General features: G+C 40.2%; 2 protein-coding genes across 2 annotated transcripts; one reads left to right on the top strand and one right to left on the bottom strand.

Annotated features, from left to right (window-relative positions):
* Positions 1-22,757: 22,757 nt before the first annotated feature.
* NME8 (NME/NM23 family member 8) lies at positions 22,758-39,703 on the top strand. The gene is made up of 15 exons (XM_052787672.1): positions 22,758-22,783; positions 22,879-22,943; positions 23,891-23,997; positions 25,039-25,110; positions 26,145-26,261; positions 26,869-26,935; positions 28,792-28,871; positions 30,535-30,627; positions 33,118-33,269; positions 34,560-34,738; positions 35,843-35,987; positions 36,687-36,794; positions 37,565-37,716; positions 38,744-38,888; positions 39,481-39,703. The coding sequence occupies exons 1-15, from the start codon at positions 22,758-22,760 to the stop codon at positions 39,701-39,703; spliced, it is 1,731 nt and encodes a 576-aa protein (XP_052643632.1).
* Positions 39,704-45,346: 5,643 nt separating this feature from the next.
* On the bottom strand, positions 45,347-58,444 carry SFRP4 (secreted frizzled related protein 4). The gene is made up of 6 exons (XM_052793052.1): positions 57,797-58,444; positions 57,561-57,641; positions 57,412-57,477; positions 54,544-54,742; positions 51,349-51,412; positions 45,347-48,836 (listed from the first exon to the last, which is right to left on the bottom strand). The coding sequence occupies exons 1-6, from the start codon at positions 58,371-58,373 to the stop codon at positions 48,651-48,653; spliced, it is 1,173 nt and encodes a 390-aa protein (XP_052649012.1). The 5' UTR covers positions 58,374-58,444; the 3' UTR covers positions 45,347-48,650.
* Positions 58,445-59,061: the final 617 nt, after the last annotated feature.

The raw sequence follows: 59,061 nt of genomic DNA on the forward strand, positions 1-59,061 counted from the left end.
TCAAACTCGAAAGAGAATCCGGAAGTGAGAAAAGCAAAATTTAACATAGACCCAGACTGAAAAAAAAAAAAAGACAGAAAGGGAGAAGAAATGTTTCCCCCACAAAAACAAAAGACTCTGCCACTCTGTGGCATCTTTTTAAACAACATTTGAAAATAAGTTTCTTCTGTGACAGAAAAAGGAAGGGTGAGAAATGTACGGGTTTACACAGTAGCCACACTTCGTTGTTTTATTTTGTTTTTATAGTTATTCTTGAAATTACTGTGTTATCATCTGAAAGATATATATATATAATTTCCCTAGCATACAGAAGAAAAAAAAAATTTTAAATTTCCTCAAGTCTTACTATTAAGACTATTACTTTTTGACCTCAGTTGTCTTTTGTTTAAAGGGCAATTTCAATCTTGCCATAGAAGGGAGTGACATCCACAAAGTATGTACCAAACCGCTGTTGCATTATCACACATAATCTATGAATTTATGAGACACGCATTGCCAGTTCCTAGAGCTGCTGCCTGTGAAGTCGCCCTCTCCGACACTCTCTCCCAATGCAGTTAATGCCACTTGCTGGCTTTCTGCTGCCAGTACAGGTTTCCATACTGCACTCAGCTCTGGGGAATAAGCTCAAGACATCCCATTCAGTTCAATAATTTCTGCAGTTAAGATTATGATAAAACTGAAGCTCCAAAGAAATATTACTTTAACATATAATCTACCAATTCTGGCAACAGACAGCCTGGCAGTAAAGATCAGCACCACGGTGTAGTGGCAAATTGCAGGCAGGCTAGTTTTGTGTTAAACCACCCTAACCAGTTGTACAAGTGTTGTTTTAAATGTGCTAGTACAAAATTCCTACTCTTCTAGGAAAATACAAGTATGACAGAAGGAAGCATCAGAGAACACAAAAATCAAGAGAAAGTCCCATTAAGGAGATTATTCCAAAGTGTATGTTAATCATATACCAGGTAATAAAGTTTTTTAACAAATGCCTGAGGTGTATCTGAAGAATCCATCTAGACGGTGCAAACTAAAAAAAAACCCAGTTTATTCTTTCCTTTTCCCAGTCAGTTCTTATTCCAAGGACAAAATGTCTCTAAAGAAAGAATCTGAGTGACTGCAGGAAGGGAGAAGCAGTGATAACTGCACTGCTGCTCGGCTGTTTACATGATATCACATGTCTATCACTTCAGAACAGTAGGAGAAAGTGAGTGTGAAGTTTTAGTACAAACTCGTTACTGTTCTGTCAGCTGTCACCATTTCCTCACTCCACTCCTCCACCATTCATATTTCTCTTCAGGATCCAATTCTGCTGAGGTACTAACACAACTTACAAGCAGTTCAGGATAGACTATATCAATTTTTTAAAACTTCTGAAAAGTTTCATAACCACAAGACTTTGGTATTAACTGCATCACGTAACTCCCCGGTCTTACTGTTTCCTACTTTTACAATAACAAAGAAAAAAAAAAGGTACAAACACTGGGCAGGATGAACTGGGGCAGCGATAGGTGAAATATTTCACTTTATCCTATGATTTTTCAAAAATTTATTGTATTTTTATTCAGAAATTTTCAACGTTCTGGATGGCATACATAGAAGAAATCTCCTCACCTTCCTCCCCATGGAAGAAGAACTCACAAAGCCAGGGTGCCCGATGCTGGGGAAGGACTCACTGGACTGTAAGTCACCATTTTAGTGAGACAGCAGTGAAAGTTCACAGGTGCTGTTTCTGTCAGGGAATTTTGTTGAGATGCTTATGGGATCCCTACACTAATTCATTTTCACAAATCAATTTTTTTCTAAGCAAAAATGAAATCAGGAAAGAAACTTCATGCAATGAACATCATACAAGTAAGTTTTGAATAGCAGGGAGAGAGGCAGATAAGAGGAACAGCAACAGGTTTATTTCTTCTTTGCCAGACCCAGGCTTGTGTCTCCACTATCATGTAATTTTGAGGTGCACCATCCATATTCCACTCATAAGTGCTCGTTTTAAAGGACCAGGAACTGCCCCAAGAGCACTGCATTAGCACACAGAAGTGGCTCAGGATCTGACAGGGCCTGTCTGATTGCACCCCCCTGCATGGCCAAAATCAGCAATTACTTAATTTTGGCATAAGAGGAACTTTTTAATATGATATAGTATTTAAAACCTCACCACACTGAGTTTCATGGAACATCAGGTAAACTTTCCTGCCTGTACAAAGGGACTTTTTGGGTATACAATTTACTGTTAAATCTGATAGCTTAATGCATGAGAACATGCGTACAGTATGAGTGTAAACATGAAGCCTCCCAGCACGGTACAAGGATGATCACACAGAACTAATAGAAGCAATTAGTAGTTGAAAACACAAAGATATTGAAATGTGTGAAATCAGTCAAGTATTAGTTCATGTAAAACAAACTTGGTAAAGCACTCTCATCCTTGCTATGCAGTAAGTGAAGGCAGTGGAGCTGATGAAAGGATTTTTAACTGGAAAATCACCAGGACTAAATTTGTCTTTCTGCCCTTCTATAATTTTCTGCTTTATTTCTTCACTGAGAATATATTTTTGTCTTTCTGTTTGTTCTCCATAGTGGAAAAGTCTTACCTCCCATGCTAATGCCACAGGCAGGCCAACACTGGACACACATGAAGAGCAGGGAAGTTGATCATCCTTGGCAGGACCTTCAAGAGATCCCTAACTCAGAGGGAATTATTGTCTTACCCCAGATTCTGGATGACAAATCAGTCTTACTACTTTTGAGCTGGTGCGGTGTCCTTACAAAAATCATGGTGAGAAGCATGTTATGGCACAGTAATGGAGTCTGCTTCAGTGCTGTACTCTATTACAGCTGAGAACTCATTCCCAGAGTTGCAAGAGCATCTTGAAACAGTGTTCAAATAGTGAATAAAATCTCATATTGGCTTGAAACTATTTTAAGGAGCTCAGGCAGGTCTGAATATATACCAGAGACAGAAATTTACCATTTAAAGAATAAGAATATCAGGCAACATATCTATCTCTAGGTGCAAAAGCTTTCTTGCTGTGGTTGACGCAACTCTGCTTAGCCCATCCACTGTTTAATCAATCTCATGCTTGTGTAACACTTCTAGGATTTCTACATGACATTTCAGCACCAAGAAAAAGAGATGTTTTCCAAGCATGCCTTCATGGGGTTTTAATGGTGATACAGCTGAACTTTGTGATGAACTTGTGGTGCTAAGAAGCACCATACCTATAAAGCTGCCCTCAAAATACACCTTTGCACCTTTGAAATGGACCTATAATTCACACATTGCACAGATGAATTGCTGCATGATGCTCCAGGCATCTCGAGCAATTCTGGCAACTATTGTTGCAGCAGATGATAATCAAAACATATCTACCTTCATTCTGAGACGTAACAGGGTCATTTAATTGGTTTAGTTACTTCATCTGTTGAAAATTACATTGATGAAAATCTCAATTATCCAGAAATGATTGAGGGATTCGATACAGAGAAAGCTTGCAAGTGGCACTAATCATAATTAATCTAATGGATTGCAAATGATTCTATTTCATTTATATAATAGGGTGTTCAAGATAATTACTTTTGACATATGATATGCATATAGTTTGTAACATGAACACATTTTCCAGGATGTTGTTCTTAAAAGTATATGCATATCGACCCTACATTATGAAATTACAGATGATTCCTTTTCAGTATTTGTCAGCATTTGTCGGCAAGTTTATCCTTTTTGTTTGCAAAAGGATATGCAAATGTTGTAGCAGCTATTTTAAAGTGTATTCATTCGACTTCTCTAATCATGTCAAAGAACACGCTTGTGAAACCTGCAGGATAAATTATTTCATTAAAGCAATAATTTGTATTTCGGCTCCAGCAAAGGACAAGGTGGAGGGAATGAAAGCTAACAATCAGCAACAGGAAGGAAGAACATGACATGACTGAAAAATGTAGAAAATTCAAGGCTGATTTTCTGACTTAATTCCAAATGTTGAAAAATAATATGGCTTCCTTCCTGTAGGTTTACATTCTGACTGTGTACACATATATACAAATTTCATATACAACTTTCCTCCATATTAATATTGGGAACACTACATTTATATTATGCCACAGCCTTCACAATGTATCTTTACTCAGTTTTAATCATGGATATGCTGCTTGCTAGTGAAACAAATTAATCTGCCTTTCTAAAATGTGCAATACAGGGTTTACATCATTACCATATTGTACAAGAATCCAGTGTTGGACGTTTCCAGGTCCCCTTAAATTAAGCTGTAGTAGTACCTGCTGGCAAATTTAATCAAAAGCAGGTCAAAGATGCTGGTGGTATAGCTGCTTATGCCACAAAAATTTATGTTTGCTGTGTATGCAGAGTCAGGTAAAAAAGAAGAGACATGAAAAAGTGGCAAATAATCACTCCTCTACTAAATCTTTTGAGTCTCATATACAAAACAGTTTAGTAAAAGTATGCAACTTTCCATGAAAGAACAGAATTTGCCTGTTCTGGTATGAAATCAAAGTGCCTAGCTTTCACTGGGAACTAGTGAGCATTTATTCACCTTTCTTAAGTGTTCTTAATTTCATCCATCGAGGTTCTTGGATTTGTCCAGACTTTAACAAAAATGTTCATAGGAAAAGAAGCATCAGTTTGGTAAGTAGACCATGTCCTGAATGTTACTCATGTTAAAGAGGATTACATGTACATCTTTCATTTGTGCAAGAATAAGATACATATTAGATAGGCAGTACCCCATATTCATGTGAATTTTGGTCATAGTTAAACTGGCCTTCTTGTTTTGTGGTCAGAACTTTATTTCAAATAAATCAGTAAGTACTTTTCAAGATCTCATTTGGGATTCACTTCCTTTCCCCAGCAGCAGCTATGTATGGATTGAAAATATGTATTGTTATATACTGCTGCATTTATTTATATAACACTAGAGTCAGAAACAACTGACCAACAAGAAATCATAGAACAAATAGTTACCACAGATTCCTGCTTCCAAAACAAACTGAGTAAAGATAACTTTCTTAATTCACCAAACTGGGAGTTTCAATGTTTGTGATATTCAATTCTATATATTTTTAGAAGAGAACCCATTATTCCTAAGGAACTGCTTATTCATGAGCTTGCTGCCCAAAGTGTCAGCTTTTACCTTAATTTCTGAATTTGCAAACTCAACAAAAATGTCTTAATTTGGAAAAAAATTGGCATTTTTTTAAAAAAAAGAGTAAGAAAATTAATGAAACAGAAGCATACTTTTATGTGATTTTGAAAAACAAATACCTAAGCCAAGACATGTAGTAAATCACAAACTAAAAGTATAATGTTACCTTGAGTTACTTGATTTTATAACCATGTACCTTTTTAAAATTCATCAAAACAAACAAACAAACCATATATAACAAATTATCCTAATCAATTTAAGATGATGGAAAGCAGACCTCAAGACAAGAAATGAGTACTTCTGTTGTAATACGTCCTCTCTCTACTCATTCATTTGTGGTTGAGAAGAGGTACAAATGACGTCCTTTGGATTGTTTTGAGCAGCCAGATGAATTATCAGATTCTTTTTCAAGATATTTATTTAGTTGATGCAGTAAGTAAACCTCCACTGGGCATGAAGAAAGTTAGTGCCTAAAGCGAGCTGGAACCCATCAGTGACTTCTACAGATGGTGCACCCTAACTGCAACTGTCAGATTTTTATACAATACGGCAAAAAACTGCTCATGGCCCTTATTTTTTGCAAGGAAGATTACACAATTAACATGCACTAATTAATAATAAATTGTTAATTAATCACTAAAAATTACAAACCCTATCAACAACAGGTTAGAAAGAATTAATATTTTCATGATGTGCAGAGGACGTCAAATTTCCTAGATGCTGTTTCAAATTTCTGCAGAAATGGTATGTAGCGGGGGTTGTGCCTGCTGATCAGATAAGCTGCTCTGCTGCAGTTGCTAAGGTCTCTATTAAATGGCAGCACCCTTAAGTTATATTTCTAGCACACTGGTGAATCAGACAGTGAGTGAATGAAATGAAGTAACCTCCTGTTTCTGGTCATGGATGGAAGTAAAAGATTGACATTACCCCAAGCTATACATTTACTTTGTGCATTGTCTTATCTACCTTTCAGAAGCCAAGCTTTTTCCCTGAAAAGGATTCAAAGGATAAACAAACTTTTTGATGTCATGTCAAAAGCCAGCTGACTGACAGAAAAAAAAAAAAAAAAGAAATTGTTGGTTACCAGATGAATAAGAGATCTGGGAAAATGGGGGGAGAGGGGAGAAGAGGCAAAGACTTTTTAAGCAAGCAATAGTGTTCCAGGAATTATTTTTCTTTCAGTCACTGAAATTATTTCATGCCTAAATCTACTGCTTAACAGAATTCCTGGCTTTCTGAAACTGAGTGCAGGTGAAGATGACTTGTGCAGTGACTTCTCTGACTGTTCCACCAGCCAGGAGGGAAGAAAACAATCTCACTGATCCATGGTAGGTGGCTTATTTTTCTCATGGCAGATGCAGTTTCCAGTATCTTGCAGATCATTCTGTTATGTGCTTTTGTACCATGTGTTAATGCATTTGTTGAGTAAATTTTCAATGTAATGGGATTTTTTTTTTACTAGTAAAATAAATCAGTTTGCTTTTGGATTGACAAAAGTAAGTTCTACATAAAATACAAACTTAGCTGTTCCTGCCAGTAATTCCACACTGACCTCCACATGTGGGGTCAGCTTTGGGGCCCCGTGCAAAGATTTGGCACCAATCAGTGCATGCCAAAGCACCACCTTCCAGGAGCCCATCCTGGTGGAAAACAGCATTGTGATAACTTGATGGCCTCTTGCTACCCCTAGCTCTTATTGAGCAGCATGCAACTGGTTAGTGGATAATTCCAATAGACCACATCACAACTGAAGACCACGCTGTCAAGGCTGACTAGTCTTTTGCTCATTGTAGCCTCTCCAGCTGTGCAGTGTAATTCCTGTTTCCTTTTGGTGGTCTCTGCAAGGAGTCTGTCAAACCTTAACTGCAAGCCTCAGGGGCCATCAGGGAAGATTAATGGACACCATCAGCAGCTATACTAACCATTCTGCTGCTGCCAGAGTAAAACATTCTCCAAAGGCTGAAACAGCATCCTCCTCCCACCCAGAGACATCTGTTTGTATGAGGTCTGAGTGTCACAGATGCTGCCTACCCACTACGATCCTGTGCCACAGACCATGTGCTACTTCAGATCACAGTATGCAAATATCCAGGGTCTCAGAGGAATACACATTTGGGCAAATAACTGATATGACTGAGTATAGATATATCATTTAAGGATTTAGAGAATTCTGTCATAGGAATGCTTAGAAGATTGATAAATTTTAAACTTTGTTCTTATTCCAAGCTTAGACTGTACGTCATAACGTGGGACATTTGGTACCTAACTCTGGTTCACACCACAAATTTTCATGCCACTGTGATAACAAATCTAACAGACCAGGACTGGAGCCTTGTATAATTAGCATAAGGCACATGAACACCTGCTTCTAGTGATTGCAGGAGGATTTTTTACTGGGCAACTGAGTAGAGAATTGCTTATATATTATTGCCAATTGTGTTATATTAGTTTGCCTATATTTGAGTTCAAAACAAGCTATTGTTAATTAAATCCTGCTTCATGTGATTCTACTTTTATGGGCACAACAGGCCACTATTTTGGCTACATAACCATGAACTGATAAGCTCCAAGGCACAGGCTGGACAACAGTGTGGTGAACACTGTATGTACTATCACCACCCTTCTGGCAAAATGACAGTGAAGAACCTGGGACCTCCAACACCTTGATAGCTATCCCAGCCCCACTGGCCTCCCAAGACCTAATGACAGAAAAGTAAATGAGGCCATCTGGTGCACTTGGTTCAGGGCTAGGGCTAGTTCACCACAGCACTCAAATAAATCACTGCACCAAACCATGAAAGCCTTGCAGCCATCCTGCTCACATTTTTGAAATTGATTAGATTTGTCTTTCACCCTTGGCAGACCTTGTATGTACAGCCTTTTTCAGTGTGTAGACCTTTACCTGCACCTCCTCTACCTGTGAACCATTCTTCAGCTCTGCACCTGACAGATGGGCATTCCCTAGGTAAGCAGTCTTGTCTCTACAAATGAAGCCAGGCTGTATTCCTTATTCTGTTATGTCTTTGTCTGTTTATGTCTTTTTCTCTGTGTCACCGAGGATGTGGTCTGTGGTGGGTGCCAGAGTGTGGCAGAGACCTGGAAGCCCCATGTGCAAAGGAAGAAGGGACAGGCTATGAAAGTTACTGCCTCTGGGCTAGCATGGACCCACGCACACTCTACATGCTTGCCAAAGTCAACCTCAGCTGGCAGCTGTAACCATTTTATCGTGCTTGCCATCCTGGTGCCAAGCATGATAGGGAGCGGAGGTCCCAGTGGGGACCATGTCTGGTTGCCAGCAGGCAAGCTCTGGCTGATGCTATTTTATCTGCTGCTGTTGCCATAGGAGACTCTCAGTTGAGAAGGAGCTGCTGATTTTCCCCACTTCCACCCTCCCATCTGCTACAGCATATTCCCTGCCTCTGCGTGTGTTGGCTCACATCCACAGGCATCTGTCTCTAACCCTCCTCAGTATTCAGCCCCGCTCTCTCCCATGAGAAAAATTAAGGCATAAACCTCATTTTTCCTATTTCAGAGGAAACCTCAGGCCAGATCCTATTGCTGAGCTGGATGGTCTGAGCAGGATGTCAGCATGTGAGAGAGGAACCCCTCACCCGGGTTGTTCTTGGAGGTTGGCATGATGCTTCTGGAGAATGGCACACAGCCAAAAGAGGAGCTGGAGACTGCGTACTTGGGATCCCCTCCTCCCAGCCCAGGCCTTGGACCTGAAGACCTGCTGCAGACCAACACAGTGACTTTATATATGCCAAGCTGCAGCTGGCTGAGGTTTCAGCCCTGTGTCCTCCTGAACATCACCACTGTCTTCTTCAGTGTCTTGAGAAAACAGGACATGAAACTCGGAACCTCCACTCCTGTGGTCCCCGAGGGGTCCCAGCTGGAGCTGAACTCCTCTTACTCTTGTCTCAGACCCTCTTTGGCTAGGAGAAAGGTAGGCATCCTCCCAGCCCCATGCTATTCTTCAACTCGAGGTCAAAAAGGAAAGGAATGAATCTTTTATATTATGTCATTAGTACGTCCAGTAGAACCTAGAGCATGGACTGAGGCTTGTTGAGACGTGTCCAGAGTACCACGTCACAGCGAGCACAGCCATGTCCATAGTAGTAAACAGTAGTGGTCCCTAGCACCCCCCAACTTTCACACCATGTGCAGGAGATGTTTAGGGAAAGTGCTGACTGTTAGGGATAAATACTTTCCTGAGACCATTCATCAAGTTTACAGATGATTCTAAGAGTTTACAGGTTTACTAAGAAGGCCCGATGCCAGGGAATAATCATGCATCTGGTTCAATTTACTAGTAAAAACGCAATCAAAGTGTGATGATATAGAATTGAGGCTGGGCAGACATTACAAGGAAAACAAGAAAATCTGAGAGCTTTCCCTTGGCTTGAGCTGACGTCTCTGTGTGTTTTCGCTCAGTATGATTGTAACTTGCTGCTATGGCTGTGTTTTACTGCCAGGTTTCCTCCACACAAAGAGACAAAACGTTTTAAAACTTGTACGGAACATTTCAGTTTAGCTACATGGCCAAGTCACTGGGAAGCCTTCAACAAAGAGAAATTTCTGCAATTCAGATTCTTCTTCAGGCAGCTGTTTTTAATATCAAATATTGTCTTTTGAGCAACCTTCCAAGATTAAGGTGTGTTGAACTCATCAGGTCACTGCCACCACTCCTGTCTGATGTGGATCATAAAGTGAAGCAAAACAAGTGAAGCTGAGTGATGTGATAGGACACTAGTCTTGGAGATGAAGTTATATCTCATTACTATTTTGTAATTTATATTTAAACCTGGAACCATTTATATTTAAACCTGGAAATTATAAATGAGTTTGAGACACAGAGAAAAAAATGTTCTGGATCCAGAAAGTGTGTTACCTAAAATTCTAGGTATTTTGATGGTTCTATTGTGTTACATACGCCACTTGACTTGCATTAAAAAGGAAAAGCTATCAGAATTTTTATACAAGAGACAAACTTACTTCTGCCATCTGTAACTGAAGTACTTCTCTGCATGTTTCAGATGCTGAAACTTTGGGCAAAGTGGTAAAAGTGAAATTAGCAGTAGATTCAGATGGAAAAGTTTCAAAGTTTTGAACTTGAGTTAATGAAAACTTATAAATTATTTATGAGATATATTAACTGAATGGTTGGAGGTAATTGAGAACATTGAACAAATTTAGGTGAAAAATGTGTGCAATCAGATTTTAAAACTTGTATGTGCTCAAAGTTGAAGGTAAAACTAGATTTATAGCTAGTATAGATTTATAGCTGTATAAACCAAATAGGTCTGTTCTGTTTAACATGTAGTTATAAAATACTGAATTGAGACACACATGTACAGTATAACATTACTGTACTGCTTTACAGAGCAAAAAGCTGAAACTAATATGTCATCTTGGGAATACCTGGAAGATCATTTACTTATTCTTAATGGGATTACCATTTTTATAGCCTGTTTCATCATTTAAATAAAGCTAGAACCTCTCTCATTTAAGGATTAAACAGCTGCCTGCAGCACAGTAGAGATTTTGTACACGTAGAACAGGGGAGGGAGTAATTTAAAAGAAATTATCAGCAAACCTCTCCCAGCTAGGTATGATGACCATATCATTGCATTTATATCAGCATGTACTGATATATAAATATATCAGTATATATTTATATACTGTATTATCAGTAACACATGGAACTCTGGAACTAAAATGTGTATTAAAAAAGAAAAGGTTATAAACTTTCAGTTGGGCTTCAGATTAAAATTCATCAGCTTTGGTCTTGAAGTTCATCCAATTTGAGCAGTGAGGATAACTCACTGGTATCAGCAGCTGACTTAAAAAAAAGAAAAAAAGAGGACTGGTAAATAGAAATTACAATGCTAAAAAAACCTCAGGAAGCAGTTTAAATAAGCTTTCCTCAGTATATCTGAAATATAAATCCTTGGTTCCCTAGTGGATCTCCAATTACTTTATTTCACTGTTGGACCATTTTCCACCAGGAAATCTTTTTTCAGGAAAAAATTTTCAGGCCACGTTACCATCTGTACTAGCAACAGCATATGGGATGGCATAACTGTTAGCAATCTGTGAACACGGAATTACTGTGTACATTTTCATGTACTGAGTTTGCAGTGTATATATGAATGCATATGTCCTGGTTTCGGCTGGGATAGAGTTAATTTTCTTCCTGGTAGCTTGTACAGTGCTGTGGTTTGGATTTAGAAAGAGAATAATGTTGATAACACACTGATGTTTTAGTTTTTTAGGCTGGTGGGGTGTGCACAAGAAGATGGGGGCGACACAGGCAGGACAGCTGACCCAAACTGGCCAAAGGGATATTCCATGCCATATGATGTCGTGCTCAGCATGTAAACTAGGGAGAAAGCTGGCCTGGGGGCCGCTGCTCGGGAACAGGCTGGGCATCGGTCAGTTGGTGGTGAGCAATTGTTTTTCATTTGCATCACTTGTTTTTCTCGGGTTTTATTTGTCTCTGTTATTTTCCTTTTCATTACAATTTACTTAATTATTAATTATTATTATTATATTTCAATTACTAAACTGTTCTTATCTCAACCCATGAATTTTCTTACTTTTACTCTTCCAATTCTCTCCCCCATCCCACTGGGTGGGGGGGAGTGAGAGAGCGGCTGCATGGTGCTTAGTTGCCGGCTGGGGTTAAACCATGACAGTCCTCTTTGGCAGCCAATATGGGGCTCAAAGGGTTGGGATAACAACAGATCTGACCAGAGCATGTTAAAACAAATTTGTTATAAGCATTCATTATATTAGTTCAATAGTCGCTGGTCACAATGTTGATTTATTTGTGCTCAGAGTTGTTGTGCTTGTTCTCAGAGTTGGTTTATGTAACACCTTACTTGCTGTGTATGTTCCCTGTTGTGCTGTTGATCACCTCCGGGTGCCAACGGGTGCCAATTGCTACCACAACGGTGTACCAGCGGCAATATTGCACCAACCAAGACTCCCTGATTCCCATCCATAAGCTGATTCATCAACTGGAGATCCAAGGAGTGATCAGCAAGACTCACTCACCCTTTAATAGTCCCATATGGCCAGTGCGAAAATCGAATGCAGAGTGTAGTTACTCTCTAACAGTAAACTATCGTGGCCTGAATGAAGTCACGCCACTCCCGAGTGATGCTGTGCTGGACATGCTAGAACTTCAATACAATCTGGAGTCAAAGGCAGCCAAGTGGTACACCACAACTGATATGGCTAATGCGTTTTTCTCAATCTCTTTGGCAGCAGAGTGCCGGCCACAGTTTGCTTTCACTTGGAGGGGCATCCAGTACACCTGGAATCAAATGCCCCAGGGGTGGAAACACAGCCCTACCATTAGCCATGGACTGATCCAGACTGCACTGGAACAGGGTGAAGCTCCAGAACACCTGCAATACATTGATGACAATTATTAAACCATTCTTATTTCAACCCATGGGTTTTCTTACTTTTACCCTTCTGATTCTCTCCCCCGTCACACTGGGGGAAGAGGGAGCGAGCAGCTGTGTGGTGCTTAGTTGCCAGCTGGGGTTAAACCACGACAGCATATATACATGTTTCCTATCTGTCTTTGTGTTCAAGACCAATACTGGGGAAACAAGTTTGTTACCCCTCCAACCTCTGTGGTAAGCCCATGGGACTGGCAAGGTGTTTGGCACTTGGGCTGTGTGCAGTAGCGATCCTTACAACCGAGAGCACCTCCTATGCACATGAAGTGTACGCATGCACTGTGTACAGGTGGAGCACAGGAAGGAAACCATGACAGCAGAGGCAAATGTGGTTTTGAGATGACTCAGAGGTGATTTCTGATCCTCTAGCACATGCTATATTGGAAACCCAATGGAGAAACCCAAGCCGCAGCTCACAAATAGGATGAGTCATCCAGCCACAGGCTTGCACCGTATCACCCTTTTCCAGCAGGACCCTTCATCTATAGATAAAAACACATCACCGGCCACATAAAAACTTTCTGTTTCTGCTAACCAGTGACTATTACTCTCTCTCCCAATGACCACCCTGTTTGACATATGGTCAAGCCCCAGATTTCCTTTTCCCATCCACAGGAACATATGACAGAAATGATCACTTGTGGTTTTTCGCATGCTTCTGTCATATACTGGGGAGGCATATGGCATTTATCCCTCAAAGTCCTTAGTGAAAGAAGTGTCTGTGCCAGGTGAAAGCTTGGCTACTGCTGGCCTGTGCAGAACTTCTATATGCAGATACATGCTGCATACAAGCCAGGACTTGGCATCCATTAAACAAGCTGAACCAGCATAAAGCCTTGAATGTTAAAGTGACATTTGAAACAGGATCTACCATTTTAAATGTTTCTGAATGTGACACCAGCATTCACCATTTCTAACCAGCAGTCTTCTAAGGACTGGGGTCTATTTTTGAAGGCTACCGTCAGCTAAATGTTGTGATGACTGCAGACATTGTATCAAGACCTGTTTTCTATTCCTAATAATTTTATTAGCTTAGAACAGATACACAGCAATTTTTTTTAGAAATATATAGTCCTTTTTTACTTGCATGAATTGGATCAGAGCCTGAAAAAGTCAATAAAGAGAATAACTCAGCGTAATTTTTTTCCTACATAAGCTTGAATGAGTACAGCTTGAAAAAATTTCAACTCCTTCAGCACATTCTTTAGAGTCAGAACAAGTTAACAAAATTTTGTTTAGATTTAGCCTTCTCAATGTGACCTGTTCAACTGTCTCTGCCTTTTGTGCCCTTCCTGCTTAGAAACTACACACTATCTTACTTTTTCTTTTAAATGACCACGTAGTGCCAATTAGTAGGGAACTCAAATACAAAACCAAAACAAACTCTTACAGCAGCCAAATCATGCTCCAACTTCTTGACTATTTTATTCATTATGGCCATAAAAACATACCTCAATTAGCCTCTGGCAAAATTTTTAGTGGCTATTTTACTGTGTTGTTTAATTTCTACTCCTATCTTAGCTAGGAACAGTACTTCAAATTTTCTACCCAATACAGCCATGCAGATAGTAGCCTGTCCTGTGACTAGAATGTAACAGCATATTCTGCTTGGACTACATCACAGTTCAAGTATTCTTGTAATTTTCCATCATATTTTCAGGTCTGGTATTCTCTAAACACCTAAACCTTTCCTCAAGCATATTTTGGTGCTCACCTTAATGTATCAAGATAATGCGGTTGTCTGGTCCCCTATTTTTTCTCCCCTGCTGGGATTTACTACCGTGAATATGCTACAGTTTTTCACATATACCTGTTCAGATTGTCTCTGCAGGTGAAGACGTCCCAGTCAAAACAGGAATACACAACAAGGTTTTACTAGTTGGAGTTCCATAAAACATAGAGAGAGTTCTGAGTACAGTCCAGCTGTGTTAACTATTCTGGACGTCCTTCAACTAGGCTCTGAAGATCTTTAGATTTGATAAACTAGAAACCACCTCTATATCTTTACCAGTTAACTTTTTGATTTAAAACACTTAAGTGAACCTCGGTTACAATCTATCTTTGTTACTGATATCACAGGTTTTGTTCTTCAATATACAGGAAGCTGCTTCAAGTCAATGTATCTTCACTTTCCTACACTTTCCAGATCCCGTTGCAAAGACCAGTCTTCTCTATCTCTCTTTTAGTACAGTCCTAACCAGGGCACAGGAGTAACGGGAAACTGTACATGGATCTGGTGAATCAGTGTATTTGAGACTGCCAGAGAGCAAACTACTAGTCTATTATCAGCTGGCCTAGATATGATGCAGATCAGAGTTACCAGTTTCTTTGATGACTATTTGAGCTGTTGAAAAACACTTATTATTTCTTGTGGCACGCTTGTGTTCATGGGTGGGCACATATTATAGCTACAAAGGAGAACCTCGATGTTACACTCTAGTATTCTATAAATGAGTATGTAAGATGTTGAATATGTTTCATACACCCCAAAGACAAACCAATATACGGACAAGGAATGACAAATACATATAAATAATTATACACAAATTACCAAACACAAATAAATCTTTAACAAAGGAATAAATTAGAAAATACATTGTCGTGTGTTCTACATCCACAACTATTAACCATGATGTTATTCGCATCATTTTGAGATTCTAGGGTAAGGCAGACTAAAACGTCCCTGATTTTTCTTGCTCTAGACACCAAGTCCCAAAGGTGATAGACACATCAGCTGGAAGGATTAATGCCCGTATTTATCAAGACTTCTAAAACATTGCATTCTCTCAGTTCCTTTTCATCTGCACGTTTTCTGTATATTCCACGCTAGCATTCATAAACCTCTCTTTTGTGGTACAAAGTGTGCAAAACTTTATGTATTAGTAACATCCTTTAAGGTTATCATTCATGTTGTCTTCAGGGCAAAGTAGGGGAACATACCTACCACTGACAGAGCCAGGTCATTCCCTGAAAGCAAGCTGTCAATTCCATTATGTTAGTTACCATTTATGGGCAAAACTAATATTAATTACCCATCAAACCTCCACAACTGTAACTTGTAGTAGTCTTGAGCTGCCACCTAGAAGCTAATTGCCTGGTTTTGGAGTCATCTGGTCTCTCACCTTGAGAGCACACATGCTGGTGTGTCACCTTAAGTACTTACGAAAAATTTCTTAGATTGTTAATTTATTTTATGCTGTTTCTTTGTTTAGCAATATAGTTCTACCACACAGAACTACCGCACCAGCAACAGTCTGTGCAATGGAGATCTGCACATGCAGCAGCAAGCATCACATCCTTCAGTTTTGCAACATTCTGAACAGCTATTTTTGTTTCCAAGAAATGAAAATGTCCACCATTTCACATACTTTGTTTTCCACAACAGTACAAGAAATCAGAATGCTCTTCCACTGCTGTCAGATTCATGGTTTACTTACAGCTGAAGCAGAGAAAGGCAGTACATGCACACACAGCTTTCAAGTTACGCAGATTGCTACACCGCCAGGCTAAGAACAGTTCTGCAGAAGAGCTGGGGAGGCCAGACATTCTCTCATCATGAGTAGTCCTAGAGTCAATCCAGGCAGAGAGGCAGGAGGACCACCAGGACACATCCAGGAAATCTAGCAAGCGAAAGGCACAGATTGAATAAATTGCAGCACCAGCATGCATGTGGACTATGCAGCCACAGAAGAGATGACAAGAGATTATAAATTAAGGTGATTAAGGTCTCCAGGGTGTTTACTAGCAGGTAGTTATCACAGCTACATAGGGACTGGCATCCGAGCATGTACTAGGGCACATAAAAAGACTGACTTGCAGGGAAAACCCATCTCTAGTTTTGTCTCAAGGGTTACAAGTCTCAGCAATGTCCACAACTGGTTTTCATTACTTTGTAAAAGACTGTTAGTCATTTGGAACTAGATGATCTTTAAGGTCCCTTCCAACCCAAACCATTCTATGATTCTATGATTAACAACTCATGACAAAGAGCAGACCTGAAATCTAGTGGTATGCACAAAATGGAGTGAAATAGTTTTAAAGTTACTCAGAAAAGTTACGTAGTCATCCATCATTAACTCATTTTGGTTTATCCATTGCATATTTTCAGAATACTTACAGAATCGTTTTGATTTAGAAAAAAAAAGACAGTAAACTCCTAACCCCGTTTCTCTGATGCCTTTTATAATGACCACCAAAAATTCTGGTCTGGATAAGCTAAGTATGTCATCATTAAATTCATTAAGAATTTTACAGAACTATATGCTCTAACCTAAAGAAGCATCTTTTTATTATGCTTGTTCCTCTGAAAGTGCAGACTTGCAGAGGTTTTTTAATAGTATTTATTACTGAAGAATACCATATAAAATCAACAAGCTGCACTGAAACTGCCTAAGTTGGCAGCTAAAACACTGACAGAAGAAAGTCCTTTGTCTGGGGGGAAAAAAAGTGACATGGAAATCAGGTACAACCTCTAATCAGAGTCTTGCTTTCATGTCTCTGTAGATACGATGTTTCCAACATCATCCCAGGGACCAAGAGAAGAAACAGTCATTGACTGTTATTCCCCAAATAAATTCACACTAGTACAATGTGATCAAAGTATATAGAAAGGAAGAGGTTAAAGGTAAAAAGCTGGAGAAAATATTTTTCTTTATTCAAGGCTCTTACTATTTAATTTCCTTCCTACCCCACGCCCAATCAGTCATATACCTTTACCCAAAGATTGCTAGACAGTAATATGTAGACCTAATTCCTCACTGAAATGTTGATGATCACAAAAAAAAAAAAGAGGGACTCACAGCATGACACCCAAGAGGAAGAGGTCCAGCTGCTGATTAGCACACAGATGACACAGCTCTGATCTTCACTTAATACTCGCTTCTAAATTTTGCAATGTGTTGATGGGGATGGGTGCAGTGAAAATCAACCTCTTGTTTTAAGTCCGGTATTTTAAAATACCAAATTTATGAATGAGATCCCTTTGCATTAAATATTTTGTGATATCCAAAGCATACATATAATCCATTCTAGCAGAACAGTTAAAGAACAGGCTGCGTCAGCCTTTTAACATTTGGTATATGAACATTACCTCATTCTAGTTTTTCTCTTCAAGACTTTCTTTTTTTCTAATATATAAAAAGTGGGTGTTCATGAAGAAAGTGGTCTGGACAAAGAAGTTAGCAGTTTGCAAAGGAAACCCCAAAAACATAGCCTATGTTTTGGGGCTTTTACTTCCACATGGCAGGTGGGTTAAATATCTCATCTTTTGTAGTTCTTTCTAATTATGTAAGCCTATTAAGGTTTCGAAAGTTGTTTTCCTACTTCATGCAGGAAAAGAAAGATTATTCAGTGGGCATTCCCCCACTCCAAGCAGGCCAATGCAGAGTTTATACTAGTTCCAAAGCTAGAGTTTTCCAGTAAAAAAAGGTAGGAAGTGATTTAGTTTTGGCTATATAAATGCATTATTTCTGATCTGAATGCAAAGTCTGTCTTGCCACCTAATTGATCTAATCCAAGCTGTTAGGGCATAGCACAACCTCAGCATTGAAGACTTCTGCAGCTCTGTGGAAGCGTTGCCTCATTCACACTGCTGCAGAACAAATATCCATCAACTTGGGATGATTTAACAGTGAGAAAGAACATCTATTCTAGCTCCTTTAGGTGCTGTTACCCTACTTTTTTCTTCATATTAGTTTCAGGAAATAAAATTAACCCTTCAGTAGGGGCCTTACAAGTCATGCTTTGGTAAGCAGTCCCAGAAAGCTTAAGAAAAGTGACAAGAAAGCCACTGAAACTAGATTTTCTTAAGATGTGGTAGATACACATAACAGGACTTAGTATGCCTGGGCAGGGCTTCAGAAGTAAATTGGAAGCCTGGACAATTTATAAATCAGGAACAACGTGCATATGTGAAATGCGAACAGTTTAGAGACACCTACATTTGATTTGCGATCATTCTTAAACCTATATCTCCATAAAGAAATTCTCACCAGCTGGGATGTCTTTAAGAGTTTGGTTTTATCTGAAAATTGCCACACTGTACTCTGGACCAATTGTGCTTTCCATCTGTATAAATGAACTTTGCCTTTACCTTCTGTGGATTTGGGGGGCTGCTGAGATGCAAGCTTGCATCTGAAAAATGATACTCTGTTCTGAACCAATGTGGTCACAGACCTGCACTGATAGCCCGTAAGCACAAGTGGTCACCGTTGTTTGGCTTTCAAGACCCTCCTTTGGTCACTGCCACCTCCACAAAAAATTTTCTTTTTTCGTTCCCATCGTCTCACAATTTGCAAGTAAGACAGAGTGAGGGCAGCTTGCTAATTAGGTTCCAAGGCTAATTTTTTTCACCTTTTAAAGGGTAAGGTTGGATTCTACCTAGAGGGAGAGAAACGGGAAAAACAGTGCAGGAAATGGCGCCGCTTCCTCCAACTCCTGCTTCCCCCAGCTCCATCCCCAGCGCCCTCTCTGCATGCCCGCAGCCTGGGGCCGTGTCAGGCCCAGACTGCCGAAAGAGGGTGACAGGGGAAGAATGACCCTTGGAGACTGAGCAGCGAGGGCGGCCGGGGCAGGGTAACGGCCCTGGGGAGGCCGTTAGAGCCGTTGGGGGGGTGACAGTTGGGCAGCCACCAGGTGTCCCCGGGTGAGCGGCTGGTCCAGGACAGGGACAAGATGTGCAGGCAGGCGTGGGGCTGGGGGTGCCCGTCTGCTCCTGGGTGGGCCCCTGTCTCAGGGGTGAGCAGGCACCCAAGCCATTGTGCAATGGCGTGCTTGTCATTGCGGGGTGGGGGTGGGGGTGGGGGGAAGGCTGTCGAACCACTGGCTGCAGGAGCATGTGAGCGTCCTGGTTATGGGAACCTGCGTAGCGCACTGCCCCTGAGCTGGCGTCTGGCCACACATTTGTTCACTTGTCCATGTTTCTGTGCACGTGTGTGTGTGTGCGCGCGTGTGCGCAGAAAGGGGACTTACGCACAAGAGTGTGTGCACGCATGTGTGAGCACCTAGGCGTGCCTATGGAGTGGGCCTGCGCAGTAAGCATGCACCTGTGTAGTGGAGGTGCCTGCTTACATGCCTGGGTGCCTGCGGAAGGATGTGAGTCTTTGCATGTACTTGTGGAAGCACGCAGGCATGCATGGGTGTGCAAGCTGAGGTGTGATGTACCTCAGTGAGCGTTTTCCACCCATAATTTTTTGTATTTTATCCAGTTTCATAGAACTCAAGGGTAGGGAGCAGACAGTCCATCAGGATGCTACCTAGGAGCACGCAGGGACCCGCTGTCATACACAAGTGCTTAGGCACAGGGAACTATGTGTCTGTATGTACGTACGTACACACAGGTGCATGTCAAAATCTCACAAGTGCTTGGATATTTTCATGTATATATGTGTATGAAGGTTTATGCTAAGATATCAAATGTCTATCTGCAAAAAATGTGCATATTTGAATGTCAGTTTGACAGTGTACCTGAGTGTGCACCCAGGTCTATTTTTATATGTGAATAGTCCGAGGAAGCAGTTTTGGTTGTAAAGTGTGTGGTAAGAGGTGTAGCGTTTGCACATACTTGATGAAGTGTGGATAGCAAAATGCCTCGTATCAAGCTTGGCGAAGCATGTTGCCTGTATCATAGATAACAGAGAAAAATGTGCTTGTCTGTTCATGTTTTATCTGTATAATACTGACTGCATTACTGAGAGAATGTGTTATGTGAAAATTTTATTTAAAAGTATAGATGTCACATGTATCTTCACGTCTGTCTCATACAGCTACTATGCCAGATTAACATGTATATTTGCATATTTGCATACAGTAGCATGTGTCTGTTCTGCAGTGCTTTTGTTTGCCATCTGAGAATGCATGACTGCACATTTTTAATTGGGGAGCATGTGTAGGCCAATTGGGAATTATAGTAGTCCCATTGTCATGTATGTGGTATATGTTTTGTAGATCTAGTCTTGCAATGCATTGATTGTTATTGCTCAGTGACTGTAGGTAACAGTGAAAGACGTGCTCTTTTGCTGAAGATTTCCTACTAATATGGTATATTTTCATCTGTCAGTTCCCTGTGGTTTCAATAGTTAGCATCATGTCCTCAGAGTCTTTAAAGGACTGAAATTAATGCCATGCTAATGACTCTGTCTCGCTACGTGGTTTAAATGAGTTGAAGAAAGCCTGCATTTAAAATTTTATTCCTTAATAATATTTTTAGATGAAATGTGAAACAAGCATCAGGGTAAGAGTTTTCACATTTGCCACTATGCCTCAATCTGTGATCTCAAGGGAGCAGCTCCAGTGGGAATGCCAGGATAGTTCAAACTCTGGACATATTTGCTGGTTGACTTGTCAGTTACCAGTGCGAGTAGAGATCAAATTCATGGTGGCACTTTCATTTTCCCCAAGACAAAGACTACCATCTTAATCAAGAACTTCAGAAACCTCCACTTGAGCTTCTGATGCAGTGATAACATTTATTGTTCAGTCAAGCTCCATTTGGAAGCTGAAGTCAAACTTCCACATATGTAACTTAACTGAGAGTTCTCCTGCCCAGTTCATACTTTATTATCTATTAAAAAAAAACAATAAAAATATGAAGGACATTTTTTATTAATGACAGAATGATGAATGCATCAGGGTTCAGTTTGGGAGTTTAGTTATGGGACACGTGTAAGTCATTGCTTTTCATGTATCCCAGAAGATAGGAAGCCTGATTTGATGTCATTAGAGTTGAAGTTCTTTAATCAGTATTTTTCTGAAACAGTCCACTGTTACAGCAGCTGTCATCCCATCCAAGGTCCCTGTGGCCATTCTGAACAGAGTAATTATAAGCTTGAAAAATTGTTGAGGACAAAAGATGTTGAAGACCCTGTTATGGGTTTGTGTGGCACGTTTTTTTTGGTAGCGGGGGAGGGGGCCGCAGGGGTGGCTCCTGTGAGAAGCTGCTAGAAGCTTCCCCGCCTCCAAGTCGGACCTGCCGCTGGCCCAGGCTGAGCCCATGAGGGACGGTGGTAGCGCCTCGGGGAGAACAAATTTAAGAAAGGGAACCGGCAGCGAGTGGGGGGATTGGAATGTGAGAGGAACACCGATGCAGATACCGAGGTCAGTGAAGAAGGAGGGGGAGGACGGAGGAGGTTGATGCCCCTGCAGCCCGCGGTGAGACGGCAGGCTGTGCCCCTCCCGCCCATGGAGGTGAGCGGGGGAGCAGAAGCCCACCTGCAGCCCGGGGAGGAGCCCACGCCGGAGCAGGGGGATGCCCCCCAGGATGGCCGGGACTCCATGAAAAAGCCCGCGCTGGAGCAGCCTGTGACTGAAGGTCGGCTCGCGGAAAGGACCCACGCCAGGGAAGGTTGTGAGGAACTGCAGCCCGCAGAAAGGACTCACGTTGGAGATGTTCGTGAAGGACTGTCTCCCGCGGGAGGGACCCCACGGTGGAGCAGGGGACGGGTGAGGAGTCCTCCCCCCGAGGAGGAAGGAGCGGCAGAGACAAGGTGTGGCGAGCTGACCCCAACCGCCGTCCCCTGTTCCCCTGCGCCGCCGCGGGGAGGAGGTGGAGAGAACCGGGAGTGGGGTTGAGGCGGGGAGGAGGAGGGGGGAAGGTGTTCTAAGGTTGGGGTTTACTTCCTAATATCCTTGTTTTGTTTTGACTTGTAGTAAATCAAATTGATTTTGTCTTCTTCCCCAAGTTGAGCCTGTCTTTTGCCCGTGACCATAAGTGGTGAGTGATCCCTCCCAGTCCTTGTCTCGACCCACGAGCGTTTCTTTGTATTTTCTCCTCATCCCACCGGGGCTGGGGCGGGGGGAGCAGTGAGCGAGCGGCTGCGTGGTGCTTTGTTACCGGCTGGGCTGAAACCACGACAGACCCTAACAGATTAAGAAACTAAATTTTATTCTATTTCCTGTGCTATGTGGGTTTTGCAAATAAATTGTATATTGCTACACGGAAGTCTGGCGTGGGGTGTTAACTGCCATTGTTGTAGGGGCTTCAGTTGAGTTAATTTTTAAGAGAATCAGAAGGCAGTGCTGTTTTGAAAACCATATAAATCAGTTCTGCATGTCACATGTTCTTTTAAAAAACTGTTAAATGTGCTTCATATTTCGATATGTTTCCTACAATCACAGGGAAATGGCAGGCAAGAAGAAAGAAATCCAGTTCCAGCTATACATCCTAATTACTTGAACAATTCTAGAGATTAATAGATTTTTTTTTCCTGCCTTTTTAAGATGTTAAAATGACAAATCATTTTATTTCAGGCCATAATAACCAATCAAAACCAGTGGGATGAAATGTTGCTGACAAGAGGTGTAGTAGGTACTAACTGTTACTATTTTCTGTTCAATGTCTCATGAAGATATGTACAGTTCAATGTCTCATGAAGATATGTACAGTTTTTCATACTTATATATCATATCGTCTTTAATAGATACTTGTCATAAATCTAGACTAGTGCTGTATTATCTCTTAAAGAACGGCTATATTAATATATTTATAAATCTCTATATTCTGTTATGAATATAAACTGTCATCTATGATAAGTACTTTTCACAAATCATATTATCCATTATTTTATCCACTGTTATACACCAATGTTTAGAAAATACCTTTCTGATATGGTTTTCTATATGGTAGGGGGTTGGGCACTTTTGTGGAAGTTTTTCACTAAAATCTTGAACAGACTAAATTAGTACTGTACAGTTGTACTTAGCAGTTAATTGGTCAGCATTCCTGAGAGCGCATGTCCTATGATGTGTATTATCCCGTTTTCAGTTTGCTCAGTCCAATAACAATGTCTCCTAGGTCTCCTAGGAATTGTGTTTGGGTAGAAGGAACAAATCTGTAATGGGATCATATGTACAGACGAATAATAATGGGAAAGAAATGATCTTCATGGGCTCAGGGAGGTAAAAATCCTGTAGAATACAGATCTAGATAAGAATGAAAACCCAACAGTGGAAACAGAAAAAGAAAAATTAAAAGGAAAAGGAATATGAGAGAAATGTAGCTGTTTGGATTAATCATCTCAAACAGTATTGTGAAGTAGGTTGTAGATGTCAAAAATAATTGAAATAAAAGAGGAAACCGTGATGTATCCACTGAATACATTGATGTATTCATGATACATTCATTCATTGACGAGAAGAGGACTGAAAGATGCATGTGAACGCCTTCCCAGTACTGTTCCAACACACTCATAAATGTGTCTCCTTTTATAAGTTCCACAAGTCATCTCTTTGTAATTCCAAACTATTACATTTTAGTGATAGATGTGTATCAAGCTTGGTGTGGTCCTTGCAAAGCTGTGGTGAATTTATTCAGAAAACTGAAGAACGAATTTGGTGAAGATGATGTGTTGCATTTTGCAGTGGTAAGAATGTGAATTCTGTATGGAACTTTATTTACGTTTTATTTTAAATATATCTTTTTATCTGTCTGCATATACAGAGCTTTCATTTTACTGTCCTTATACTGAGTCATCATAATTTTGGCCTGCTTGCCTCTTCTTCTGCATATCTTCTCGTCAGACTTTGTTTAGAGGTAGAATAGAAATGGTAATAAGTATGGAAGGAGCTATAATAGAAAGGGAGCCAATATCCCACAACTTGTTTTCCTTGATAAGATCGCAGAAACATTCAAAAGCCAGACTACATGATTTTTAGTTTTAAGTCTCCACATTATGGATTATCACATTTAAAATTCTTACATCCCTGAAAAATGCTGTTACATCTTTTTCCCAAATATTCCCTTGTATTTCATTTTTAAGAGAACAAAAAGGGGGAATTGAAAAATAAATTATCATGAAACTGTAGTAGTAAAAATATTCCTCTACACTAGCAGTATAAAATAGGAGGTATACATCATATTTAAAGTAGATCAATTTGTTTCACAGATTCAGTTCCTCCCAGATATTGACCAAGCTCATCCTTTTTCATGTTACTGAAAACTTTCAATTGCCTGATCAAGGCATTTTTTGCAGAAAATACATGTATTTTTTATACACAGAAAAGCAGGCAGTTATGTTCAGAGATAATCTCAAGTGCTTTCATACAGTTGACCACATCACAAAGAACTTAATACAGTGGATAACCTCTTCCATCAAGACTGTGTGGACTACTTCCTCATTTATGTATGTTATTGTAACCTACAAGGGAAAACAGTATTAGGATAAGGTATTTTTCATGATTAGCTGCTGTAATACGAAGGGAGGCCAATCCCATGTTACCAAACCCTTTCTTTCTTCATCACCAGCAAGTGCCATAAGGACTGCTATTTGTGTTTAAGACTGCAGTTTGAGTGTGTAACACCAAAGTATATAAGACTGCAGTTTTCTTGCAGGCAAAATGTTTTATATATATATATATATGCATACATATACACACTTTAAATAATCTTTTTCATCTGACTTCAGGCAGAGGCTGACAGCATTCCAACTCTGCAACCATTTAGGAATAAATGTGAACCTGTCTTTCTTTTTTGTGTTGTAAGTACATCACATCAGTTTCTTTTAATGTGCTGCCTACTTTTGCTTTAATTTTTCAGTAGATTAAAAAGAAATGTGAAGCTGTATAAATCAGATCTTTACATTTTACAGTATGTAGGATCATACCATCAGATGTTTACTTGAGGCTGTTTCCCATGCTGAAATCTGTGGTTCTCGAGCACATTTTTGTTGTGGCTGCTGCACATACAGCCACAGAAGATTTGTGGTAGCCACAGTTTTGGTAGTTACTTAGTGAGAAATGCATGTAAGTTTTTTCCAGGGTTGCCTCACATAAAGTGCCTACACCAAAATGACCATTTTATGCACACTTTCCCTCAGGGAAAAAGACTTTACATTTCCTGCCACTTTCAGGTTTTTAAGAGAAACAAATAAAATTGCATTTCTCACACCTGTGCAAGTGCAACAATTAATAATATATTTATTATCTCTCACTGATGGATACAGGAGGATTGTTCTGCTAGGACTCCACTGTAGAACACTGCTCACTTAGGAGGCGGTGGGTTTTTTGACTTCAGGGTGCTACAATTTGAATTCCCACAACTAGGGGCCAAGAACAACGCTACTTTTGGGACACTTTCAGGTTTGAATCTGAATGCTGCCAAGTGAAGTTAGCAGTATCTTTGATCACCAGTAGTTAGCTTCAGTATGGTGTGCCTGAATGTGGTAGAGCACCCACTGAAAAACGTAACACAAATAAAAAGATAGAAAACTCCATGTTACAGAAATTAAGAGCTAGTAAATTCTGTATTTGCATTTACTTCTGACTGTACTATTAATGATGAGCCTAGAAATAAACATGGAAAATTAGGTGGAGAAGGAAGGGAGGAAGTAAAACAAGAAAGGTTCATCCTGAACTAGTAGAGGCAGTAGTAGCTTTGGTATTCACTTCAGTGGGCATAGGAAGTAGTCCTGTTGCTGGAAAAAATAGTGAGATATAGCATGTTCCAAAACTTAAATAAATGTGTAAACTAAGTGACGAGAACTCACCAAGAGTATTATTTTCTCTTTTACAGAATGGCAAAATTATTACAATAGTGAGAGGTGTAAATGCTCCTCTTATAAGTAAGAAAATAACAGAGCTAGTGCAAGAAGAGAGGGAAATTGCAGCTGGACAGAAGGAACGTGACGAGGTACTCACAAAACAGATATTTAAATATAAATGAGTATTTTTATTACACTTACATGGTTTCTCTAAATGCCTGTGATAGTGGGTTTGGTAATGTTTAATTTTTTGTATTTTTTTCTTAACAGTAAAGTGACATATATGAGGGGGTTTTTTTTTAGAAATTTCCGTTAAATGGTACTTTATAAAAGCTTAAGAAATTTACAGGTTAGCCTGTTAATGCAAGGAATGGAGAGATGGACAAAATGTCACTAACACGTAAAAGTTCTAGTCATCTTTTTTCTTTCAGGACTAAGTATTGTTCATATATAACTTAATAGCAATACATCATATGGAACAAATACAGACATGGGAAATAATCATGTCTTACTGCTTGTTTTGAGTGAAAATGGAGATCAAAGAACTCCACTTACAGTAAAAGGAAACTTTAAGAAACTGTAGCTCAGTTAAGGAAAATGAGGCTAACCCAAGGTCTTTCTTAGAATTGCTTGCTTTCCAGGGTAGCAAAGATGATCTTAGGTTAAACTAAAAATGTTGTAAAGATCTGACAATCTGTTTGGTGACTTTAGTTTTGCACTGGTGATGTACTTTTACTCTATTTGCAGTTACTTAAGGTAGATGAACTTGTTTTCCTAGAAGAGAAATCGTCGGAAGAGACTCTTGAGGAGCCTGTACCTGAGGGTAAATATATTTGATTTATTTTAGAAATGTTAACAGAAAGAAAAAGAACAAATGTCTTTTTAGTTATTTGATTAAGAATTGGGTATGTCCAGCACTAACAGACCTCCCTTTGATTGAGTTAATAATATGAGAGGCTATGATTGAGGATATCAAACGGAGGGGAAGCTTTCTTCTGTAAGGAATTAAGATATCGGACTGTCATCATTAGTATTTTCACCCCCTCTTTGGGAACCTTCATACTTCAGGTCCCTGGCACATAGCAGCAGTGCTCTGTGCCAGGAAATTTTCTTGTGTAAAACCAATGCCTGAAAGTCACTTCTACACAGTCCCTGTGTTAGCTATGCACTTTTGTTGAGGTGGTGTTTGTTAACCCTTGGATGTTCTGCAGGAATACCAAGATGGGGGCAACCTGAGAGGATTGGAAGAGTTAATCTGAAGGAATGGCATGCCTTGTATCTCAGATTATTTTTAATTAACTTTCACCAGATTAAAGAGCTAAAGAACAGACTTACATATGAGCATAAATCCACAATAGTAGGATAAGGTTCCAAAAAGGTGGAAAAATAAGCACCATTCTGTTTGTGAGTTTCATGTCTATGATTTATCTCAGGCTTGTCATGAGCTGGGACCTACATCTTTTCTATTCTTATTGTTATCTGTGGCTACTGAAGCTTCCTACTACTTCATGTATACACAGAATGCCATTCGGCAACATTGAGATGGAATAAACTCCTCCATCCTCTCCTTCTTCTTGATCTTGCCTTTTTTTTTTCATGTAAGAAGGCATTAGATCACAGTCGCGGATTAAGTCATGTCCCTTCTTCCTCTTCATGCCTTCTTTATTGTATGGTTCAAGTGACATATTCCTGACCTCAGCTTTAGCCTATTTTTTTTCTCATAAACCCTCTGAGATCTAGTCGTACAGTATCACAAATCCTTCAGCAATTATATACAGACTTCACACTAATCAATGGAACCTAAATGTGCAACAAAATCAGGGAACAGAGTTTGCAGCTTGGGTTCAGCTTGAGGTTAAGGGATCCTTCAGAAGCCATAATACACTGACATTTTGTGGGAATATTTTCCTTACCACATGCAGGTGCCTATGAGTGTTTTCTAGTACAGGAAACAAAGTAGTAGCCTGGTGTTTCTGACAGAGCTATCATTAAGTTCTTCTACAGTGTTTGGGATCTGATTGAATTACATTCTAATGCTTAACTGTACACTTCACATTCTGCAAAGATGATGTAGTTTATGTTCTCTTCTGACCGCTTTCTGTCATTTTGCAGGGATCTGTACGTTACGGATGTTGTAACAGTATGTCTACAACCAGGAACACCTGTTGTTTTATAAACATTAGATTGTGTTAGCAAGCATGTGTTACTTCAGCATCCACAATCCAAGGAAACAAACATCTACTATGACAAGAAATGTGTATTTTACTGGAAATCTCCAATATTCATACAGATTTTCACTTTAGTGAATTTTCCTTAGTAATATTCATTCCTTTCAAATTTCTAGTCTTGTACATACAGAGCTCCGTAGACAAAGCATCCATTTTAAACTGCAGTTTTTCCACCACACCTAGCTGCATGCGAACCATTTCTCCACCATATTACCCAAAACACCAGTGGTTCATCAGGAATGTGGATTCCAGGGATGGCCAAGGATGGTCCTGCACTCCAAGACATGCTTTAAGTTCTGGAGTCCCTTATTTTTTGGAACCACTGTTTGGCCATCTCAATATTAAAATGGAGAATTATTTAGAGAAACCCACTTGTAACTAATGGAAAATTTAGTTGTGTATTTATTTTGATAAATGTATTCATTGACACATGATTTTTTCCCTTTTCCAGAAGTAGTAGTCAGATATTCTGTTGGACTTCTAAAACCTGATGATGTCTTAAAGGGACGCATAGAAGAAATTAAACAAAAGGTAGACAGAATTTGAAAAGATTCATTCATCCTATTTAGTTAAGATGCGTAGTAGCAAGATGTAAGATTAAGTAGATCCTAATTTATGCCCAGGCTTTAGAACAAGATCTGTTAATGCTTCTCTGATAAGGATGATAAAAGCATTATAATTTTGACCTGAAATAATATGGTGTTCAGATTGATACTATTGGTTTAATATTTTATGTCAGTAGATGAGGTGTGACTGATTTATACCGTGCCGATCAGCGACACATCAAATCTGCAAACAGAAAAGTGTCTTTTTTCCCTCATATCACAATAGAAACAAGAACTAGAGATTGTGGTGGTGAAGTTAATTCTTCACATAGCATCTTAAAGAATTGTAGGCACACAAAAATCAACTAACCAGTTTCTTATGGAAGAGAGAGTGTGTGCGCAGACAGATGTGACAATATATGTGTGTAGATGATAAGGCTAATTCATGTGCACTAGTAATTGTACACTAATATTTGTCAGTAGTGCAATATTTGTTCATGCAGTGAAGAATGTGATTCCAGCAAGTATGCCAGGGTGCGTCCAAGAATTCAGTATTTGTTTTAGCCATCACACAGTGAAAGTAAAATTCTTTTGCTTTCCAGAATATGATACAATAGTAATGCTCATTGCAATTACAGGAATTTCTCACTGTTTCTGTTAAAAAATATGCCTCATAACACTAGATATCAAGATAAAATTATGCTAATTTTAAAAAGGATTATGGCAGGGCCAGTGACTTTTGCAGGAAGGAAAACCGGAGTGCTGTATAGGTTGTTTCTGCAATTACTCTACCTTGGCCAGAAAGGAAAGAAGCTCAGTAAAGGCAAAAAAAGCAGGCTGTGCTTGAAAGCAATTTAGCTGGAGCTGGGCAGCTGCTCCTTGGCTTTGCCTTTGCACTGCCTTATGAGGTGTGTACCCGTACTGTTTCCACACTCAGCCTTGTCAAGGCAGTCTGGAAACACTCAGCAGCATCATAGGGGCTTTTAAAGAGCAAAGTGCTGGTAAGCAGATTAATATTGGCATGTGATCAGTACTGGGGCTGGGCAGTGCCTTTGTTGTTTAAATATCAGTATGTGGTATAAACCTCATACCAGTGGACTATGAATTTTGATATAAGTCATGTAAGTGTCCATCTCTTACACATACTTGAATTTAGTGCAGTAATGTAACTTAAAATTGATAATCATAAAATACATTTCATTTTTGTTTATTTGCTCTTTCTAAAGCCAAGTAGTTTAGCCTAATACAACAACTGTTGACAAGTACACATTTATATGACTACTATGATTATAATACTGGTTATAGTAACATTTTTAGAAGTGGTTGCATGTTAATCACTCACAATGGTTAAAATGAGTTTATTCAATGTTAAATAAAAGGGATTATTAACTACTGAAGGAATACATACATTGAACTGCACTGTATTTTTCACAAACATTAACTTAGTGAGCATTATAATCCTGAATTTAGTGAAGTGCTTTGAAAAGCTGGAACTTCAGTTTAGGCAAATGTAGCAGTTATATTTGCAATATTTCAGAGAATTTTAAACTTAAGATAGCTTCCAAAATCAATCTTTAGATTTAGAATAACATATGATTTTGTATATATCCATTTTCAAATGCCACCAAGTAATAACTGAATAATTGCAGATTAGAGATGCAGGATTTGACATTGAAGCAGCAGAAGAGAAAATGCTAACTGAAGAGCAGATCAGAGTGTTCTATGCCCGAAATAAAGAACAGGTAAAAACAAACTAAAAGCTAAACAAAAGGAACAGGTAAAACATATAATTGTAGCTATATGTGTTCGCAAATCTCTGTCTTGTCAATTTTTAGTATGTCGAAGAACTGACTTAATGTAGACTTTGTACACAGAAAAAAGCAGATATTATCAGAAAAAAGGAGGTAGTATCTCTCTTTTTTTCTTACCGATTCGTAAAAATATGGCTTGGTAGCACTGTAACATTCCACCTGAATTAAACTGAACTCCAATTAAATACCAAAAGATTTTGTAGTCCTTTCTGTTATTAGAATGTGTATGACCCTTAGTCATGGCCCTAAACATAGGCTGTTCAGTGCTGAAATGTAGCACGTTACCAAAATCCAGTGTCATCTGTATGACAGTATGTATCTATTTGACATGTACTCTTCCAGCCAGAAAATAAGTGGCAGTATATATTACGTTTTTTCTTCTTTACAGCTTTTATCATGGGGTAGTACTAGGAATAAGCACATGCACAGGCAGAAAAAGAAAGCATCTCCATTGAAGTTTATTTTTCTGGCCCTATCCTATATTAGGGGACAACAAATAGCTAAGAACAGACAGAAAGTTCAAGAAAACAATGAAATTATATTGCTCACCACTAAATGGCAGTGGTCTAGCAAACTATCACCTGGATATTGTCAAGTGCTTTGGCAGTATGATAGCTAAAGTTAACTATACAGAAGGATCTGAATCACAAAAATGAAGCTGCTTAGCAAATATTTATACCTTCTCCTATTTAAGATCTGTGTAAGATAGAGGCTGGAATTATATGCAGACAACTAGTTTGTTTGATATTATTAGAAGGACCAATGGAAGAGATCAATGAAAGGGTAACCAAAAGAAGCTGGGAAAGTGTTCTTGTGGCATTCCAAATGAATGAGAGTGAGACAAGACGGTTCCTGCTGAAGCCAGAGGGAGAAAAGAAATCTGATAATAATCACCAGATGGCTGCCCTATGGTTTAGAAAGGAAGTAACAGGGAGAGCTTGTAAGGAGTCATGAAGAGCTTGGTTTTGGCAAAGTTGGGATTGTAGTTTAGACAGAGGCAGTTTTGAAATGGAGGTAAAAATAAGTCATCTTCGTGAGAACAGCAGCCAAATTTGAGATTAGTTAGGTGTAGAGGGAGACGTGGGAGGAACAAAGAGAGAGAAGCATGCAATGCTTGATACATGGCAGCACTACTACACCACAGCAGATCTCCATCAGGACAGGTAGAATAACAAAACTACTATAAACTATAAGAAGTGGTCCAGAGGGCCCTATGCATATTGAGGAGCCAATTACTTGCCATTCTTTAAGTGTAATTTTAGGCTGAAAAATAATTATGTTAACGTGACAAAATAGAATATAAATTCCTTTGTGCTCAGTGGGCAAAATTATTCCCAGTTTAATACTCTGCAAGCTTGCTGAAGGTCCAGAGGCTGCCTATTTTAACAGAATGGAGACTCAAGGCAATAGAACTTCAGATATAACTGGAAGCAGAAATTGTTTCTTTCTAATGATGCAGCTGGGTGATCCAGGACAGCCAAATCTAATAGCCACACCTATTTCTTCTAACATAAGCAAGTGTACTTTTGAAGACACAACAGTATAAATACTCCCTTTATATGTCGTACTAAATGTTCTTGTACGTGCATTCATTCTGTATCTTTTGAGTTTGTTCATCTTGTGAAATGGGTTAAGTGTATGCATAGATATGAAGATAATTGAAAGAGAAAAGCAATGAATTGAAAGCATACATGTGAATATTTCATACTTGTATTATTAAAGGAAAAATGTATCATACACAGTCAGATGAGGGTGACTGGTAAAGAAAAGATTTAGTCAAATATTTAAAAGGAGAAGATATTTGAGAAAATTCACAATATTGAAGGAAAAGATGACATACAAGGAAAAAATATTAAAAACTCACAACAGCTTCAAAAGTTATTTTCTGATGAAAATGTACATTTATAGGATTGAAGGTTGAAACTGAAGGGAGTGAAAAGAACATAGCAAAGAGAATGAAAGAAAAGCCTACAAATGTCTTGCAAGTATCTCAGTGTTCTATATTTACAGCCAGCTACATGATTTTTAGTTTCAAAAATTATTCGTGGAACTGTATTGCAGTTTGTTATGTCACACTATATGTGCTACTGCAAGCGTAGCATTTGAGCACATCGAATTTCTAGATCATTCTCTTCACTCCTGTCATTTGCATTTTAACCTGGAAGAACATGTGGTGTTTGCTTCGTGTAGTTCCATGACTTCCTTTATCTCAGTTAATTTTGTTTTAGACATTTTAAAATGTTGTTGCCTCAAATGATTGATCAAAAAACTTCCCAAACAATTTGACAGGGTTTTGAGTAATGTATGTGAATGCCATTTTAGAACAGGAATTATGAGTTGATTTGAACAGGATGGTTGTCTCATTTCTGATGATAAACTCAGAGTTCCAGCAAGTCATTGGGGAAAACGTATGTTTTTTAGCCTGATTTTGATGATTTTGTTCAATTCATGATGAGTGGACCATGCCACGTTTTGGTAATCACTAAAAAAGAAGCAACTGATGCTATTCCTCACTGGAAAGAACTACATCAATCGAGTGAGAGTGCGCCTGATGAGCCTGAGAAGCCAGACAGGTAACTCCCAGTGAAAATGTGTATATGTGATTCAGTTACAGCATTCAGAGCACACCATAAACCAAGGCACATTCTTATGGACGCTCATGTTCCCCTGGTTCACAGCGTTCAGGGAGCAAGCAGAGTTCTTCACCTGGTCCTTCACGGGTCTACCACTAGCCATGCAATCGCAGTTCCTGTGGGAACACAGAAACTCCATGCTTCCTAGGTAAAGGTGACAAGCAAAGGGCACTGATCTCTTGCTGTTTCAGAACTAGCCTTGAATGGGAACAGTGCTACACTTCAAAGCTGGTGTAGTCCATGCAATTCCACTTCATACTAGTTCACCCAGACAAAGTGACTGCCAGCATTGCCCATGTTTACTCCTATGTATGCTGGGAAGCTGTAGATGTGGCCCAAGGGAGACAGGGGACACCTGAATCGTGCTGTGCTCCCTGGGACCACTCTGTAAAAGCCTGCAAACAAGTGGGACGGTTTGGGGTTTTGTTCCCCCTCCCAAGATGCATAAAAAATTGTAAGGATTAGCTGTTCACAACCATGGTATCTTGAAATGTCTGTTTTTCTCCTATGCCAAGTATTTAGAGAATTTTAAAAAGGATGATAGTTGCATACACAGAATCAGACAATAAAGACAGTGTTCACAAGAATTCGAATATTGGATCGAGTTTTATATTTAGACAAGAGATTTACTTAAAGCAACATGAATTTAAATACTGTTCCAAAAAAGAACTTGCCATAATAATTGATATTTTTGTTGATATCTGCTGTATCCCTTTCTGCATTAATTTAGTACAACTGGGGAATATTGCATTTTCTGTAAGTGGCCAAGAATGACTGTATTTATGTAGCTAAATAAACCTTAGAAATAAAGGCAAGTAACAAGGAGAAGTATCTCTGTTAAAGACAATTCTGTAGTGCTATCGTTTTTATGATCATGCTGTACATGAATTAAGCACAATCCTTTTATTGATCATTCATGATACACTGTACACTTGTCAGTAGTAATTCTGTCTCATGAAACAGAGAGACTATTTTTAATAAGCTAGAGGGGAATTAGAAAAGCTGCATGGCTGAGATTTCTCTTTCATAGCACATGACAAGGCACTTTTTGAGACGATTAATAATTATCTTCTCAGAAACATTAGTCATGAATCTGAATTTAATAAAAACTTAGTTTAGCATTCTATTCTTATGTTTCACTAAACTTTAAGAAAGTACATCTTCAAGAAGTCAACTGTTAACACAATGCATGCAGTGATTTAAATACTGTATTACTTTGTGTCTCATTAGGTTGGAAGGAACCCATGAAACTGAGAGTATATTGAATGTATGTGATGTGCAAGACAGTGTAGAAGATGCCAGTAGACAACTTGCCTTCTTTTTCCCAAATTTTGGAATAAAGAGGACAGACCAAAAGGTTGAAAAGACTTTGGCCTTAATTAGACCTTCTCTCTTAAAGGAAAGACGACGTAAGTGTTAATAACTACATTTTCTATCTAGGGTCTAGAAAAAGTCTCATATTTTGAATTTTAAAAATTCTGACTCTATTAATGAAATGCTCTTAGGTTATATTGTCTCCCTAGCATTAAGTCAACAGTAATCTTTGTCAGGAAAAAAGTTACATGGTTAATGGTTTTGATATATTGAGAATGTAATTGGCAATGCTATTTTGTTCCTTTGGTTGATTTTTCAAGAACGTCTTTAGATTGTATATTTGGATGGAATGTTTCTAGAAGACCTCTCAGAGAAGCTAGCATTTTAAAAGTATAGCATAGGGGATCATACTTCCCACCATAATAAAGTAGCTGGTATTATTCTTGTATGGCAGGTCCAAAGTAGATCAGTGGAAAGGTGAAAAAGATCTGACCCAGGGTGTTCTGTGCTGCACAAGGTAGTGCTGCACAAGGGCAAGTCTACACAGACAACATTTTACAGATTGTATCAAAAAATCTACCCCATTTGCATGAAGCTCCATCCAAACAAGTTTACTTTTCTTCTCGGGCATATATTTGCATTTCTTCCTAGATTCTAGATAGCATTTTTATTTATAACTTGAGGACCTCTGTACTTGAAATAACCTATACACAGAGATCTTAAAGACTACAATCTTGACCTCTCCTTGTGTATTTATTTTCTTGATTGTTATCTAGTATGGTGCTTAGAGCAGCAGTTCTGCAGTGTAGGTAATTATAGAGTCGTTTTTGTCTTGTGCCAAATACTGCTTACTTACACATGTGGTCTTGTAAGACTTAGTTAAATGAATATCCACCTATTCAAACCTTAGACCTTCCCTTGGTGATAGTAACACATATCATATTTCTCAGTCAGGAGTTCCTACTGAGGTTTCTGAAGTGAGAGAAAGCCTTAAGAAGGTAAGCATCAGCATTCTGAGTGTCCAGGCAACTACTGAAGCCCTCCAGCAGTTGCTTTAAGTTAGTTTTCTGTTCTTCAATTAGGAAATTAATTCACCTGTAAAAATTTAACATTATACTTGGAAAGCCCATGTCATTTCTTCGCAAATGTGCAAATTAATGAATGGATGCAATGTAGCGTTATTTCAATATATTAAACAGATTCTGTCCTGCAAAGAATAAAGGACGATGGCTTCAAAATAGCAATGCAGAAAGAAATAATCCTATCTGAAGAACAAACACGTGAATTCTACAAAGAGCATGAAAATCAAGACTACTTCCCAGTCCTTCTAGAGCAAATGACCAGGTACTTTGAATGAATAATGAGAATGTGGATCTATAAATAAGACTGAAATTTTCACAGTGACTAATTAGCCTGAATGATACATGGCTACAAGATACCCATGTATCTGAGAGTTTAGTAAAACTGAAAACAGGATCAGACAACTGCAGATGAGGTAATTCCCAAGTACAGCAGGTAAATAAATGAGGTTTTTAAAAATTACTAGCTATTCCATCTCTGTATGTATGATGTCAAAGTCAGCAGCAAATTCCATTGATTTGGTGAAACCAGTTGAGCTCTGCTCTGGAAGGCTGCATTTAGGTTGTCTGTAGGAAAGCTCTGAAATCTTCATCCAGGCTGTGTGCTGGATTCCTCAGGGAGGAAAAATAAATCATGTTTGGATATTGCCTTCAGAGGAAGTTGGGATATGGCTGGGACGAAAACTTTGGAGCTGATCACCATTTTTATGTCTAATGATAAAGACATAGCCCAATTCTATAACATTCTTGCTGTTGTAGTAACATTCAGTAACTGTGAAATTTAAATTCATGTTTAAGCCCCATAAGTTTTTATCAGACTGTATCTGTTTAAACAGATATTGGTTTTAAAATCCTCCAGTATAAGAGCTCGTTTTCCAAGCCTGGACTATGTATAATCAAATTACTTTTACAAATTACAAAGAGTTACATATTTTTTTTTAATGCCAGTTTTTCCATTTCGCAGTGGTCCAACTCTTATACTTGCTCTAACACGAGAAAATGCAGTAGCACACTGGAGAGATTTATTAGGCCCAAAGACTGTTGAAGAGGCTATGAAGGAAAATCCGAACAGGTAATACTTAAAATAGTAAACCATCATTCACAGCTTCCAATTTACTTTCACATTCCTCATCTCAATGAACACCACACTCCAACTGGTGTAGCTATAGTGCCATCATCTGGAAACTGATACATATTTCTGTAGTTCGTTAAGCTTTTCTTGGAAGAAGTGTTGTATTACGCATAGAAACTATAGCGTTTTTTCAGAAATAATGGCTGCTAAACACAATGAAAAGCTGAGTTTAAAAAAGGGTATTGAAGTGAAAGCAGATCTCTTGAGTCAGAGAAATAATATTGGTAATATCTCATTCTTTTTTTTTTCTTGAAATAGTACCATTATTTTTTAGAACAGATGCTTATTTTCTCAGCTTAATGAAAACTTTGCATGAGTAGAATATTTTATTTGTGACTTAAGTTTCTCCTACACCTTTTATAAACAGACATCTTAGTTTTACCTGCTTATTGTATTGTTCTAAGAAACTGCTGCGGTGTCATCTTACCTGTTGTTGACAGAAGTGCTGTTTCATTAAGAAAGAACAGGTATTATCTTGGAAATATAACAAGATGACAGCTGGGAAGAAAGGTGTTCATATTTCAGGTCGTTAATTAAAAAGTTGATTGTTCTTTTTGTAGACAATGAAGGCTTCTTACTCCTACAGAGAGATCATCAAGCACTTAAGTCACCAGATCAACATTAATTTATATTCACTGGGTTAAGGGTAGTCATAGTTAAAGCTCAAAATGGCTATTCCTTTAAGTAACTTCACTGTTTTAATGACTTAGTTTACGTGCAAAGTATGCAGTCAACAACATACCTATTGATCAACTGCATGGTAGTTCTACACCCGATGATGCTCAGAAAGAATTACAGTTCTTCTTCCCTCAGGAGCACACTTTGGCATTAATCAAACCTGCAGCTGCTAAAAAGCATAAAGGTAAGTGATCTAGAAAGTATGGGCTATGTCTACTGATGTAATTTCTACAAAATATTACCAAGGTACACTGCAGTAAATCCTGTCAGATGCATTCTTTTCATTCTCTGAAATATTTTTTCCATACAGAGAAATGCTTTTATAGGGCTTGCATAATTCATACTGAGATCTCAAATTTCTTTGCTTAAGCTGCCTATAGCTCTTTCTTTACAAGAATGGCAGTGGATTGAAGTGAGAGAGTTCTTAGCTAAGTTAAACTGTTTAAAAGCCAGGTACTTGGGCAAAGTAGCTGCCCAGCATCCTTCTAAGTCAAAGAAGAGAGAGGCTTTCCAAATTCATGTTACTTATTTCAGAAAGGTATCTCTACTGACTCAAAAGGGGTCTTTGCTCAATTAGATGCATTCCCATCCTTGGTTTAACTTGCCATTACACAATGGGAATGAGGAGGAAAGGTCAAAGTAAAAAGAACACTCTGTACAATTTGGAATCTTACCTTAAAGACTTTTGCTGCCACTTTTTTTAAACCTTATATCCAAAGCCTCTTCTTGGCATTCTTCTTTTCTCTCCTAACAAATTTCAGTAGCCTTTCCAATGTTAATTCATCATTGGCTTTTGTGAGTCTTTCTCCCCCTCTTGGAACAATCCAGATTGATTTTAGCAGGCCAGCTGGTGTGTGATAGAGCATTACAACTACAGTCCACATTCTGTCCAATGTGAGAAACAACAGTGAGTGCTACTGGTATAGTTTATAACAGTCTGGGTTTGTCACCTGCATAGAGCTGGATTAGTGCAATGACAATGGTTTCTGTATATTTTAGAGGCCTGTTGCAGGGTTTGTCATATTGTCCATGATTGTATGTCCATGATTGATAAGTAGAATTTTAATAGGTGTTGGTGATTTTTTTTAAAAAAGCATCTAGTATTTTCTGAAACTTTTAAAGTTGGGGTGGTTTTTTACATCTAAACTTTTTAAATTTTTTTGCATCTAAACTGTTTCAATCAAGAATGAGTTTGCTTGTTACTGTCCTAGATGACATTATGCAAAAAGTTAAAGAGGCTGGATTTACCATCTCAAAGATTAAAGAAGAAGCTTTAACACGTGAAATGGCTACACAGTTTTATAAGGATCACAAAGGAAAACCCTTTTTTGAACATTTAGTGACGTGTATGACTGAGTAAGTGTCTTGTTATACAATACAGAGATATGTAAGTGTACATGAAACTTTGAATTTACACTGCCAACAAAACATGCTACATCAAAAGTGGGCTAAGGATTTTGCACTCTGTCCCTCTTTCTGGCAAGTTTAGTGGCTTCTAGCACAGAATGCTCTTCCTTTAAAAGGAGGATTTAAAACTCTTTCCAAACTTATGGATAGTGACTATTATTTTGGATTTTTTTCTCAGAAAAAGAACTAACTTCTGATGGAATCCTTGTTCTTCCCATGTAGGACAAATATCTTCCTCATAATACTGTTAGTATAGCTGTTGATAAAACAGTATGCATTGTCTTGCTTCAGAAGTGATTGGGTGAGAATCTTTTTAGGACAAAAAGTCCAAATCCAAATAGCTGATCATCATAATCTTTTTGGCTTTCAAATATAGGATATTGTCTTAAACAAAACACTCAGAAACAAATTTTAAAATTCAAACAGTTTAACAAAATTCAGATAGCATCATGCTTATCATAACCCTTCATTGTACCTCCTAAGTCAAAGCTAAGTCTGCATCTCAGAATAGTGTAAGAGCTTCCTTATATTGATTTTACAGGGGCCCATCGGTGGTAATGATCTTAACAAAGGAAAATGCTGTGGAAGAGTGGAGGCAACTAATGGGTCCAACTGATCCAGAAGTGGCAAAAGCGACCTCTCCTGAATCACTTCGAGCTCAGTTTGCACAAGATATTTTGTCTAACGCTGTTCATGGATCATCTAATAGAGAACATGCACTGAAAAGCATTGAGTGCATATTTGGAGAGATTGATATAGATTGAACACTTAAGATACAATCTCTGAAAATTGATATTTGTGTCATTAGATGCATTTGTCTACCCAACCATCTATATTTAAGACTATATATGCAGACATATTTTCTTTTATACTCCATCCATTTTTTTATCAGCCAGGTTTTTTTTATCAGCCAGTTTTTTGTTATCAGCTTTGTCATATTGCAAAGCATAGCAATGTAACAAGTAATACCTGCTAGAACTTTGATGTTAGTAAAGATTTCTTTGTGTACGCTTCACAGATAGTTTTTCTTTTATCACTTTAACAGATTTATACCTTTCCAATAGTTCCAGGAGTCTAAGGAGTTTTGTATATAGCAACTTTAAAAAAACCAGGGTCAAGGCAGGTCATTAAAACACTATTAATGACACATCCACTGTGATGTGGATCAAGTCCTCCGGTTCAGGCAGCCTACAAATGAGAAGTGCTGAAGGGTAGTGGAGGCACTGCTACAACATTGGCAGGGAGCAGCAGCAAGTGTAGGAATGCCCTACATGGGAGAAGGAGCCAGGAGCCAAGCATAACCGCAGCCCCACAGCATCCAAGCAGAACTGGGTAGCCACGTCCATGAAGAATCCCAGACAAAGCAAATAATGAACCAGGTCCAGGATCCATTCAGGGGTCCAGTCAGGAACAACAGGCAAGAGGGCCAGAGACAGGTATTCCTGCAAAACAGCTCAAGCAAGGATTAAGCCCAAGTGTGAGTTTAAATGGGGCTCCTGGGCCCATTGGCCAACAGTATGGGTGTGCATCCGGGTGAGACTGCTCAGAGCTATTAAGGTCTATTGGTTCCCTCAGGGCCCTGAAAAACATTTGCATTGTTTATTTATCCTTTCCCTAAACATCTTCTAATGATTACTCTCACAAGTAGGATAACAAACTAGAAGGTCCTTTCCAGTACATTTACTCAATTCAAATATATCAGATGAAGTAAAATATAAAGTCAGCTCTTACATAACAGCTATTCCTGACATATACCTCCTTGCCAAACTAGTGAATTTGTATCCTGTCTCTGTCTAACTTGGCTGGCCTTTCATGAAGAACACAAATATTCTTCTGTAGCTGGTATATTCTCACTTTTGCTGTCTGAGTCTGTTGAAGGTTGAGATACTGAAGAATGGCGTTCAGTTAAAGCAATGTACTTACAGCATTGATTATAAGTGCAAAGTCCAGAAAGAGTGAAGTCTTTCTCACGCTTTCTTTATTGTTCCTATTGTATTTAATACAACTAGCTGTTATAAAGAGCTTCCTGACAAATGTTTCTGTTGTGTTGGGTCATTTGTTATTATAGACATTCCTCCATCAGAAGTTGGACTGAGCATTCTCCTGGTGGCCCATTTTCACCTACAGCTGCTTTACTGCCATAAACTCAACTTGAGGCTAGCTAGCCTGTAGGAAGTTGTGATTAGCGCAGAATTTATATGTCGCCTCGGTGAGGTGAGTTCTGAGAAGCATACTTCATAGTTGCTGTATATTCTTTGGCTTGGTTTTTGCTTCAAAAACCCATTAAAACTGTTCTTCCTGGCATCATTTCAGTGCTCTGGGTCTTTTGGGTGCTGGCACGTTGTACTTTAAACCAAGAAGCAGTCTCAGAAAAGGCCTGAGTAGGGCGATTTCACATACATCAATTCAGCTCATTTCCCAAGATCTTTGCCAAGTTCATGGCTTCTCTACCAGGGGGGCAAATACAATGTTGAAAGTTTAGATGGGATTATTTTTTGACAGGAGCAGAAATGCTGAAAACAGCAAAATGTGTTTATGTCTTATTAAGAGTTCATGAAACTTCTGATGGAAGTTCACAATCAAATAGCTTGATAGGTATCATACACAGGTTTTGAATAGTGTGGATCATTTATTGCACTGGTCTTAGAAATTGCAGTTAGCTGTAGGGGTACAGTAGCTCTGCCTGTTTAAGTGTGATAAAATTTTATATACTGAGTTATTGCTTGTTTAACCATCATTCTTCATCCTCTGTTACATCACCCTTAATCAATATAGCATTTTTTTTCAGTTTGGTTTAACTATTAGTTGTTGAAGGATTCCATTTATTTGGGTTCATATATTCATGTGTGTCAATTGTGATCCCTTTTTTGGGCTTGGTTAAAATGATGCGGTAGGTTACATTGAAATATTATGCATAGATCTATGACAGTTTTTATTCATGTTGCATAAGTATCCCAGCCCAAATTGAAATGTGGGAACATTTAATTTATTAATGCTTATTTTCTTCTTCTGAATATGTTCTTGATCTTAAAGTCTTTCAGCAGCTTTGGAAAGGAGGAATTTAAGATATACATTTCAAAACAATAAAAATAACTGTTTCAGTCAGCTGATGAAGAGATTTAGATTCATGAAGGTTTTATATCTTTGACATACAGACTTTTGTAGAATTATTAAAATCTCATGCATTCAAAAGCATGGTAATCGAAATATTGACAATATTTTAGATTACTTTGTCTCTTTAAAAGTTTAACTCAACACTGTATTGGTTTTGTGTGGCAAGGTTTTGGTAGTGGGGGGGGTTACAGGGGTGGCTTCTGTAAGAAGCTGCTGGAAGCTTCCCCTGTGTTCGAGAGAGCCCATACCAGCCGGCTCTAAGACGGACCTGCCGCTGGCCAAGGCCGAGCTAATCAGCGATAGTGGTAACGCCTCTGTGATAACATTTTTAAGAAGGAAAAAAAGTTGGGACGGCGGTATTCGGCAGCCGGAGAGAGGAGTGAGAACATGTAAGAGAAACACCCCTGCGGACACCAAGGTCAGTGAAGAAGGAGGGGGAGGAGATGCTCCAGGCGCCGGAGCAGAGATTCCCCTGCAGCCCGTGGGGAAGACCATGGTGAGGCAGGCTGTCCCCCTGCAGCCCATGGAGGTCCACGGTGGAGCAGATATCCACCTGCAGCCCGTGGAGGACCCCACGCCGGAGCAGGTGGGTTCCCGAAGGAGGCTGTGACCCCATGGGAACCCCGCGCTGGAGCAGGCTCCTGGCAGGACCTGCAGATCTGTGGAGAGAGGAGCCCACGGAGCAGGTTTTCTGGCAGGACTTGTGACCCCGTGGGGGGCCCACGCTGGAGCAGTCTGTGCCTGAAGGACTGCACACCTTGGAAAGGACCCATGCTGGAGCAGTTTGTGAAGAACTGCAGCCCGTGGGAAGGACCCACGTTGGAGAAGTTCGTGGAGGACTGTCTCCCGTGGGTGGGACCCCACGCTGGAGCAGGGGAAGAGTGTGATGAGTCCTCCCCCTGAGGAGGATGAAGCGGCAGAAAATAACATGTGATGAACTGACCGTAAACCCCATCCCCGTCCCCCTGTGCCGCTGGGGGGTTGGTAGAGAATCCGGGAGTGAAGTTGTGCCCGGGAAGAAGGGAGGGGTGGAGGGAAGGTGTTCTGAGATTTGGTTTTATTTCTCATTACCCTACTCCGGTTGATTTGTAATAAATCGAGTTAATTTTTCCCCAAACTGAGTCTGTTTTGCCCGTGACGGTAATTGGTGAGTGATCTCTCCTATCCTTATCTCGACCCACAAGCTCTTTGTTATATTTTCTCTCCCCTGTCCAGCTGAGAAGGAGGGGGAGTGGTAGAACGGCTCTGGTAGGCACCTGGCGTCCAGCCAGGGTTAACCCATCACAAACACTTAGGTATTGTACACATAATCTAGACTGCTACCCGCTCTTCTTCAAATTTTACATTACTGTGACGTAGACATGGATGTAATTTTTAAGAATTGAGCACTTGTGATGGGATCAGCAAGCATTTGCATTTATAGAGTCAGGAGGAATGTGTTCCAGCATAAACTCCATTGAGTCTCACAGATTAAAATCTTCTCACAATTAAATTTACACAACTCTTCTGCCTACAAATCTTACAGAAAGTCTGACTCTGTCCTTTTAGCCATATCTAAATGCCAGATCGAAAGAGAATGTGACCTTCACAACCGTTTATTTAGAAAATATCTCGTGGTTCAGCATAGAATTAGGTGGTGCAGAGATGTGATGAAAATTCGTCCAACACTAACAACAGATAACATAATTATTCTTCTGATTTTTGTCCCAGCAGGAGAGAAATGGAACCACAGGGCGTGTTTATTTGTACAACAGACCACGTATTTCCTTGTTTAGGAACTTTAATGAAATCATAATCTGACACTAAGACTGTATTAAAGATCTGTTTCAGTTTAGAATGATAAACAAGCTGGTTCTGAATCCCAAAATATTGTTTAAGGAGAATTAGTATGTCTGATTGTAGTGAGTATTTGCACTGAATTACTGCATAATGAAATAAGAGAAGTGGGGAAAAAGCTTTTTTTCCCCGCCAAGAAGATGGAGTCAATCAGCTTGTGGTTGTGTACCGCTGCACTGTTTTTCCTTTGCTCTGGCTGCTGAATGAGCTACACTGGCAGGTCAGACCTTGTAAGCATCTATTCACTTTATCCACAGTTCTTTGTCAGCAAATGATTAGCTTTCTGATTACCTTGCTCAGAGGATAAATACCGATGTGCTCTGTGCATCTACAAATGAAAGTTTTCATCATATTCTAACCAGAAGGGATGAAAATACTTCAGGTATTGGTCTGTTTGGGGCATCTCTTGATCACTCTGATGCATCCATTAACCTTCTATCTGTAACATAGACCCTCTGACATATTTAAGGTACTTTTGGGTTTTGATCTTAGTATTCTCATCTAGAGAAAAGGAGTGTGTCCTCCCTTCCAGCTGTGTTCCTTTATGCTTATCGCCATACTTGTTTATCCACAAGCCTTCTGGTAATACCAGCCAGTCTGGTATTAATAGAGTGCCTGGAAGCCTCTGAATTTACTGCATATGTAACAAGCAAGTTTGAAATCCTGTTTCACCTTCCAATATGGCTGGTGTTTAATTTCAGAGATGTTACAGGAAATACAGTGTCAGCAGTTGAAATTGAATGTGGTTTTTCCACAGAGCTTTGACTAGGTCTAATTAGAAGTAATGCATCTCTATAGAAATTAATAATTGCAAGTAATTGGTTTTTTGCTATAAATGGAAACATAATTTTGAATGTGTGTTGACCCATATTGACGGATTTATATTTGTTTACAAAATTTATTGGAGCTGATGTGGTTTACCAGAAAAATCTGGTGAAGGAAACGTTTTCAGATGTGCATTTACATTCAGCTACTAAGCGCAACCAAAAAGTGTGTCTCGGTTGTGCATAATTGGAGTAAATATTTTTTCAGGTTTCATTCATTTGGAATCTAGGTTACAATGCTGGATAAAATAATTTAAGAGCTGTTTGAGTATTTTGGACTGGAAAATCTTCTTTTTATTTGTACAGGAGGTATTTCTCAGTTATATGCAATGGCTGGACAAAAGTAATGAAGTTGCAACACTGAATTGAATTAAAGTGACCGGGTCATTCAGGTCTTGTTGAAGGGAGGTTTATGGTTTTTTTTTTAAATGTGGTTCATAAAAGAGTTCTGATTTGCATTTACAGTGACCTTCTAAAACGGTGCCAATTATTCACAGTTAGAGTAAATATTTTTTCAGGTTTCATTCTTTTGGAACTGAGGTTAGAACATTCACTGAAAATATTCAATGGCACCGCTTACTAAACCGGGCACATGTGTGTGGGAGGTAGTAAGAAATGCACTAGAAGCATATGTTCCGTGTTCCAGGCAATTTTTATTTTATATTAAAAAAATGCAAAGCCCCTCAGTAAGAAGGCAGTTGTAACACTGAGAAAAAACATTTGACACTTCCAAGTTTTGGCCTGTTAACTTTTCAGCTGTAAATAGGTACAGTAATTACTTTGGTCCATCAGCGAACTATTAGCCTGCTCTACTAAATCGAGGTTTCATGACTCTGGTGCTGGGTAACACAGCAATGACTACCACTGGCCATGGATGCGCATGAGGAGAGGTGAGTCTGACTTTTTGATGCATGCTGGGGAGTTGAAGTGGTGAGTGGGCCACGTGGGGATGCAGGAGGATGCACTTGCCTGCTCGAACAGCCCTCGCTCCTCCAACATCTGTTTCACACCTTCACAAGGGAAGGGCAGCGGGCTGGAGGGTGGGGATGTTCTGGGTCTGGATTCAGCCGGCATTTGATGTTGCAGTGAGTTAATAATTGTAAGGGATTTTCATAATGGAGTGACTTACATTAGTCTTGAATTGAGTTGGCCCATGGCTTCTTAAAAAGTAGAAAAAAATGGATTTGGGAAAACACGCTACCTTACTAATCCATCCCCCCTGTCTGCACATCTGTTCTTTGTATTATGATATCCCCTGCTTTTTGTGGTATTGCCTTCTGTATTTTTACCATATCAGAATGAGAGTTAGTCAGCATAAAGCATACATAAAAATGTCAAGGGGTTTGGAAACATCGGGCTCGGTGCATTGAAGTTTATTCCAACATACTGGAATGGTCATTCTAGTGACAGTAACTTACAGAAGGAATGGTGACTATTCTCTGGAGGAAATAATTTTTACATTTTTTTCTCTGATATCAAAAAATGAAAAAAGTTTGATTTTAACAGTTGTAAAATATTATATGATGTTGCTATGAAGTTTAGCTAGCTGTTCCAAAAGTTTCATTCAACAAACACCACACTTGACCATGTTCACAATAAAATTGGTTAAAGTGAAGTATCAGAACTTTGGTATTTGTTATTTCAACCTCACATTAATAGGACTGTTGCTAATTTTTAATAGCTAACCTCACAGATATTTATTGAGGTACTTTAAATTGGGATCAATAGGTAATCAAACTTAACAACTCCTGCTACACAGTAGATAAAGCTATTTTAGAAGCTTTCCAATCATACTGATGTTTCAGATCATGCTTAATTAAGTCAGCATTTTCAAACTCACCTAACTTAGTCACCCACAGTGAAATTCTGTCTCCTTTGATTTCGATTTCAGGTTTTCCGTTTCATTGTACAGGATTAAGGTTTCACCTGTAGTCTGTATTTAGGCACCTGTCTGTGGTCTGGTTTTTTAGACATGTCAAACATTCCCCCTAAAGTCAATAGATTAAATATATGTTAAGCATTCCTGGCACCTGGATTAAATTTTGGATGTAATTCTGCAGGTGTTCCATGAAGATAAATTTCTGCATCTGCCCAGATTTAGCAGGAAGGGCTACATTCAAATGCTGACCTTTGCATATTTTAACCAACTCCTCAAAGCTCAACCAATGATCATGTAGGGTGGGGTTTTTTCCCCCGAACTACCCCATACACTATTATTCCATTTTTCTGTAACACCTCTGTCCCTTTGTTACAAGCATTCTAACTTGGCATCTATGTCTTCAGCTTGTGTTAGCGTATTACCCAGTATATTACTGCTGCTACCAGTATCACTCCAGCATAGTCTGCCTTGAATTTCATGCAAGCAGATTTAATGGGAATTCTTGTAATGACAAAGATCAATACACTGACGTGACCAATTGCAACTCCTTGTATTAACCTCCACAGAATTCTTTTTTTTTTTTCCTGACATAGACCCTCTCTGTTTTAGAAATGCTCATTTTCTTTTATAGATACCAGAATTGCCAAGTCTAGTCCTTAGTTTTGCTGCAGGAATTCTTGAAGCTCTTTCAGATGTCTATCATGAGCTCTTACAATGTTAATGTAGGTGATCTTCTTATGTGTTAGCAGAAATCAGACTGTGCTATCCGTACTGCCTCATCCAAGTACACCTTGGGAGGAATAGCGTAAATGCCATCTTGGAGTTATGTCGATTAGATTTATATCACCTTTGCTATTTTAATACCTCACATGGCAAATGTTAAGTCAGTAAAACTTAGTACATAAATAAAAACATCTGCTTTGTCTGTGACCCTTTGCAGGGTAAATGTTACTGTTGGATCAGCAAAACTGCAGATAGCCAGTCGTTTTGAGAAGTTCATGAATAGGGACAAGCCTTATTTATTTATTTATTTATTTATTTATTTGGTATCAGAGAAAGATTTAGAAATATGGTGTCAAATGATAAAAAATTATCCAAATGAACGCTGAGCCACATGAAGCCCTATCTTCTCCTTAATACTGTACAGTAGCTGTCAGTTATGTTTAGAATAATGCTGCTATTCCAGTTTTCATAACAAAGCTATATTACAGCAAACATAAGTGTGACTTTTATGAATTCTACAGATCTTCACTTTAATCTGTCCTTTTAAAAAATACTGATTTTTCAATTAGATGCTTAAATATATTTGAAATTATAACAACAGAAGCCAGCCTGAAGTACAATAAAAAAATGAAATGTCTGCTTTCAATGCATTTTGCTACATGAACCCACAAGATCAAATACTAACAGTGTAAGCTTATTTTTGGCACACAGAGAAAAATAATCACATAATGCATACCCAGATGCTTATTGGTAAACTATGCTTTTGAAGGCTCTGAACAAGGGCTGTGATTCCAAAGAGCAGATAGATTCAGCTCCAGCAGCTGCACTAGTTGCTGCCCAAGACGTCTGCCAGAGGTTACCATTCCTCTGCTGCTCCTCAGCTGCTATGGCTCTCAGCTCACCAGACTAATTCACAGACGAACTCACAGAATAACTCGCTGACTACTACACCACTGCACTTTCTGAGGAGAGAAGAGATGCCCGATGCAGCTTGCCAACCTCTGGCAGGGAAGCAGAGCAGGCAACGGGCACAAGGAGTTAAAATCTCTGGCAGCCAAGGCTAGATCAATCTAGAATTGCAAATCAGAGCCCTAAGATAAAGCTCAGTCAGCCTGAATACGCCTACCACATATTATGGCAAACCTATGCTCTGTGGCTTGCAGTGGCTTGAAAGGAAAAGCAAACCTTTTAAAAGTCAAGTGCAGCAAAAACGTCTATGTAGAAACTGCTGTGAGTTTTTAAGTCAATGAGTTCTGGATTAATAAAACATGCCGACCAAGCCAGATTGTGACCCTCATTGTGCAGGGAAAGTCTTTCCTTCTGGAAATTTCACACTCACACTTTTTTAGGGTTGATTTCTTTCTGGCCATTTCTTATTTTAATGGCCTTTTTGGGGCCACTGACCAGTGGGTTGGTGTTCTTGGTTGATGGTTTTGGGGCTCCGCTCCGACTGCGTCCTGCGTTCTGGTTCTTACTGTGGGCCGTTCGCAGCTTTTGTTCTTGCAGTCTCTGTTCCCACCTCTGTGGAAATGCGGAAGACAAAGAGGCTGAGTTGGGGAAGGACATAATCATAAACAATTATGTCTTAATCAAAGCTATGCTGAACCAGTGATACTAGTGCTGCTTTTAATGGGTTTGTGCTCTATTCTGCGGGGCCATTGATGTCAGTGTCTGCAGGGGGAACCTGCCACGTGTTCTTGGGTGGGAGGATTTCCACGATATCAGCAGATGACAATGACAACTGCACGCCTCGTGTGCATGCTGCATGTGAGCATGCATCTCGCGCCTTTTCAGAAAGCCAGGGGAGCTGGCACCCTGCCATCAAAAAGACAGGGTCTGCGCACTGGAATTCCTTTGCAAAGCCCTTCTTTGCTGTCTTACTGAACGTGCTACTTAACTTTTCCTCAGAAAAGTCTGCAGAAAGCAGACTGTCCTTTCACGATATATATTTAAACACACAGCTACAAGGGAAGGTGGTATTTACTTTCTGCTTCTGCTATTCCCTGGGGTGGAGAGCACTGGGCATGAAAGAGCTTATGTTATGGACAGACAACGGAGATGACCACTGAAATCACAGTTTTCAGTGTTGCAATGGGATGGTTGTGAATAATGCACCTGCAGCTTTATTCAGCAGCATCCCTGAGAAATTTTGAAAAGCAATGAGATCAATGAGCCCACGAAAGAGAATAGCTGTCAGATTTCCAAACCAAAAAGTGCAGTGGTTAGAAAAGAGGTTAAGTGGTTAGGTGGTCCAAAATATGGAGAGTTCCACAACACTGTGGCAGAGACTGCAGTCTTTCACTTCTAGGAACAGAAATACCTATTTTAAGGAAAGCACGGTAGATAGTAGAACCTGGAAAGAGTCTCACCTCTGCCCTCTATTAATGAACTTTCTCTTCTGAAACTCCCAAAGGCAGGGGCTTTGCCCAGTGGTCAGAGCAAGAGAAGTGCTGTCCAGCTTTCCTATTTCATATCTCTGCACTGACCCTGTTGCAACTCAGACTCTTGCCCTGGCTAGAGGAGAGGCCAGCCATGTTGTGGTTATGTTAACAACTGTCTTCTGTAGTTCACAGACAGCTCAAAACATTCATTTTAAGTGGTAACTCAAGACAAAAGTTGGATGCAAGTCTTCAGGGATGAATGATGGGCATTAAAATGAAGCCACTGTGATACCTAGCTCCATACAGCTATCTTTGTGTCGTCAGGGTCATTATATGTATCTTTATAAAACAAAAAAGGCATTTATGCATGTCCCAGTCAAACATGTTTAAATGAGGATTTAATTTATGAAACTATTAATATCAGAGGGAATGACACATGCTTTGAGAATTATTTTGTTTGGCAGTCATGCATCTATTTGACAGTCTGGAAATGAATGTTCAAACAGGTTTCAAGACACAATTAGAAATGACAAAACAGTGTAAGGAGGCCACTAAAACACACTGTGTGCCAGTAACAGGCTATTAAGTTGACAGCTAAGGGATTTCAAGAGTCCAAGTCATACGTCAGTATTCTCCTAAATCCCTCATGGTATCATCTGCAATTGCAATGTATTTATTTTTTTAAAGATTTAAAGCATGGTTTCTTTTTCACACATAGGTTTTACGTATGTAAGTGAGGAGAAAAGGGAATGATAAAAGCATCAAATACAATTTCCACAAGAAGCTGGTCTGTAATCTAAAAGCTTCTGCGGATAGATACATACATCTTTTTTCCTCTTCTCTATCAATTGCCAATCAGCTCATAATTAAAATAAGTATACATGTACGTCCTTAACGCTCTGAAACCCTTTCTGAGTTCCAGAGATAATTTTCTTCCATCTCTAAAAGTCTGAGGAAGACTCAGACACTGTCTTGATCCACCCTTTCTTTCCACTATAAAGAGGAGTTTACAAGCAGGAAGTGATAGCAAGTGCTACCCTGAAGCCCCCAAAAGCAGGGGCATCTGCTGCTCCTGCCTCCCACGTCTCCATACTATAGACTTTTCCTTCCAATGTTCCCTGAAACCAGTGAGGGCCAACACTTTCAGTGGGTCTTTAGTGGGAAGTAGCCAGCGAGAAGTCTGTGCCTCCCACCTGCAATCTTTAATGCAGCAAAGCCCTTTTATCCAGCGCAGTGGATTTTAACTTCCTTTCTTACCTAAAAGGTGAACTATATACTCCTCTGCATATCACCTATTTGACAGTTACTCACCTTAGCAGTGATAGGAAAGAAATTCCTAGAGTCATTACTGTAATAAGCCAGAGTTCACACAAAGATCATCCAACCATAATATTTAGGGACAGTTTGCAGATAAAACAGAAATAAAATGGAAATAAAACTTTAGAGGCCTTAAAATGCAAGACTAAAATTTTCAAATTTTCACTTACACTTCTATGTAATTATGAGGTATGAAAATGTTGAAGTGAAAATAATAATACCCAGAGGTGTTATGGATATCTGAAAGTCAAGCAAATTATTCAATGCTGAAGTACATCAAAGGTGTTTAACTTTTTATCAAGAATATCAGCATTTTTTTCTTTGGTTGTATTTACCTTAAATCTTTTGTTTAGTTGATCCTTCCATTTTTCAACTAGACATCCATCAAGAAGCATCAACCTGAAAATTAAGAAATAAATATAAGTTATAGATATTTCTGATTTTGATTCCCGAGATGTCATTCCAGATGATTTAACACAGACCGAGGTTGAAATGCACCAGCAGGTACTGGTACTGACAGTTTCTCAGTACGGGACGATAGGCAGAAAAATATTTTTCTCCATGCCTAAATGCTTTCTAATGGATTTCTATAGGCTTATACTGATACTTCTGAAATCCTATTCTGAACTCTGTAAAAACAGAATATAGTTTTCAAAAGAAATCAGATTTTACAGCCAAATCTGCAGCTCATAGCCAGTGTTGAGAAAACATTTAGAGCCCTTTGTCTTCACCTGCAGCTATTCTGCAGGGGGAAATTGTCCTGTCTTGATCACTGTTAACAAAAAGTGATGGGTTGGGTAACATCCCATGAAACTGTTTAAAGGTATATCTACATGTATTTTTACTTATGCCCACTATATATTTCTCTGTGTGTTTGTGTGCAGAAGAGTAGTTGAAAGAAATGTATTTTACTTCTGAATTTTAAAAAAGCTGTTTCACATGCACCAGTTAATACAGCTCAGCTGACGAATAGTAACACCTTACCTGATCACTTACAACCATCTCCATTTCTACCTATAAATACATGAGGACAGTATTATGGATTTCCTACACGTAACTACTTAATGAGTGCTTTAAAGTGAATTTGGAAAATGTATGGGCAGTGATACTGGCCTACTAATGAAATCTGGCTAGCTCCTGTATGAAAATACTGAGTCTAGGTGTTATGAAATAAACAAAACAAAAATGTAACTATTAACTGTAGATGCCTTAACTATTAACTGTAGATGTAGCTTCTAAAATAGTTTATTCTAAAGCAGTTTGATGTCACACTTTCTAAGTCCCAACCTAGAAGCAACTATTTTATAGCACAGGGATGCTGGAATTTCTGTATCATCTTCTCCTCTGCTAACAATTTTAATTTTTTTTTCTTTTCATCCTTTTTTTTTTTTTAAGATACTGGGCCTTAATATGCCCTAATATAATTTCCTTAATTCTGGAAGGTTTTACTTAGACATCAGTGTTGGCTGGAGACATCAAAACATCATTATGAATGCACACAATTTCATACAGCACTTTGCTGGCGGGTGAGATTTACACACCATAGCTGGGCCTGACCTCCAGTTTCCATGAACAGTGTTGCTGCTCATACGAGTTCAAAAACAGTACAAAATGCTGCCACTCGTAGCCATTAGCCACTGTGCATCCACTTTGCCCAAATATAAAAGGACTACAATGAGTGCAAGCCTTGGAGAATCAAGACCAACATGACACACACCTCCTTTTCTTTCCCAGAAGAGGTTAGGTAATTAACATATAGGATTGAAGCTAAGGCCACATCATGATGAATGAAACCACAACACAGTGTGCATCTCATGCAGCTTCTGTTTGGGCCAAATCATGGAGCGAGACCCTAACCCTGCTGATGGGCAATGGGTGTTTTGCCATTAACTTCAGTGGAGATACAGCTTCCACCCATTTTGCTTCTGGCATTTTTAAAAGCTGCTGTAACTCAAAACCTTCTGTTTGCATGCCACTGAGTTCAACAGGAAACACATATAATAGTTTATGTTTCTTTTTCAAATCCATTTTAGTACACTATATGAAATTAAAAACCTCAGTGGCCTTTAGAAACCATCACAAAATATTTAGTGAATGGTGTGTTTTTCCATAGTAATGGAGAAATAGATTGCGATCTTTCACTTTTGAAATCTCCCCTCCCTGACAGCCTCCTGAGGGTCCTCTCCAACAAAGCTCTGCAGCTCAGAGCTCCTCAATCGCAATCTTGGCCGTGGTCCTTCTGCGTGACTCAGAGCATGTGTCCCTAAAATGGCTAACACAAAGTAGAGGGCTCTAAATTAATCCTTGTGAAATATTTCCAGACCTGGAGGAGCAAGGTGCCATGTAATAATAAAACACTGTGCCCGTTGGCTCACAAAAAAAGGGTAAGGTAATAAGGTATCAGATATAGAAACACCTATAAAATGCTTTTAATATATCAACATAAAACTCATTGAAAATATAGATATGGCCCATCAAGTTCCGCACATAGGTGTTCTATGGTCCTCAACAAGTGCGCATGATCAATTAACAGTCACATCACTGTGTGCAAAACCAGCCTGCACATTTTACAAACCTGCCTTACCTCTGACCCACGGCACACAGGCACATGTACCCACCACGCCACAACCTGTCCTGTTGCCATCTGTTGCTACTGGTACATTTGGGGTGCTAACGGGGATGAGATGTCCCCTTCTGCCTCAAGGACCCAGAGAGAAAAGGGAGCTGTGATTCATCACTCCCTCCCCTCCAGACCAGCATGCTGGATTTCCTTCCACGCCTAGGGCTAGGCTGACTGCCAGATGAAAGGTCTGGTAAAGTTAGTTTTGTTTTGCCTTTTAATCATACAGCAGGACTGGCAAGCTGCTCTGAGAGTATTTACTTTTCATCTGCCATCTGGGAGCCGGAGCTCCAATGGCTGCAGCTTTGGCTGGTCCCGGTACAGCTGTGGGATCAGAAACATCTCACCGATGGCACCGGTCCGAAGTATGGATAGGCCAGCAGAGAAAGCCTGGCTCTGTCTCCAGCAGCTCTGCAGACAGATGTGTATCATCTCTTGTCCCCTCCCCGGAGGGGTCGGTGAGGCAGAACTGTGCCTTCCACATGGTCCTGCCACTATGGACCACCACCTACAGCCACCATCGAGCTTGTAGCATGTGAAGCAGCTCACGCTGATGGAAAGCCGTCCTGGAAAAACACTCCCAAAAATGCTGGAGGTGCCTGAACTGCTGCATGATGCATTAAGCAATACACTGCCAGCACCCAATGCCACCAGAGTTTATGCTTCACGTGTGAGCCAGGTTTTGTAAACACTGCATTGTGGTGCAGAGCTGAGACTGATTAAGTGGAAAAAGTTAATTGTGAAGGTAATTGAAACATGTAGGTGTACATGTGAGTTATCTTAAGAAAAACTATCAGCGGTGTAATATTAACTATAACTCACAAAACATGCTCGTGACCAGAAAGAGAGCTCCTTCCCGTCTATCACAGCTAGCTGTAACACTTTTCTGCACCGCATCGCCCAGGCTTACCTTGAGCGCCATTCATAGCACATGATGAGAACATCCTGCTTCGGTTGGAGAGGTGGACACTGGCAGGAGGAATTTGTAAGAAGAGGCACTTGAGACAGAGGAATTGACGTCGAAGATTTAAGTATGTCTTTGACTTCAACCACAGTCGTTATCTCGTTGCAGTTCCCTCTTTCTATGTTTTTTACTTTAGCGTGAATGACTGCGATTATAAAAAGAGAGGTGTGAGAACAACAAATGGTCTTAGAAATTTAAACACATCTCAAAATTAAAGAAAACATATTAAATTGAAAGCTGTTGTTTTGGCTGTGAAACTAGAATTACTGCTTCATGTGAGGGCACGTACAGTGGCTTAGAATAACAGAGGCCTGATCCTGATTTGGTTTTCAGTCAGACTGTTGACAACTGTGAAATTAAACATGTGCTTAAATCTTTGCCAGATCAGGCCAAGCAATCTCGCCTGGAATCGCACACAAAAACAGCTTCTTTGACTCAAACTTGAACAACCCCTTGCATAAATCGGACCCGCTCTATAGCCACATCTGCCCTTTTCCAATTAAGTAATGAATAATTTACCTCACAGAGAGCTAACATGAATTCAGTCTTCTCAATAATAAAATCATTTCCCTGTAGGTTGCATCCAGGAACTAAAGTCTTTTCTTAAATATAAGAAAGAAGGGAAGGTTTGAAACAAGTAGTCAAAAACTAAGAGGCTTAGGATTGTGATTTACTCGGTCTATACTTTTTTCATCTTTTGCCTTTGGATTAGCCATCATTAGTAAGATCCTCATACAAAACAGACTCCAAAACGGGTTCTTCTGACTCTGAATACACAAACATTCATATCTTTACCTTTTATTGAGGAATACTGCATGTCTGCATGGATGCAAGAAGGTGAAACTGTGTAGATTGCTCTGAGGATGAGCTCCCTGGCTAACTCTGTACCTGTGAACCCTGGCAGTACCTACCCCTGCAGCATCTCACCCCTTCTTCCTTGTGAGAAGTACCAAATCAGAGAAATGAAGCACGTTTTTTTACACAAAGGACTTTGTCTCTAGGAAATGTCAAAATAGGAACGGTCCTATTATCACAGAATTCTTGAGTGGAAGAAGTGTCAGAAGGGTATGTACCACAGGGTGACCAGCCTGCATTGACGCTGCCCCTGGCAGCCACAAGGTCAAAAGCCTTCAAATGGACCTACGAAAGCTTGGAATAAACTTCACTCGTAGAAAACAGGACACCAGCAATTTTAATGCTGTCTGGGTTTTGTGTGCTAACTTTATCAGGACATGTGTAACAGCCACAAAACACATGAGGGATTTCAGTTTTGGAGATTCACAATGCATTTTCAAGTCTAATTGAAACCAAGTTCTGGCCAGCTAGAAAAGCAATTTGGCTGTATATATTATTTTTAAAGGATTTCAGAAAAAAGTGGATTTTATTCGACTTGTTCTGCCTTGCCTTGTCTCTGAATTCATTTTCCATATGAGCATATCTATTTGTTTCAGAGGAGGCTGAATAAAAATCTACCTCTCAAAACCAAAATCTTCATTTCACAAAGTCAATGGAATTAAATTTTGGATCCCAACCTACAGTTTTTATTCAAGCAACACTCCCACTGAAGTCACTGGAATCAGAATTTATATGACTAACACCTGTATTTCATTTCAGAATAGTCATTTTATATCACTGCTTTTTCATATATTTCAGACAAGTGTGGAAGTTCATTGCCCCACCTGGACATATCACTGTATTCTCCTGAGATGGATTAAGGAATTATATAGAAGAAATATATGATATAAATGCACCAAAATGCCATAACAGAAAAAGTGTACAATTACCTAAGTTAGATGTTCAGCTTGATTATTCCCACCTAACTGGGGTCTGGATTTTTTTCCCTATACTAACAAAGAAGCAAATAACTACAAACTTGCTTTCATTTGATATCAGACAAAGAGGAATTGACTGGATATAATAACCCTATTACATAAGAACTCAATACATTCCTTGAAGAAACAACTTTTACCTGAGAAAAAGCCCATAAATTTCAAAAGACCAAGAGACTGCATGCTAAATTCATGGTTAATAGGGGATTTCTATTGACATTACAGATATTTAATCTGATCTTTTTCTAATGTTAATTAGACTTCTTCCTGGCTCCCAGCATCAGAAAACCAGAGCGGGGGGAGCCAGGGGAGAAGAGGGGTGAATGCTTACTTATATTGCCAATAAGTCATGCAACATACCATAAAACTATCGGCCAACTCCTCAGCCAGCTGGTGCAAATTGTCACTGAATTCAGTTAATCTCTGACAATTCCGCACCAGATGAAACTCTGGATAGTAAGTAAAAGAATATAGAAATTTCTAAGTAATAACTTTTTACCTTGCTTCAGCTTCGTTCACATTTACAAGTTTTATTTAGGTGATAAACCTCTGTTTATTCCACCTGCTAGATGAAAACCGGAGCCGGCCAAGCAGCACATGGTCATGCTCACATCTCTGCGCTTACTAGAGGGACCTTTGCAGTAGCAAGCACCCTTTCTTCAGAGCGACCTGTTGATGCCAGTGCACATTACCGACATTTCACTGCTTTTATCAGAAACACGCCATCACCTACGTGATGACTGCTACCGCCTGCGCAAGGTGTGCGTGAGTGGCTGGTTTGGGAAGAGGACGGCTGGGTGTCCCCGGGCAAAAACCCACTTGGAAAGGCTGTGCTGGAGCGGTGTCCTCACGCTGCGCTTGCTGGACGGGGCCTGGTGTGGGTGCAGCACCCAGCTGGAGCTGCCAAACTCGTGGGGGGGCACCGAGACGGGTGGGACGCGCAAAGCAAAGTATTTTTACACACCCCCCCAACCCACGCACTTACTGTAGCTGTAGTTCTTGGCCAGGTAGGTTGACAGCGTAGGCTTTGTCTTTTTGCACCTGCATCGCTCTTCAAAGGAAGAGAAGGGGAAATGGTTGAGGGGTGTCAGAGGGGGCCTGGCTCCGGGGATGGGGGGGGGGGCCGAGGCTCACCCTGGCCGCGGCTCCTGCAGTCGGGCTCCGGGGGTCTCTCCGGCACCAGCACGCCCTGCGTGAAGTCCGTCCACTTCACATCTGCAAACAGAGGGGCGGTGGGGGAAGGAAAGCTGTCAGGGAGAGGCTCCCGGGGCAGGGGTCCCGAACCCTTTCCCCCCTGCCCGGCACGCCCGGCAGGGGTAGAGGGTCTGACTGCCCTCCCCCGCCCCCCCGGCTCCCCCCGGGGCCCTCACCCTCGGGCAGGTCGGTGACGATGGCCTCGGGGGAGATGCAGACGCCGCGGTCGTAGACGGGGAGGTCGTCGCAGGCGAGGCTCTCGGGCCAGCTGTGGTTGTAACGGCGCATGATGGGCTCGCAGCCGTCGCGGGCTCGCTGGCAGACGGAGCGGCAGGGCTTGATGGGGTCGTAGAGGAACTCCAGCGTGCAGATAGGGGCATACATGGCGCAGAGGAAGAAAGGGAGGACCGGGCTGCAGCCGGTACCCACCAGCTCCTCGTACTGCTCGATGGCGAGGACGGCGTTTTCCTGGGTGCTGTGGTGGAGGTGGTTGGGCATGCGGGTGATGTTCCAGGGCATGGGGCGGCACATGGGGATGCGCACCGCCTCGCACGGCGCGCCCTGCGCCCGCGGGCTCACCCGCAGCCACAGGGACACCGCCACCAAGGCGCGCAGCATCCTCTTCCTCCTCCTCCTCCTCCTCCTCCTCCTCCTCCTCCTCCTCCTCTTCCTCCTCCTCCTTGGCCGCCGCCCGGCTGCAGTCGAGTCGCGGGAGCCGCCGCGCCGACAGCCATGGACATCGCGGGACCGCATTTATACTGGTGGCACGAGTGACGTGGGGCCGATCGCGCTCCCTTGGCAGCACCGCTCCTCCGGGGTGTGTGTGTGTGTCTGTGTGTGTGTGGGTGCGTGTGGGTGCGCGCGCGTGTGTGTGTTTTGCTGTGCAGGCACGGTGACATCACCTCCACCCCGTTTTAATCCCCCGGCGACATCACTGCGTCTCTCCTCCGCGGCTCCAGCTCCGTTTCAGTTTTCATCTCTGTCATAAATTCCTTCAGGTGGAAGGAGCGGAGGGGGTGGTGGTGGTGTGAGAAAAGCAAACCCAAACCACACGCATCTGCCGCGGGGCTGCGCGCTCCCACGCGGGGAGAGGGGAGGAGGAGGAGGCGGGAGGGGACGCGGGAGCCGCTGCCGGAGCACCCCCCCTCCCACCGCCCCCTCTCCGGCTCCTGCGGGGCTCAACTTTACGCTGAGTTTTCCCAAGGGACACGGAGCAGAAACTTTTTGCGGGCTTGGGAGCTCGGCACGGACGGGGAAACGCGTGAGGCGGACCGGGGTGGGGGAAGTTGTTCTTTGCCGGTTTGGTCGGGAAGGGGGAAACGGCGGGAGTCGACTCGAGGCGGGAGCGGGCGGCGGGAGCGGGGCAGCGCGGGGCCGGTGCGGGGCTGCTCTGCGGGCAGTCACCCCCCTCCGCTGCGCTCACCCCGTCTCTGTCGTCCCG

Source organism: Harpia harpyja, chromosome 1 (genome assembly GCF_026419915.1).
Source record: "Harpia harpyja isolate bHarHar1 chromosome 1, bHarHar1 primary haplotype, whole genome shotgun sequence".
Classification (NCBI taxonomy): Eukaryota; Metazoa; Chordata; class Aves; order Accipitriformes; family Accipitridae; genus Harpia; species Harpia harpyja.

Excerpts from the sequence above, each read along its gene's own strand:
- NME8 (XM_052787672.1), top strand. The coding sequence starts at position 22,758 with ATGGCAGGCAAGAAGAAAGAAATCCA. Across the intron at positions 22,784-22,878 it reads GGCAAGAAGAAAGAAATCCA|ATTTCAGGCCATAATAACCA; the intron begins GTTCCAGCTATA and ends ACAAATCATTTT. Across the intron at positions 22,944-23,890 it reads GCTGACAAGAGGTGTAGTAG|TGATAGATGTGTATCAAGCT; the intron begins GTACTAACTGTT and ends ATTACATTTTAG.
- SFRP4 (XM_052793052.1), bottom strand. The coding sequence starts at position 58,373 with ATGCGGTCCCGCGATGTCCATGGCTGTCGGCGCGGCGGCTCCCGCGAC. Across the intron at positions 54,743-57,411 it reads GGCCAAGAACTACAGCTACA|TCATTCACGCTAAAGTAAAA; the intron begins GTAAGTGCGTGG and ends TTATAATCGCAG. Across the intron at positions 48,837-51,348 it reads AACTAAACAAAAGATTTAAG|AGGTGGGAACAGAGACTGCA; the intron begins GTAAATACAACC and ends GCATTTCCACAG.